The 70,000-nt window shown below is 46.7% G+C and overlaps 2 protein-coding genes and 1 long non-coding RNA gene across 11 annotated transcripts; all 3 read right to left on the bottom strand.

The window, feature by feature from the left end:
- Positions 1-7,675: 7,675 nt before the first annotated feature.
- On the bottom strand, positions 7,676-16,913 carry LOC115192838 (treslin-like). Of its 3 annotated transcripts, none has more exons than XM_029751721.1 (13): positions 16,681-16,913; positions 16,217-16,443; positions 15,658-15,883; positions 13,278-13,422; positions 12,838-12,980; positions 12,338-12,553; positions 11,391-11,536; positions 9,895-9,995; positions 9,546-9,642; positions 9,346-9,428; positions 8,492-8,719; positions 8,085-8,169; positions 7,676-7,902 (listed from the first exon to the last, which is right to left on the bottom strand). In XM_029751721.1, the coding sequence occupies exons 1-13, from the start codon at positions 16,892-16,894 to the stop codon at positions 7,810-7,812; spliced, it is 2,004 nt and encodes a 667-aa protein (XP_029607581.1). In that variant the 5' UTR covers positions 16,895-16,913; the 3' UTR covers positions 7,676-7,809. The 3 variants fall into 3 exon arrangements, with proteins under 3 accessions (XP_029607581.1, XP_029607583.1, XP_029607582.1); XM_029751723.1 differs by having other exon boundaries at positions 8,085-8,166; XM_029751722.1 differs by having other exon boundaries at positions 7,677-7,902; positions 12,338-12,550.
- A 6,393-nt stretch (positions 16,914-23,306) lies between these two features.
- LOC115192836 (very-long-chain 3-oxoacyl-CoA reductase-A) lies at positions 23,307-56,195 on the bottom strand. Of its 7 annotated transcripts, none has more exons than XR_003877998.1 (12): positions 55,841-56,188; positions 40,665-40,711; positions 39,196-39,271; positions 35,885-35,992; positions 34,864-34,928; positions 34,484-34,528; positions 33,785-33,819; positions 32,998-33,052; positions 30,301-30,382; positions 28,963-29,028; positions 28,147-28,296; positions 23,502-23,586 (listed from the first exon to the last, which is right to left on the bottom strand). XR_003877998.1 is itself a non-coding variant. In XM_029751714.1 (11 exons), the coding sequence occupies exons 1-11, from the start codon at positions 56,016-56,018 to the stop codon at positions 23,431-23,433; spliced, it is 1,008 nt and encodes a 335-aa protein (XP_029607574.1). In that variant the 5' UTR covers positions 56,019-56,181; the 3' UTR covers positions 23,307-23,430. The 7 variants fall into 7 exon arrangements, 5 of the variants coding, with proteins under 5 accessions (XP_029607574.1, XP_029607577.1, XP_029607578.1 ...); XR_003877999.1 differs by lacking the exon at positions 23,502-23,586 and adding an exon at positions 24,435-24,450 and having other exon boundaries at positions 55,841-56,189; XM_029751714.1 differs by lacking the exon at positions 32,998-33,052 and having other exon boundaries at positions 23,307-23,586; positions 55,841-56,181.
- A 983-nt stretch (positions 56,196-57,178) lies between these two features.
- LOC115192837 (uncharacterized) lies at positions 57,179-64,370 on the bottom strand. The gene is made up of 2 exons (XR_003878000.1): positions 63,750-64,370; positions 57,179-58,230 (listed from the first exon to the last, which is right to left on the bottom strand). It is a non-coding gene; the product is annotated as an uncharacterized LOC115192837 (long non-coding RNA).
- Positions 64,371-70,000: the final 5,630 nt, after the last annotated feature.

Below are 70,000 nucleotides of genomic sequence, written 5' to 3'. Positions count from 1 at the left end.
GAAAGGCGGCCAAAGGAGGAATTGGCTTTGGGGATGACCAGTGAAATATAGCAGCTGGAGCGTGTGCTACGGGTGGGTGTTGCTATGGTGACCAGTGAGATGTGATAGCAAAAACGTATAGATGACCTGGAGCCAGTGGGTCTGGCGACGAATATGTAGCTAGGATCAGCCAACGAGAGCATACAGGTCGCAGTGGTGGGTAGTAGATGGGGCTTTGGTGTTAAAACTGATGGCACTGTGATAGACTGCATTCAATTTGCTGAGTAGAGTGTTGGAGGCTATTTTGTAAATGACATCGCCAAAGTCAAGGATCAGTAGGATAGTCAGTTTTACGAGGGTATGTTTGGCAGCATGAGTGAAGGAGGCTTTGTTGCAAAATAGGAAGCCAATTCTAGATTTAACTTTGGATTGGAGATGTTTAATATGAGTCTGGAAGGAGAGTTTACAGTCTAGCCAGACACCTAGGTATTTATAGTTGTCCACATATTCTAAGTCAGAACCGTACAGAGTAGTGATGCTAGTCGGGCGGGTGGGTGCGGGCAGCGATCAGTTGAAGAGCATGCATTTAGTTTTACTTGCATTTAAGAGCAGTTGGTGGCCACGGAAGAAGTGTTGTATGGCGTTGAAGCTCGTCTGGAGGTTTGTTAACACAGTGTCCAAAGAAGGGCCAGATGTATACAGAATGGTGTTGTCTGCGTAGAGGTGGATCAAAGAATCACCCGCAGCAAGAGCGACATCGTTGATATATACAGAGAAAAGAATCGGCCCGAGAATTGAACCCTGTGGCACCCCTATAGACTACCAGAGGTCCAGACAACAGGCCCTCCGATTTGACACACTGAACTCTATCTGAGAAGTAGTTAGTGAACCAGGCGAGGCAGTCATTAGAGAAACCAAGGCTGTTGAGTCTGCCAATAAGAATGTTCTGATTGACAGAGTCGAAAGCCTTGGCCAGGTCGATGAATACGGCTGCACAGTACTGTCTTTTATCGATGGCGGTTATGATATCGTTTAGGACCTTGAGCGTGGCTGAGGTGCACCCGTGACCAGCTCGGAAACCAGATTGCATAGCGGAGAAGGTACGGTGCAATTCGAAATGGTCGGTGATCTGTTTGTTCACTTGGCTTTCGAAGACCTTAGAAAGGCAGGGCAGGATGGATATACGTCTGTAACAGTTTGGGTCTAGAGTGTCTCCCCCTTTGAAGAGGGGGATGACCGCGGCCGCTTTCCAATCTTTAGGAATCTCAGACGATACGAAAGAGAGGTTGAACAGACTAGTAATAGGGGTTGCAACAATGACGGCAGATAATTTTAGGAAGAGAGGGTCCAGATTGTCTAGCCCAGCTGATTTGTAGGGATCCAGATTTTGCAGCTCTTTCAGAACATCAGCTGTATGGATTTGGGTGAAGGAGAAGCGGTGGGGGGGGGTCTTGGGCCAGTTGCTGCGGGGGGTGCAGAGCTGTTGGCTGGGGTTGGGGTAGCCAGGTGGAAAGCATAGCCAGCCGTAGAGAAATGCTTATTGAGTTTCTCGATTATCGTGGATTTATCAGTGGTGACAGTGTTTCCTAGTGTCAGTGCAGTGGGCAGCTGGGAGGAAGTACTCTTATTCGCCATGGACTTTACAGTGTCCCAAAACCTGTTGGAATTAGTGCTGCAGGATGCAAATTTATGCTTGAAAAAGCTAGCCTTAGCTTTCCTAACTGACTGTGTGTATTGGTTCCTGACTTCCCTGAAAAGTTGCATGTTGCGGGGACTATTCGATATTAGTGCAGTATGCCACAGGATGTTTTTGTGCTGGTCAAGGGCAGTCAAGTCTGGAGTGAACCAAGGGCTGTATCTGTTCTTAGTTCTACATGTTTTGAAAGGGGCATGCTTATTTAAGATGGTGAGGAAAGCCTTTTTAAAGAACAACCAGGCATCCTCTACTGACGGGATGACGTCAATATCCTTCCAGGATACCCGAGCCAGGTCGATTAGAAAGGCCTGCTCGCTGAAGTGTTTTAGGGAGCGTTTGACAGTGATGAGGGGTTGTTGTTTGACCACGGACCCATAAAGGACGCAGGCAATGAGACAGTGATCGCTGAGATCCTGGTTGAAAACAGCAGAGGTGTATTTAGAGGGCAAGTTGGTCAGGATGACATCTATGAGGGTGCCCATGTTTACAGATTTGGGGTTGTAGCGGGTAGGTTCCTTGATCATTTGTGTGAGATTGTGGGCATCTAGCTTAGATTGTAGGACGGCCGGGGTGTTAAGCATATCCCAAATTAGGTAACCTAGCAGTACAAACTCTGACAATAGATGGGGGGCAATCAATTCACATATCGTGTCCAGGGCACAGCTGGGAGCTGAGGGGGGTCTATAGCAAGCGGCAACAGTGAGAGACTTATTTCTGGAGAGATGGATGATTAAAAGTAGAAGCTCGAACTGTTTGGGCATAGACCTGAATAGTATGACAGAACCCTGCAGGCTGTCTCTACAGTAGATTGCAATTCCACCCCCTTTAGCAGTTCTGTCTTGACGGAAAATCATGAAATTGGGGATGGAAGTTTGAGAATTTTTGGTGGCCTTCCTAAGCCAGGATTCAGACACGGCTAGTACATCAGGGTTGGCGGAATGTGCTAAAGCAGTGAATAAAGCAAACTTAGGGAGGAGTCTTCTAATGTTAACTTGCACAAACCCAAGGCTTTTACGGTTGCAGAAGTCAACAAATGAGAGCGCCTGGGGACACACAGGGCCTGGGTTAAACCTCTACATCACCAGAGGAAGAGTAGGATGAGGGTACGGCTAAAGGATATGAGAACTGCTCATCTCGCGCATTGGGAACAGAGAATAAAAGGAACAGATTTCTGGGCGTGGTAGGATAGATTCAGGGCATAATGTACAGACAAGGGTATGGTAGAGTGCGAGTACAGTGGAGGTAAACCTAGGCACTGAGTGACGATGAGAGAGGTTGATACTCAAACCATCTGCTGTTCCACTCCCCTCGCTGCAGGTGGTGGATTGGCACTTGGTTTTACAACACTGCTGGTGGGAACTGCTCTTACCAAAGAAAATGCATAATTATGCCTCCATATGACTATTTAAAAACAATCATATTACCATGGATAGAACTTCAATTAACAGTTGAGTGCTGATCTAGGATCTGCCCCCCCTAAAAATAACCATATTAATTATAAATTATTATCTGAAAGGTAAAACTGATCCCAGAGCAGACTATGTTGAAACTCTTTGTGAATATGGGCCCTGGTTTAATTTAGTCAGTGTGGCAGGGACCTGTTGAACATGTTTTTTGGGGCAGTGGTTTGGCCCACGAATCTTGGAATGCTGACGTTTATCACTTCTGGTTGAGGACCACGATTAGAGGTCCCAAGAGGGTTGTAACCAGTCTGAAACAAGCAGTCAGTCACTTTTTAGCTTGCATATACCCCCACCCAGAGGTCAACTTTGGGTAACAACATCAAACTGCAAGTTCTCTGAAGCTAGCAAGCTGGTGGTGTTTAAATGTATTTGGACAGACAGAGATCATTCTGTTCCAAGAACACAGTTTAGAATAAAAATGCATTGAATAAATTGCATTATTTTATCAGCTACCTACAAGTTAACTAGCTAGGACTTAGTAGGAAAACACAAATATTTGTATAACTAAAATAGACCACTTCCAATGGGAACAAGCAAATAGGTGGGCAGAGCCAAGCACAAGATAGCGAGATCCTATTGGCGCGTTCTAATAAATATTTGCATATTTCCGTAAGGGAACGCCTACTTTGTGAAGTGCGCAATAACTCAATTCGCCTTTGCACTCCTAAACAACGCAATTTTTTACAACTTTGGCAAAGGGTAAAGTCTAAAAAAAAAAAAATTTTTACAATCTGTTCAGCACAGATTCTAGTTTTGGGAACATCTCGTTCTATCTTCTCCCACTGCCCGCCAATGGGCTTCGTCGTGTAAACGCCAAGCGGATGCTTCACATTTACACGTCCAGTGAAATATCTGTCTCATTGTTCTTTCTATCTGGAACACAAATAGCATGGTGGCTAGTTAGCATGTTTAGCTAGCTACTTAGCTACTAACTTACAGCTTGAGTAAAATGTATCACTAGGCATTGCAAGGTTACTGAAATGCTCAGAACGTCAACTGACTTTTTAATAGTTGATTTCCCCACCCCCTTTATGAAATACTTTTGGGTCAGGAAAGTTGATCTGGCCACAAATTCTACTGGTCTCGGGTTTTTTAAATTTTATTTTACTGGAGGTGCCCTTTAAATGAAAACATTTCTGGGAACATCTTCCCTCTCAGAGTCAGGAAGTACCACCAGACCACAAAACTTATTGGCCTCCATGTTTTTCCTTTGTTCCTCTTTCTTCTGCTCCCTGTATTTCTGCCTCTCTTATTTTTCTGATTATCTCCTCTATCTCTCAGCATCTTGTTGACTTGAATTCTCTTTTATATCATTTTCTCCTCCTCCATCTTCCCATCTCGTCCTTATCTTATCCAACATCATTATCACATCTCTTTCTCGCTTATACTTTCTCTCCCCTACCTTCAATCTTTTCATCAACTTATTTATTTTTCAACTTTACTTCCTCTCCTGTCCTGCCCTCTCCTCTCTTGCCCTGCCCTGCCCTCCTCTCCTGCCCTCCTCTCATCTCCTCTCCCATCCCCTCCAACCTTTGATCTCTTTCATCAACTTATTTATTTTTCAACTGTCCCTCCTCTCTCCCTCCTCTCTCCTCCTCTCTCTTGTTTTTCTCTTTCATTCTCTTCCACTCATTTCTCTTGTTCTTCCTTCCTAATTTCCTCTTTCAGCTTCTCATCCTTCAGCTCATTTTCCTTTATCAATAGTAATGTTTCCCTCTACTCTCCCCCGTCTCATTCCCTCACCTCTTCCTGGTCTCATTCCCTCACCTCTCCCGTCTCCCGTCTCATTCCCTCGCCTCTTCCCTCTCCCCTGTCTCATTCCCTCACCTCTCCCGTCTCCCGTCTCATTCCCTCACCTCTTCCCTCTCTCGTCTCATTCCCTCGCCTCTTCCCTCTCCCCTGTCTCATTCCCTCACCTCTCCCCTCTCCCGTCTCATTCCCTCGCCTCTTCCCTCTCCCCTGTCTCATTCCCTCACCTCTCCCCTCTCTCGTCTCATTCCCTCACCTCTTCCCTCCCCCGTCTCATTCCCTCACCTCTCCCCTCTCTCGTCTCATTCCCTCACCTCTTCCCTCTCTCGTCTCATTCCCTCGCCTCTTCCCTCTCCCCTGTCTCATTCCCTCACCTCTCCCCTCTCTCGTCTCATTCCCTCACCTCTTCCCTCTCTCGTCTCATTCCCTCACCTCTTCCCTCTCTCGTCTCATTCCCTCGCCTCTTCCCTCTCTCGTCTCATTCCCTCGCCTCTTCCCTCTCCCCTGTCTCATTCCCTCACCTCTCCCCTCTCTCGTCTCATTCCCTCACCTCTTCCCTCCCCCGTCTCATTCCCTCACCTCTCCCCTCTCTCGTCTCATTCCCTCACCTCTTCCCTCCCCCGTCTCATTCCCTCACCTCTCCCCTCTCTCGTCTCATTCCCTCACCTCTCCCCTCTCCCGTCTCATTCCCTCACCTCTTCCCTCTCCCCTGTCTCATTCCCTCACCTCTCCCCTCTCTCGTCTCATTCCCTCACCTCTTCCCTCTCTCGTCTCATTCCCTCACCTCTTCCCTCTCCCCTGTCTCATTCCCTCGCCTCTTCCCTCTCCCGTCTCATTCCCTCGCCTCACCTCTTCCCTCTATCATTCCCTCGCCTTGCCTCTCCCCCTCTCCTCTCCCCTCTCTCATTCCCTCGCCTTGCCTCTCCCCCTCTCCTCTCCCCTCTCTCATTCCCTCACCTCTTCCCTCTCCCGTCTCATTCCCTCGCCTCTCCCCTCTCCTCTCCCCTCTCTCATTCCCTCGCCTTGCCTCTTCACTCTCCCCTCTCCTCTCATTCCCTCTTTCCTCTCCCATTCCCTCACCTCTTCCCTCCCCTTTCGCCACTTCCCTCCCCCACTCTCTCTCTCCTCCCCCCTCTCTCCTCTCTTCCCCCTCTCTCTCTCTCTCCTCTCTTTCTCCCACTCCTTCTCTCTCCTCTCTTTCCCCCCTCCTTCTCTCTCCTCTCTTTCCCCCCTCTCTCCCAGTAGATATGGGAGTTTATCAAAATTTGGTTTGTTTTCGAATTCTTTGTGGATCTGTGTAATCTGAGGGAAATATGTGTCTCTAATATGGTCATATATCTGGCAGGAGATTAGGAAGTGCTGGATTTTGATAATTAGCGGGTATCGGCCTAATTCTGCTCTGCATTCATTATTTGGTGTTCTACGTTGTACACGGAGGATATTTTCGCAGAATTCTGCAAAATTCTCTCTCCCCCTCTCCTCTCTTTCCCTCCTCTTTCTCCTCTCTTTCCCCCCTCTCTCTCCCCTCTCTCTCCCCCCTCTTTCTCCTCTCTTTCCCCCCTCTTTCTCCTCTCTTTCCCCCTCTCGCTCCTCTCTTTCCCCCTCTCGCTCCTCTCTTTCCCCCTCTCGCTCCTCTCTTTCCCCCTCTCTCTCTCTCTCTCCTCTTTCCCCTCTTCTCTCTTTCCCCCTCTCCTCTCCCCCTCGCTCCTCTCTTTCCCACCCCTCCTCTCTCTCTCCTCCCCCCTCCTCTTTCTCCCCCTCCCTCCTCTTTTGCTCCCCCTCCCTCTCCCTCCTCTCTTGCCCCCTTCTCTCTTCCCCCCCTTCTCCCTTCTCTATTGCACCCCCCTCCTCTCTCTTGCCCCCCTCCTCTCTCTTGCTCTGATATCCTCTGTCCATCTTCCTCTAACCTCATCTTTCTCTCCTCTTTGTCAAGCTGTTCTCTTTGACTTTTATACTGACATTGATTAGGCTTTCTCTCCATCTCAGCCTTCCCTAGTTTCCCTCAATTCTTCACTTTCCTCAGATCATCTGGCCCTCTGCTTCTCTCTAATGCTCCTCCTCTAATTCATCCTCTTGTTCTCACTTCCCCTCTCTGAGCCTCCAGACTCCTCTCTTTCTTTGACCTGAAGTCCAAAACTGACTTCCTCTCACCTGATGGGTTGAATGATTGAATTGATTAAACCCCATATTCATGTCCATTGCCTAAACCAGTAACATAATAGCAGTCTAGTGTAGGCTGTCTACAATTATTAGCTATCAATGTTTTCCTTTGTCTGTATACTGCAATTTTTAGCTGCAAATGTGTACAAGATGAAATAAAACAAAATAAATAAGTCTGCTTATAGGCCTAGAAAAATCTCTATATATATTTTAAATATTAAGGTTCCAGTCACCTCTTCTGCCGCCTCCTCCCTCCATCCTCAACTGTTCCCGCAACACAGCAGCCATTTTGAAGCCTGACTCTGAGTCCAGTAGCTTATAGATCTCTGTCACTTACCTTACCTGCTGCTTCCCCTATGGACATTCTCTCCCCCCCCCACACCCTCAACAGTCACTTTTACCTTACCCGCTGCTTCCCCTATGGACATTCTCTCTCCCCCCACACCCTCAACAGTCACTTACCTTACCCGCTGCTTCCCCTATGGACATTCTCTCTCCCCCCACACCCTCAACAGTCACTTACCTTACCTGCTGCTTCCCCTATGGACATTCTCTCTCTCCCCACACCCTCAACAGTCACTTACCTTACCTGCTGCTTCCCCTATGGACATTCTCTCTCTCCCCACACCCTCAACAGTCACTTACCTTACCTGCTGTTTCCTCTATGGACATTCTAAGATTTTCACTGTACCCTGCAATTACACCTGCAACCGTGTACATGCGACTCTGAATCTGAGTGTATGAGACAAGGAGTTTATTGATCTAACAGAGTTGGAGGAAATTACCTTGTGCAGCCTGCTTTGGGGGTGGTTCAGCGGCTGGTTTCTCCACAGCAACACAGAGCTTTGGCTTGGCCTGTTCATACAACACAGAGACAGAGAGATCAAGATTTGGGTGATTAGTAAGTTCATACTGTACATCCATTCAGACGAGAGTAACAAAAGATCAATGTTACAAAGACCCAGTGACCGAGGCCCTATTTTACTGGACTTTACAGCTGTGGTAGAATAAAATAAATGTATCCCATCTTAGCTCACCGCTCTGGTGGACTTCCTGGGCACCTCTATCTGTAGACTCTGGGATGCTTCAGTCATGCTGCGATGGCGAGTCAGCCTCCCACTCCTCAAACACAGAGGTGAGTTAAAGAGGGCTATATGAAAGTGTACTAACGGGTGAGTTAAAGGTCCCGTGTGGCTCAGTTGGTAGAGCATGGTGTTTGCAACGCAAGGGTTGTGGGTTCGATTCCCACGGGGGACCAGTACGGAGAAAAACATTTATGAAATGTATGCATTCACTACTGTAAGTCGCTCTGGAAAAGAGCGTCTGCTAAAATGTAAATGTAAAGAGGGCTATATGAAAGTGTACTAACAACAGACAACTTGGAACGGTCATTGTATCACATCCACACCACAGCAGATAAAGCCTCTGGCCCCAGGTAACTCACCTCCTCTTGCTGGCGGAGCGGTCGCGGAGCTCCTGTAGCCGCTCCCTGCAGTCGGAGGCCATGCTGAGGGCCGTGGAGAGGGGAGGAGAGGAGGAAGAGACACTGTCCTTGGTCACGGACTCGTCGCTGAAGAAGTCAGAGGGCAGCACGGCTGAGAGGGCGGCGGGTAGCTGGGTTCCCAGGCTGTGGTATACGTCTGCTAGGACCCTAGGGATGGCCGTCAGGAACCTGACAGCCCATAACACCATTTATTCTAACTTTTTATAAACTGGGTGGTTCGAGCCCTGCCTACAAATATGGAGTTCCATGGGAGTGAAATGTGGGCTTCAGTTTGGTTGAGTCGGTGCAGCCTAGTTTAGATAAACCTTTTCATGGCAAGATTAGGAAGTCATGAGGGAGTGGCCAATCCTTTCTGTTGGTGAATACAGTAAAAGGAGTGTTTCTGTTGGTGGAAACCGGTTCATTATGTCATTGTTCTTCACCTGTATTTTTCTTTTTGATAGGCTGACAGCCAGGGTATACGAGACCATATACCACGGTATGACAAAACTTATTTTTACTACTGTAATTACATTGGTAACCAGTTTATAATAGGAATAAGGCACCTTGGGGGTTTGTGGTATATGGCCAATATATACCACGGCTAAGGGCTGTATCCAGGCACTCCGCAATGTGTCGTGCCTAAGAACAGCCCTTAGCCGTGGTATATTGGCCATATACCACACCCCCTCGGGCCTTATTGCTTAATTATAGCACTATTTTTATTGTAACTTTATGTAGATGTATTTTCCTCATCTCCTTAATCTGGATTCAACCCCTAAAGTTGAGTCCGATTTCACAGAGAAGAAACTCACACAGGGAGGACCTCATCTTGCAGGAACTTGGCCAGGTACACCGGGTCTTTGGTTAGAGAGATAATCCTCAACATGTCAGCCACCTGGGTAGAGGGAAGGAGAAATTAAAGCCTGTCAAATGACTCTGTTTTGTTTGGATTCAGGTAGGAGGAAGTAATATGTGGGGTTGTGGAGGTGGCTACAAATTAGTCATTTCCTACCTCCTCCACTGTCTGCTCCACATCCGGTGTGTCGGCCTGCTGCTCAGAGGGGAGGAGTCGACACATCTCCAACCTGAGAACCGCCTGTAGCTGGCACCTTAGAGAGACATATCAGTCTTAGTAATTGGTCGTGTTCAGTAGAGAAAACCGTAGTAAAACATTATGAAACCAAAAGCGAGCGTTTCTTATTGGACCAGCCCAGGTAGTCTGTTTCAGTCGGTTCGGCGCTTGATGAAAACAATCCTCCATTTAAATCACACTTATCGGTGAAGACCATAAGCTGCTGTTCAATTTAATATTAATTATATTTTGAAGCCAGAGACTACTATGTTTAACAGTCACTACTTACTCTCTGAGTTTGCTGTCGGCGTCAGGAGCGTTGCTGTAAAGCTGGCGGATAGACTTGCTGGACTTAAGCAGGTTCTGTTGGACGAAGAGCCAGACCTGCACCTGCCGGGCAGAGAGAAAGAGTGAAGTCAGACGTATTCCAACGGAATACGTGAACGTAAAGAAGAGGAACTCTTGCATTAGGGTTGGCCGATATCTGCATTTACATATCATCAAACTTGTTAAATATCGCGATAAATCAGTTTTAGTGTATGCGAACCTTTATTTAACTAGGCAATTAAGTTAAGAACAAATTCTTATTTACGACGACGGCCTACCCCGGTGACGCAGGGCCAATTGTGCACCGCCCTATGGGACTCCCAATCACGGCCCGGATGTGATACAGCCTGGATTCGAACCAGGGACTGTAGTGACGCCTTTTGCACCGAGATGCAGTGCCTTAGACCGCTACGCCACTCGGTATCCTAATATTCGCCCAAACCTACCTTGCATTCACATTAGCCGTTTATCACGTCAAGTCAGGTATTACATCACATTAGCCGTTTATCACGTCAAGTCAGGTATTACATCAAATTAGCTTTTTTACATCAAGGGGAGAAGAGATAGTGACCTTCAGGATTTTCAAACAGAACCTGTCCACTAGGTATTTTCTTCTCTACGTCTTTCTTACCCCCAGGTCTGGGTTGGGCCCCTGGAACGTCTTACCCCCAGGTCTGGGTTGGGCCCCTGGAACGTCTTACCCCCAGGTCTGGGTTGGGCCCCTGGAATGTCTTACCCCCAGGTCTGTCTTACCCCCAGGTCTGTTTACCCCCAGGTCTGTCTTATCCCCAGGTCTGTCTTATCCCCAGGTCTGGGTTGGGCCCCTGGAACGTCTTACCCCCAGGTCTGGGTTGGGCCCCAGGTCTGTCTTACCCCCAGGTCTGTCTTACCCCCAGGTCTGGGTTGGGCCCCTGGAACGTCTTACCCCCAGGTCTGTCTTACCCCCAGGTCTGTTTACCCCCAGGTCTGTCTTATCCCCAGGTCTGTCTTATCCCCAGGTCTGGGTTGGGCCCCTGGAACGTCTTACCCCCAGGTTTGGGTTGGGCCCCTGGAACGTCTTACCCCCAGGTCTGTCTTACCCCCAGGTCTGTCTTACCCCCAGGTCTGGGTTGGGCCCCTGGAACGTCTTACCCCCAGGTCTGGGTTGGGCCCCAGGTCTGTCTTACCCCCAGGTCTGTCTTACCCCCAGGTCTGGGTTGGGCCCCTGGAACGTCTTACCCCCAGGTCTGTCTTACCCCCAGGTCTGTCTTACACCCAGGTCTGTCTTACACCCAGGTCTGTCTTACCCCCAGGTCTGTCTTACCCCCAGGTCTGTCTTACCCCCAGGTTTGGGTTGGGCCCCTGGAACGTCTTACCCCCAGGTCTGGGTTGGGCCCCTGGAACGTCTTACCTCCAGGTCTGTCTTACCCCCAGGTCTGTCTTACCCCCAGGTCTGTCTTACCCCCAGGTCTGTCTTACCCCCAGGTCTGGATTGGGCCCCAGGAACATCTTGACAGCAGAGAGGTGGTGCTGGGCCTCAGTGAGGAGGGAGGAGTCTCTCTCAGACACCGTCTTCTCATAGCCGGCCTTCAGGTGGGACAGCAGCTCGGCCTCGCTCTCGAAGTCTGACAGGAGAGTAGAAATGGAAGTTTGTGACAGTTATTAACTGGTGGGATGTTCAGAACATTCATTGAAGATAAACAGAAAGTACAGAGCTGGCATGATTCCCTATGCTACATAGAACACAAAGAACCAACTCTATTCTATAAAAGTAAAATGTTTTATTTGAATGCTCTGTAATCACTCTTGAATACACCCATCTTCATTCCGTTGTCTAACAATTATGAGAATAGGCCTCTTATCAATCATTTGACCATTAAAAGCTGAATCTGAACCATGCTGAGACTATGGGTGAGCCCTTTGTGGAGCAGAACACTTAAGATATATATCCCTGTTGTTCTGGTGGGGGTCAAACAGACAGACAAGACACTTGCGTTGGGCCAGACAGACAAGACACTTGCGTTGGGCCAGACAGACAAGACACTTGCGTTGGGCCAGACAGACAAGACACTTGCGTTGGGCCAGACAGACAAGACACTTGCGTTGGGCCAGACAGACAAGACACTTGCGTTGGGCCAGACAGACAAGACACTTGCGTTGGGCCAGACAGACAAGACACTTGCGTTGGGCCAGACAGACAAGACACTTGCGTTGGGCCAGACAGACAAGACACTTGCGTTGGGCCAGACAGACAAGACACTTGCGTTGGGCCAGACAGACAAGACACTTGCGTTGGGCCAGACAGACAAGACACTTGCGTTGGGCCAGACAGACAAGACACTTGCGTTAGGCCAGACAGACAAGACACTTGCGTTGGGCCAGACAGACAAGACACTTACGTTGGGCCAGACAGACAAGACACTTACGTTGGGCGTGGGGTCCAGTCTTGGCCCTGTTTCCTGAGCGTCTTTTCCCTAGCCTCTCCTGTCCCCTGCAGCCCTCGGCCCCCGGCGCCCCCACCTCAGTCTCTCCAGCCTGGCTTTTCTGGGCCTTGACATTCAGACGGGCCACGTTCAGCATCTGCAGTGAGCGGCTCATAGTCTTCATCTTCTGCCTCACCGGCGTGCGCTGGGCGCCCCCTGCTGGCGGCAGGAGAGATGTTGACAGACACTCAGCAGGGGAAGAACAACACGATAACAAGTGTCTCGTCATTGTAGGTTATGAGCTGCTACACCGCTGCCGTATCACAGAATAATCTAAAGCCATCTGTTCAAACACGAAACGCTTGCTGATGAGTATAAAAATATATTGAGACATTTCTAAAATACAAACAGAAGTCACTGACACTTGGGGGGGGGGGTCTTGAAAGATATGAGGGAGGGGGGAGGGGGATATGCAGCCAGTAGGGTCTGTGGCGTTTCCTTACGTTTCTTCCCCGTCTTGTCGCTGTGGGACTGGGAGGTCATTCTCTGGTAGAGTTCTGCCAGGCTGATGACCAAGTCCTGCTGGGGGCCCGACAGCTCCTCTTCCTGACCCTCGGTTTCACCCTCTGGCACCGCATGGAGCAGCCTGGACACACACACACACACACACACACACACACACACACACACACACACACACACACACACGGACATTGACATAGTCAATAATAGTTTAAAGGTCATGATAAAGCAGTTCAGCTGCAACTTTTATATATGTGTAAGAAAGACACTAACCACCGGGAAATTGTAATTTGGCCCTAGATATCTATGTATTTAAAAACTAGGCGACAGTGTTCTAATGACATTATATTTAATATTAAGAAATTGTGACGTTTCAACTACACATAATTACAGACATAACGTTAAAAAGGGCAAATCATACCTCATTGACTCCATTAAGTGGGAGCTGACTCCTGATTGGTCAGCATGCGGGAACCAGCCCTCCACCAACCCAGCGGTCAGTGGGCTGGACCAATGGCTGAGCTCCTGCTGTGCCCAGTCAGGAACCTGGGGCTCAACTCGAGGAGCTGTGGAGGAAGGACAATACTCAGTCTCTTACGATAACACTGCACCAATAAACTAATTGAGTGAATCATTTTCTGGAGATCTGTAATTGAACTGAAAACTCAATTTGATATAAAAGGTAAGAAAAGGTCAGACAATTAAGGTGACAGCAATGCCACAGAAGCAAGGTGGAGCTATCGCTCAGACCCTACAATCACCGCGAGTCGTCTCAGACCCTACCGTCACCGCGAGTCGTCTCAGACCCTACCGTCACCGCGAGTCGTCTCAGACCCTACCGTCACCGCGAGTCGTCTCAGACCCTACCGTCACCGCGAGTCGTCTCAGACCCTACCGTCACCGCGAGTCGTCTCAGACCCTACCGTCACCGCGAGTCGTCTCAGACCCCACTGTAACTACTAGTCGCTAGTCAGCTCAGATCCTACTGTAACTACTAGTTACTAGTCATCTCAGACCCTACTGTAACTACGAGTCGCTAGTCATCTCAGACCCTACTGTAACTACTAGTTACTAGTCATATCAGACCCTACTGTAACTACTAGTTACTAGTCAGCTCAGACCCTACTGTAACTACTAGTTACTAGTCATCTCAGACCCTACTGTAACTACTAGTTACTAGTCATCTCAGACCCTACTGTAACTACTAGTTACTAGTCATCTCAGACCCTACTGTAACTACTAGTTACTAGTCATATCAGACCCTACTGTAACTACTAGTTACTAGTCATATCAGACCCTACTGTAACTACTAGTTACTAGTCATCTCAGACCCAGACCCTACTGTAACTACTAGTTACTAGTCATATCAGACCCTACTGTAACTACTAGTTACTAGTCATCTCAGACCCTACAGTAACTACTAGTTACTAGTCATCTCAGACCCCACTGTAACTACTAGTTACTAGTCATATCAGACCCTACTGTAACTACTAGTTACTAGTCATCTCAGATCCTACTGTAACTACTAGTTACTAGTCATATCAGATCCAACTGTAACTACTAGTTACTAGTCATATCAGACCCTACTGTAACTACTAGTTACTAGTCATCTCAGACCCAGACCCTACTGTAACTACTAGTTACTAGTCATATCAGACCCTACTGTAACTACTAGTTACTAGTCATCTCAGACCCTACTGTAACTACTAGTTACTAGTCATCTCAGACCCTACTGTAACTACTAGTTACTAGTCATCTCAGATCCTACTGTAACTACTAGTTACTAGTCATCTCAGACCCAGACCCTACTGTAACTACTAGTTACTAGTCATATCAGACCCTACTGTAACTACTAGTTACTAGTCATCTCAGACCCTACAGTAACTACTAGTTACTAGTCATCTCAGACCCCACTGTAACTACTAGTTACTAGTCATCTCAGATCCTACTGTAACTACTAGTTACTAGTCATCTCAGATCCTACTGTAACTACTAGTTACTAGTCATATCAGATCCTACTGTAACTACTAGTTACTAGTCATATCAGACCCTACTGTAACCACTAGTTACTAGTCATCTCAGACCCAGACCCTACTGTAACTACTAGTTACTAGTCATATCAGACCCTACTGTAACTACTAGTTACTAGTCATCTCAGACCCTACTGTAACTACTAGTTACTAGTCATCTCAGACCCTACTGTAACTACTAGTTACTAGTCATCTCAGACCCTACAGTAACTACTAGTTACTAGTCATCTCAGACCCTACTGTAACTACTAGTTACTAGTCATCTCAGACCCTACTGTAACTACTAGTTACTAGTCATCTCAGACCCTACTGTAACTACTAGTTACTAGTAATCTCAGACCCTACTGTAACTACTAGTTACTAGTCAGCTCAGACCCTACTGTAACTACTAGTTACTAGTCATATCAGACCCTACTGTAACTACTAGTTACTAGTCATCTCAGACCCTACTGTAACTACTAGTTACTAGTCATCTCAGACCCCACTGTAACTACTAGTTACTAGTCAGCTCAGACCCTACTGTAACTACTAGTTACTAGTCATCTCAGACCCTACTGTAACTACGAGTCGCTAGTCAGCTCAGACCCCACTGTAACTACTAGTTACTAGTCATCTCGGACCCTACAGTAACTACTAGTCGCTAGTCATCTCAGACCCAGACCCTACTGTAACTACTAGTCATATCAGACCCTACTGTAACTACTAGTTACTAGTCATATCAGATATGTCAAGGCGGATAATAAAGACAGAGGAAACCGAGCCAATCATAACCTCCATCTCCCTCCATGATGTCATAGAACCCTCCCAGGACACTGCTGACCACCTCGGGCAGGTCTGAGGAGGTGTCCGCCGCTGCTGGGGCGATGGCATCCAAGGTCAGGGTGTGGTAGCCGGAAGCGACGCTGGGCCGAAAGACAGTGAGCAAAGCCGTGAGGGCTGAGAGGGGAGACAGGAAGGCCGAGCATGGCAAGTCTCCTCCGTCACTCACCTCTGCAAACTGTGGAGACAACAAACTAGTTATTAGCCCCAAAAACATTGATCATTTTGACATTACAGTAAAATAATAATTTTGAATTTTGATACTTATTCGTCTGATCTGTTGGGAGCATCAGGACCATTGTGAACATAGCGTAGTGGACAACAGACAGATGTTTGATTCAGTTTAGATGAAACCATCTCGTTTCCAATTGAACACAACACACTGACAACTCAACTAGGAAGACAACAGTACTTCCATGTCCTACACATTGTTGCCATATTGGGTGGTTTTATTCCCATTTGGAAAGTGTCAACAGAATCTGGCAACATTGGCACTACGGTGCAGCTTTACCATGTGAAGAGCCTGGGCAGAGAGCTCCCTTAGTAGCTGGCCCTGGTCTGTGTGGTTGTTGTTGGAACACTGCAGCACCCAGGACTCCGAGGAGGACGCCTCTGTGAGGGAGTGGGCATCCCAGCCCTGAAGGACCCCTTTCAGACAGACCTCCACGGGGGCTGGGAGAAACCTCTGTCTGAGGGCAACCGGCTCCAACGTCACACTGCAGCTCTGTGGAGCATCACCTGAGTACATGACAGACAGCACACAGGGGAAATACAGCATGTTGATGTGAAACCAGATGGTTGTACTCTTATATCAATGATGATACTATTCACTACTACAAGATTTACAAGTGTGGCCTTTTATTGTGATTTGGTTAACATGTGTAGGCATAATAGCTTTGTTATGTCATGAGAGTGACAGAGGGAGATTCAGAGGGAGATTTTCCAAATGACAGTTCACTTCCATGTGTCACAAACCTTGCCCCCATCTCAGGACTCCCCCCAGGACAGGAAACGCTAGGCGGTACAGTCGTTCTGAGGACAACAGGTATCCCATGCTAGAGTCGAGTGGAAAGGTCTCTCTCCCCAAAATGGCATCTGAAGGGGATTCTACGGGGGACTGAACACTGGAGGGCTTGTGAGGACAGCACAGGTTTAGCAGGGCGTCCATGGGGACCACTCTACCACCCATCCCCCTCAACACCTCAAAAAGCCTATCTGAGACCCAGTGCTCCTCACTTCTCATAACCTGGAATGAGAAAGACAGGTCAGCAAGTCTTTTAACAGATTCCCAATGACATTTGTCCAGTTATTTGAAAGCAACTGTTACTAGTTACCTGGACGTATGAAGTGCTGTCCACCCAGTGAAGGACAACTTGACGTTGGACCAACATTTCATGGAGTCCCTTGGGTAGGATACGGTCGGACACATCTGTGTGACTGACACCTGCAGGGATTCCAGCAAGGGACACATATTCTCCTAAATCTGCCCTGGAGTGAGGACAGCTTGACAAGAGGAATAACACATTTCTCCCCAGGCTTGACAATTCATCCTCTGGTGGAGGAGGGCCTCCTTTACCAGCTCGACCTCTCCTGGGCCTCAATGTCAATTTGGTGGGAGAGGTGATATCTGGTCTGTCCCATTGGAAGTCCAACAGAGCTTCTTTCAATGCATTCTGTATGGAAGCAGCAGGGCTGGTGGGTTGATTCCTTGGTTGAGCCGAGATTGTCTTCTCACTTGCATCAAACTTTAATTGAAACTCCACCTCGAAGTCTTCAAAAGTTTTGTCTCGTAGTTCTTTAAAATCAGAGCCCCTGGATATCAGGTTACCATTGCGTCCAGTTCTTGATTGACAGAATTTGTAACCCCATCGCACCTTCTCGAATCCATACTTATATCCGAAATGAAGCAGAATTCGGAGAATGCCCTGCTTCAGTGGATGGTTTTTCACATTGACGTGTCCTGATGGCCGATAATCCACATCAATGACAAAAACTAAGTTATGCAAAGCCATAGCTGGAACGGGACACTTGCTCCATGTACACTAAGTAGATAGTTGTCACGAAGTTAGCAAATTTCTCATCTGGTTGAACATGAACTGGCTAATGCTAACTTCAGATACAACAGTTGCTAACGTTAGCTAGCTACTTGGCTCAAACTAGCTAAACAAGCTTTGTTTACGATTTTTTGTTTGTTTACCATAAACCGGTTTAGGAATGAGCAGACGCCCGCACCAATATAGTTGCGACGTGTTGAATAGCTAATTATTTAGACGCAAAATTGTCACACGTTTGAATTTTTTTATCATATTAAAACGTATCTACCATTATAGTTTTAAAGATTCGCCATTTTACAGCTCCTTCTCTCCTCAAACTCTTCGCGCCCCGACTCGAGGTTGCTCCCTGATAAAGAACTCCTGCTGCAGCTCACTGAAGCGGGCCTCAATGCCGGCCTGAATCAGTTTGTCCTACATCCTATGGAGCTGCTTAAGTATGAAAGCCATAGAGATCCAATTCAATTACTAGAGGAGCTATGTCATAAACCCTCAAAGTGCCATATTGGGGTGAAAATGGCAGCCATCTTGGTCAGGGAGAAATCCAGAAACAGTGTAATTGGAATGAATGACAGTAGAGCTTTTACTGATGCAGGAAAATAAGTCAAGTGTCATGTGATGTATCAGAAAGTGTGTAATGTAATTATAGTCAACCTAAAATATTGTCATATAATTATAAATACAGTTTAAACAGCTTTTGCACCAATTTTCTGTATAAATAGCCTCTAAAATATATGTAAACAGACCATAAATGTCTCAGAATTGTTTTGTTTTTTGGGGGAAATCTGTGAGTGCTATTATATGATACAATATCAGTACCTGTGCATTCACAACTTGTCGTATCATCAACTGATTTGAGCCAGTGTATAACTGTCGATTGACTGTTATCTTTTCAATCAAATATATTTATAAAGCCCTTCTTACATCAGCTGATGTCAAAGTGCTGTACAGAAACCCAGCCTAAAACCCCAAACAGCAAGTAATGTAGGTGTAGAAGCACGGTGGCTAGGAAAAACTCCCTAGAAAGGCCAAAACCTATGAAACCTACAGAGGAACCAGGCTACGAGGGATGGCCAGTCCTCTTCTGGTTGTGCCGGGTAGAGAGGAACCAGGCTACGAGGGGTGGCCAGTCCTCTTCTGGTTGTGCCGTTCCATCTTTTCAATGTAATGTTGGCATATTGACAGTTAATTTGAAAAATGAATGGAATCATTCCTCTAAAACTGGCTGGCAAGCTAGCTAACACACACAGTGCAGATACATTCTTCACATTCATGGTTTTAAAACAATATCTTACCACAGCACTGGCAAGCCATGGTTTACCAACTCCCTGACTAACATGGCTGACCTTTGGACCTTCATAAGAAGGCTTGTGTTCAGTCTAGTATTCAAATTCCTAATTCTATGATGAACGCCCTGTTCTCTTCACTCATCCTGGATGGAGTCAACACAGGAGAACATACAGCAAACATTTATTCTGCACTAGAGAAATGAACAGTAGAATCATACATACAGGATCTGCTTGGTAATCCACACCCTAGTTTAGTTAGATTCCAAGCGTCATTGATAAAATCGTAGTTATATGAGCTTAAATGGGACAACTGAACATGTTATTTACCTGGGGTCGTATTCAGCAGCATGTTATTTACCTGGGGTCGCGTTCAGCAGCATGTTATTTACCTGGGGACGCGTTCAGCACCATGTTATTTACCTGGGGTCGTATTCAGCAGCATGTTATTTACCTGGGGTCGTGTTCAGCAGCATGTTATTTACCTGGGGTCGTGTTCAGCAGCATGTTATTTACCTGAGTCGTGTTCAGCACCATGTTATTTACCTGGGGTCGTATTCAGCAGCATGTTATTTACCTGGGGTCGTGTTCAGCAGCATGTTATTTACCTGGGGTCGTGTTCAGCAGCATGTTATTTACCTGGGGTCGCGTTCAGCAGCATGTTATTTACCTGGGGTCGTGTTCAGCAGCATGTTATTTACCTGGGGTCGTATTCAGCAGCATGTTATTTACCTGGGGTCGTGTTCAGCAGCATGTTATTTACCTGGGGTCGCGTTCAGCAGGAAAAAAATAAACGAAAATTAGTCTCTCTTGGACAAGTTCAGGTCTGTCGCACATGTTTTTCTTTTCTTTTGTTTTTTTTTACAATTGAACATGACCCTGAATGGAAAAGGCTCAGACATTCCAGTGGACCATTAGATGTACATGTACGTTTAGGTGAGTGGCTAAAGTCATGGCTACTAGGGTTGGGTTGGGGCTTAACCTATAACTACATTGTTTTGAATGAATATGATCTAATTTTCTCTATAGAGCTTTGAAATAAGTAACGAAAAGCACTATAAGTCTATTATTATAGTGATTATTATTGTTCCCTCAGGAAACAGCCTTTATGACATCACATGCTATATGTTCTATTTAGAGAACTCAAATTGCCATGGTAGTCTGTCTCCATGTCATGACCCCTCTGTGACATCACCCACTGTTAGCAGTAGGCCTATGTTAAACGGATATTTGTATCTCCTATTTAACCAATGGCATTATCATTCCAACATACTATAAGACACAGTGTAGTACAAATGTAGGCTACAATACATAGGCTATATATTATTGATCCTCACCCTGCCAACCAATCCTGCTTCTTCAAACAAAATGAGCTTTTGACTATTTTAGTAGCGTGCCTAACATACTTGGGAAACCTACTTTTGAAATGTCTTCCAGCCCAGCGGCTGCTTTGAACTTGAAAAAAAAAATCTAAATGCAACATTTAAAGTGTTGGTCCCATGTTTCATGAGCTGAAATAAAAAGATCCCAGAAATATTCCATATGAACAAAAAGCATCTCTCAGATTTTGTGCACAAATTTGTTTAGATCCCTGTTAGTGAGCATTTCTCCTTTGCCAAGATAATCCATCCACCCGACAGGTGTGGCATATCCAGAAGCTGATTAAACAGCATGATCGTTACACAGGTGCACCTTGTGCTGGGGACAATAAAAGGCCACTAAAATGTTCAGTTTTGTCACACAACACAATGCCACAGATGTCTTAAGTTGAGGGAGTGCTCAATTGGCACGCTGACTGCAAGAATGTCTACCAGAGCGGTTGCCAGAGAATTGAATGTCCATTTCTCTACCATAAGCCGCCTTCAACATCGTTTTAGAGAATTTGGCAGTACGTCCAACCGGCCTCACAACCGCAGACCACGTGTACGGCGTCGTGTGGGTGAGCGGTTTGCTGATGTCAACGTTGTGAACAGAGTGCCCCATGGTGGCGGTGGGGTTATGGTATGGGCAGGCATAAGCTACCGACAACGAACACAATTGCATTTCATCAATGGCAATTTCAATGCACAAAAATACCGTGACGAGATCCTGAGGCCCAATGTGAGGCCAATGTTTTTTTTTTGTGGGGGGGGGGATATCTGTGACCAACAGATACATATCTGTATTACCAGTCGTGTGAAAGCCATAGGTTTGAGAAATTCATTTGGCCCTATTGACAGATTTTCCGCATAAGAAATCTTTGAAATTGTTGCATTAATATTTCTGTTCAGTGGAATGCTTTGAAATGTCTTCTGGTTAGACCTTCCAAACCAAATCCTTCAACCCAGTAAGACCTAGGTATTCCTCACACAACGAAACATTACCTCATATAATGTTAGTGGCAGGTGTTTCATTCAATGTGTCCCATCTTTAACATTAAAAAGTTATTTATAGCAAAAAGTTAAAAGTCAGTTTTATCCAATTATTTTCATTTCCGCGTAAAGGTCTCAAATGAAACACAGTAAGAAGCAATAAAGTAAACTATTTAAATATTCAGAGAAGTAGCCACTTATCATTCGTCTTGACAGTCTCTGGTCATTCCGCATGCAGACAGATGTTGCTTGCTGTTCTTGGAACTCTATGACAATGGTGGATTCTCTGTTGTGATATCATAAAGTGACATAAAAGAGATCGTATTGGCCCCAAAATCTTAGTAAAGATGGAGGCTGGGAACACATTTGTTGTGTCCTCAAACGGTACACTGTTTCCTACAGTACACTACTTTTGAGTAGTGCACTAGGGGAACAGGGTGCCATTTGGGATGAATCTTACCACAAAGGAACACCGGAGAAAACACCCCAAATACCAGTACAATGTTTTATAAAAAAAAATTGTGAGGTTTTACACATGAGCAATAAAAACTTGCCATTTGAATCCCTTTTAAACAGCATAGTACAAGTTCATTAATAATATCCAGAAATCATACAAAAAGTCAGAGTGAAAAAACAGAGCACATTGCACAGTATTTTTTAAAGTTGTAAAATCATTTAAAAAAAAAATCTGATTATTCTACAGGTGCAAAGCAGCAGGAGTTCATTGCAATTCATTGGTCAACATCCCTGATAATATAAAAACAACTGGTGGAGTTTCACACTGTGAAAACTTCTAAAAAGGCACCACGGTTCAAGTCTGAACATTGGTCAGAACAAGGCTTACAGAGACGCGAGGCCATCACAGACCAACACAGTCAGAAATAGTTGTGCTTGTTGTACAACGAGGCAATCTTGCACAATATATTACATACAATCTTTGGTATCTGCAATACAGTATATGAGCTGTAAGCCAACAGCGTGTACTGTCAGCTTTTCAACTATTATTGTCACTCGTTCAGAGCTCCATACAAGGACTTCAATGTGCCAGAGTCCCTCTTGTTGGACCAAAACCAACATGAACTGGATGACAAAGAGAAAAGAATGTACTTTTTTTTTTCCTCCATCAAATCCATAAAACAACCTTACAAGACTGCGATTGGACAACTGAAACCAGGAAACAAAACAAATCCACAAAAACTGAAATACACACAAAAAAAGTCAGCTAAAGTCAAGACGAGACAAGCTGAGGCTGGAGAGAGCTCCTTACATGGGCTAGGTCTGAAAAGCGTATAAGCCATCAACTCTGACTATTCGGGTCCTTGATTCCTCCCTCTCGAAGCTCATTGGAAGCGGTTCGAGGGGTGGGACCGTCGAGCCTGTCCTCCAATGTGCTTACAGAGGTCGGTAAGGAAATTAGGAATCAAGGACAGGAGGAATTAAGATTTGATCACTTGTACACTTTTAAGCCACAGCGTGTAAACTACACTTCGTAAAGTGCCTGAAGATATAGCTTGCTTTTACGTACATAAAATATATTTTAGATTCTTATCACCAATTATTTTTGTTACATAGAAAAATAACTATTCCCTGTGCTGAGAATAAAGACCTTTTCATTTATTTTGTTCCAGCCACTTTGGCTAGTTACTTCATTCAGAGACATGCAACAGTTACATCAACATGGACTCAGTGACACACAAAAATATTAAAAACAGTCAAGTGAAAATTTAACACCATTATCTAATGCAGCGTTGCCCAACCCTCTCATCAGGCTTCCCCAGACATTTCACATTGTTTTAACCCTAAACTGGCACACCTGACACCATTAGTCCACTAATCATCATTTGGCTAATGGAATCAGGTGTGCCAGTTTACTGCTAAAATTAAAAAATGTGAAACTTCTGGGGGGGGGGGGGGGGGGGGGCAAGGAGAGGGTTGAGGAACCCTGATCAAAACGTACATAGTCCAGGGTAGTCAGAGTAGTTGAATGGTAGTTCTATGGTCAGCTTCTAGTCCCCATTCGTTGCTATGGAGTTCAGTTTATTCGCTCTTCAGCCTGTCACTCGTCCCGTTACTCTGGTTGGCCAGTTCCCTCAACTTCCTCCTCTTCAGGTATCCAGTGCGCTGGGCTCGGTTCATCCTGGCCCCGAAGTAGATGACCAAGTTAATAGGCACCAGGACAGTGGTCAGCCAGCCCTGAAGACAACAGAGGACCAGGTTAATAGCCACCAGGGCAGTGGTCAGCCAGCCCTGAAGACCAGGTTAAATAGCAACCAGGGTAGTGGTCAGCCAGCCCTGAAAACCAGGTTAAATAGCCACCAGGGCAGTGGTCAGCCAGCCCTGAAGACCAGGTTAAATAGCCACCAGGGCAGTGGTCAGCCAGCCCTGAAGACCAGGTTAAATGGGCACCAGGGTAGTGGTCAGCCAGCCCTGAAGACCAGGTTAAATGGGCACCAGGGTAGTGGTCAGCCAGCCCTGAAGACCAGGTTAAATGGGCACCAGGGTAGTGGTCAGCCAGCCCTGAAGACCAGGTTAAATGGGCACCAGGGTAGTGGTCAGCCAGCCCTGAAGACCAGGTTAAATAGCAACCAGGGTAGTGGTCAGCCAGCCCTGAAGACCAGGTTAAATAGCAACCAGGGTAGTGGTCAGCCAGCCCTGAAAACCAGGTTAAATAGCCACCAGGGCAGTGGTCAGCCAGCCCTGAAGACCAGGTTAAATAGCCACCAGGGCAGTGGTCAGCCAGCCCTGAAGACCAGGTTAAATGGGCACCAGGGTAGTGGTCAGCCAGCCCTGAAGACCAGGTTAAATGGGCACCAGGGTAGTGGTCAGCCAGCCCTGAAGACCAGGTTAAATAGCAACCAGGGTAGTGGTCAGCCAGCCCTGAAAACCAGGTTAAATAGCAACCAGGGTAGTGGTCAGCCAGCCCTGAAAACCAGGTTAAATAGCCACCAGGGTAGTGGTCAGCCAGCCCTGAAAACCAGGTTAAATAGCCACCAGGGCAGTGGTCAGCCAGCCCTGAAGACCAGGTTAAATAGCCACCAGGGCAGTGGTCAGCCAGCCCTGAAGACCAGGTTAAATGGGCACCAGGGTAGTGGTCAGCCAGCCCAGCGGCAAGACATTAAGAACACCTGCTCTTTCCATGACAGACTGACCAGGTGAATCTGGATGAAAGTTATGCTCCCTTATTGATGTCACCTCTTAAATCTTCAAAAATCAATGTAGATGAAGGGGAGGAGACAGGTTAACTTTTTAGTGACAGGGGGCAGTATTCGGAAATTCAGATGAATACGTGCCCAAATTAAACTGCCTGCTACTCGGGCCCAGAAGGTAGGATATGCATAGAAAACACTGAAGTTTCTAAAACTGTTTGAATGATGTCTGAGTATAACAGAACTCATATGTCAGGCAAAAACCTGAGAAAAAAATCCAACCAGGAAGTGGTTTGTAGTTTTTCCAACTGATTGCCTTTCCAAACTAGTGTCTGTGGGGTCAATTTGCACTTCCTAAGGCTTCCACTAGATGTCAACAGTCTTTAGGAACCTTGTGTCATGCTTCTACTGTTACTGGGGAGAGAATAAGAGCAGTCTCAAGCCTGGGACCAGTGAGTTGTTTACCTCGCAGGCACACAAGCGCGCCGTTCCTTCTTTTTCCCCTCTGTAATGAATACGCTATTGTCCGGTTGGAATATTAGCAAATATTTATGTTAAAAAGACCCTAAGGATTGATTGTAAACATCGTTTGACATGTTTCTACAAACGGTAATGGAACTATTTGACTTTGTCTCTGGTTCTGCGCTCACGCATTATGCCTTTGGATTAGTGATCTGAACACGCGAACAAAACGGAGGTATTTGGACATAAATATGGAGTTTATCGAACAAAACATACATTTCTTGTGGAAGTGGGAGTCCTGGGAGTGCATTCCGACAAAGATCAGCAAAGGTAAGTGAAGATTTATAATACTATTTCTGAGTTTAGTTGACTCCAGAACTTGGCGGATAACTGTATAGCTTGCTTTGATGGCTGAGCTCTGTAGTCAGAATATTGAACAATGTGCTTTCACCGTAAAGAAATCTGACACAGCGGTTGCATTAAGGAGAAGTGGATCTATAATTCTTTCAATAACTGTTGTAAATTTTATCAACACTCATGATGAGTATTTTTGTAAATTGATGTGCTCATTCACCGGATGTTTTGGGAGGCAAAACATTTCTGAACATCACGCGCCAATGTAAAAATGGGGTTTATGGATATAAATATGAACTTTATCGAACAAAACATACATGTATTGTGTAACATTGAGTCCTGGGAGTGTCATCTGATGAAGATCAATGGTTAGTGATTCATTTTAGCTGTATTTCTGGTTTTTGTGACGCCTCTCCTTGCTTGGAAAATGGCTGTGTGGTTTTTCTTGTTTAGGCGCTGTCCTAACATAATCTAATGTTATGCTTTCGCCATAAAGCCTTTTTGAAATCGGACAATGTGGTTGGATTAACGAGAAGATTATCTTTAAAATGGGATATAATAGTTTTATGTTTGAGAAATTTGAATTATGAGATTTTTGTTGTTTTGAATTTGCCGCCCTGCTATTTCACTGGCTGTTGGCGGGGTGTCCCGCGGGTGGGACGCTAGCGTCCCACATGTCCAAGAGAGGTTAAAGAGGGATTGTTAAGCCTTGAGACATGGATTGTGTATGTGTGCCATTCAGAGGGTGAATAGGCAAGACAAAACATTTAAGTGTAGGGGTATGGTAGGTGACAGGCGCACCGGTTTGAGTCCAGAACTGCAACGCTGCTGGGTTTTTCACGCTCAACAGTTTCCCCGTGTGTATCAAGAATGGTTCACCACCCAAGATCATTCAGCCAACTGTGGGAAGCAGTGGAGTCAACATGGACCAGCATCCCTGTGGAACGCTTTCAATACCTTGTAGAGTCCATGCGCCCCAATGAATTGAGGCTGTTCTGAGGACAAAAGGTGGAGGGGGTGCAACTCAATATTAGGTGTTTCTTAATGTTTAGTACACTCAGTGTACACAGTGCAGTTGGAAAGTATTCAGACCCCTTGACTTTTTCCACAGTTGCGTTACAGCCTTATTCTAAAATGGATTAAATAGTTTCCCCCCGCAATGTCAAAGCTAAAAACAGGTTAGACAATTCTGCAAATGTATTAAAAAAAAAGAAATATTACATTTACATAAGTATTCATACCCTTTACTCAGTACTTTAAAGCACCTTTGGCAGCAATTACAGCCTTGAGTCTTCTTGGGTATAACGCTACAAGCTTGGCACACTTGTATTTGGGGGGTTTCTCCCATTCCGCTCTGCAGATCCTCAAGATCTGTCAGGTTGGATGAGGAGCGTCACTGCACAGCTATTTTCAGGCATCTCCAGAGATGTTTGATCGGGTTCAAGTCCGGGCCACTCAAGGACGTTCAGAGACTTGTCCCGAAGCCACTCCTGCATTGTCTTGGCTGTGTGCCATTGTCTTGTTGGAAGGTGACCCTTCATCCCAGTCTGAGCTCCTGAGCGCTCTGGAGCAGCAAGGATCTCTGTACTTTTCTCCATTCATCTTTGCCTCAATCCTGACTAGTTGCCCAGTCCCTGCCGCTGAAAAACATCCCCACAGCATGATGCTGCCACCACCATGCTTCACCGTAGGGATGGTGCCTGGTTTCCTCCAGACTTGATGCTTGGCATTCAGGTCAGAGAGTTCAATCTTGGTTTCATCAGATAATCTTGTTTATCATGGTCAGAGTCCTTTAGGTGCCTTTTACTGAAGTGTGGCTTCTGTCTGGCCACTCTACGACAAAGGTCTGATTGGTGAAGTGCTGCAGAGATGGTTGTCCTTCTGAAAGTTTCTCCCATCTCCACAGAGGAACTCTGGAGCTCTGTCAGAGTGACCATTGGGTTCTTGGTCACCTCCCTGACCAAGCCCCTTCTCCCCCAATTGCTCAGTTTTGCTGGGCGGCCAGCTCTAGGAAGAGTCTTGGTGGTTCCAAACTTCTTCCATTTAAGAATGATGGAGGCCACTGTTCTTGAGGACCTTCAATGCTGCAGACATATTTTGGTACCCTTGCCCAGATCTGTGCCTCGAAACAATCCTGTCTTGGAGCTCTACAGACAATTTGTTCGACCTCATGGCTTGGTTTTTGCTCTGACATGCACTGTCAACTGTGGGACCTTATATAGACAGGTGTGTGTGCCTTTTCAAATCAAGTCCAATCAATTGAATTTACCACAGGTTGACTCCAATCAAGTTGTAGAAACATCTCAAGCATGATCAATGAAAACAGGATGCACCTGAACTCAATTTAAAGTCTCATAGCAAAGGGGCTGAATACTTATGTAAATAAGGTAGGGGTTTATTTTTTATAAATTTACAAAAAAAATTAACACGTGTTTTCACTTTGTCATTATGGGGTTATTGTGTGTAGATTGATGAGAATAAAACATTTAAATACATTTTAGAATAAGACTACAACTTAACAAAATGTGGAAAAAGTCAAGGGGCCTGAATACTTTACGAATGCACTGTACACAGAGGATGCATTCACTATTCAGTGATGTGAAACAGAATGCTTCTACATGACAAACAGATCATATCAGCTCAGAATGTTCTGCACCAAACAGAAGAAAACGTACTGAAAACGGGGAAGGACTACCTCGACTTGTCCAACAAGAAACGTAAAAAATAAGAACAATTCCAAAGTTTTTCTTTAATTGAAAAAGTTAAGGGAGATGAGCGGGTCGGTCCGTACCATGACAGCGTGGGGGAAGTAGCCGTTGGTCTGGCCCTGCAGTCCGATGGTGGTCAGCTCAGCGGCCACATAGCGCTCGGGGGTGGGCTTGTCCAGGGTGGGCTTCTTGATACGGGTCATTTTGGTGGCCACAAAGAAGGGCAGCACACTCTAGAAAACAAAAGATGCGAGAGAGAGGGAAAGTTTAGCTGATAATTAAACAATGTACATACAGCAACAGTATCCACGTCAAAGAGACGACTTGAAGCCTGTTGGAGTTAGTGTTTCCCAATCTGGGACCTGGGGACCCAAAGGGGTTCACATTTAGAATAGTTAAATCAAGTGTATGAGTTCTATGGCAGAAACAAAACAAACGTTGGGTCCTCAGGACCAGGATTGGGAAACATTGAGTTTTGTGGAACTGCAGGGCTGTACGGTGTAGCCATAGCTAGCTTTGTGGAACTGTACGGTGTAGCCATAGCTAGCTTTGTGGAACTGTACGGTGTAGCCATAGCTAGCTTTGTGGAACTGTACGGTGTAGCCATAGCTAGCTTTGTGGAACTGTACAGTGTAGCCATAGCTAGCTTTGTGGAACTGACAGAGAATAAGTCAGATGGAAATAAGTAGCGAACAGGGTCATGTTTTGTATGCAAACGTTGTAGAACGTTGTGCAAACGTTGCAGATAGAAATTCCATGAATAGAGCTGAGGTGATCCCTTATCCCATTCTACCTGCTAGAGAGGCATGTTTGTTCTACATAATACAATTGTATGTGAACGTTGGCCAATGTGGTGTCCTGCTGAAAGTGGCCCAGGTAAACAGGAAGAGAGTTCCTACCTGGACAATGATTCCCTTGGCCTTGTACTCCTCCTGAAGTCCACGAGAGAAGAAGTCCACAAAAGCCTAAAGAAACCAAGAGATATCATCATCATCATCATCATCATCATCATCATGTACAGACCTTCTATGCCATCAAAAGGAACATGAAACTCAACATCCCAATTAGGATGTGACTAAAAATAATAATACTTAAAATCAGTTAATGAACCGGTCCACTCACCAACCAAGAATTCACAAAATGGGACAAACACCCAATTGAGACTGCATGCAGAATTCTGCAAAAATATACTTTGTGTACAAGGCAAACCCCAAACAATGCATGCAGAGCAGAATTTAGGACGATACCCGCTAGTTATCTACATCCCCCAAAAGAGCTGTTCAATTTTACATCCACCTAAAAGGAAGTGATACCCACACATTCCACCACAAAATCCTCACCTACAGAGAGATGAACCTAGAGAAGAGTCCCCTCAGCCAGCTTGTTCTGGGGCTCTGTTCACACACAAACAGACCCCACAGTCCCAGGACAGAAACACATTTAGACCAAACCAAATTTTATGAGAAAGCAAAAATAACTACTTGACACTGGAAAGTATCAACCAAAAAAAAAAACCTGAGCAAATTTAAATGCTATTGGTCCCTAAACAGAGAGTACAGTGGCAGAATACCTGCCCACTGACTAAACCCAAATGAAGAAAATCCTTGACTGTCTACAGACTGAACTTAGCCTCGCTGTCTTCTCGAGAGCCAGGTCTGCCTATGTGTCCACTGCCCACAAAATGAGGTACAAACTGCGCTACACCTCCTAACCTGCCAAATGTATGACCACAATAGGAGACATGTTTCCCCACAGAGCACACAGACCCATAAAGAATTGGAAAACAAATCAAAACATTGATAAACTCCCATATCTGTTAGGCAAAATACCATAGTGTGACATCACAGTAGTAAGATTTGTGGCCCGTTGCCATGACAAAAGGCTAACCAGAGGAGCACAAACATTGTAAATACAAACTATACCTGTATTTATTTCCCCTTTCATACTTTAACACTGTACATGGTCAATAATATAGCATTTGAAATGTCTATATTCTTTTAAAACTGACTAATGTTTACCGATTGTTTACCATTTGCTTTGTAAACATACATTTCCCCATGCCAATAAATCCCTTTGAATATGAGAGAGCGCCCCCTACTGAACTACAGCTGGAGAACCAAAAGGCTTCGCTATATGTAACAAATCCTACTATGGAACATTTTATAAACACGTGTGTTGTATCCGTCGGACTGCGGGTGGTGCGTGTCTGTATATAGAGGTCTATGAGTGGCCCTTGCCTTGGAAGAGGAGTATACAGTGAGGAGTGGGACAGGGTACATGCCACTGGCAGAGGAGATGTTGAGGACCACACCTTTGGACCTGAAACACACAAAACAAAAAAAGGGGATGAGAGGACTCTCCTCTTGTCCTGCTATGGTGCGCTGCAAGGTGCCGTGCTCTGTTTGTCAGAGTACAAGCAGCTGCTTGTCCTGCTATGGTGCGCTGCAAGGTGCCGTGGTCTGTTTGTCAGAGTACAAGCAGCTGCTTGTCCTGCTATGGTGCGCTGCAAGGTGCCGTGGTCTGTTTGTCAGAGTACAAGCAGCTGCTTGTCCTGCTATGGTGCGCTGCAAGGTGCCGTGGTCTGTTTGTCAGAGTACAAGCAGCTGCTTGTCCTGCTATGGTGCGCTGCAAGGTGCCGTGGTCTGTTTGTCAGAGTACAAGCAGCTGCTTGTCCTGCTATGGTGCGCTGCAAGGTGCCGTGGTCTGTTTGTCAGAGTACAAGCAGCTGCTTGTCCTGCTATGGTGCGCTGCAAGGTGCCGTGGTCTGTTTGTCAGAGTACAAGCAGCTGCTTGTCCTGCTATGGTGCGCTGCAAGGTGCCGTGGTCTGTTTGTCAGAGTACAAGCAGCTGCTTGTCCTGCTATGGTGCGCTGCAAGGTGCCGTGCTCTGTTTGTCAGAGTACAAGCAGCTGCTTGTCCTGCTATGGTGCGCTGCAAGGTGCCGTGCTCTGTTTGTCAGAGTACAAGCAGCTGCTTGTCCTGCTATGGTGCGCTGCAAGGTGCCGTGGTCTGTTTGTCAGAGTACAAGCAGCTGCTTGTCCTGCTATGGTGCGCTGCAAGGTGCCGTGGTCTGTTTGTCAGAGTACAAGCAGCTGCTTGTCCTGCTATGGTGCGCTGCAAGGTGCCGTGGTCTGTTTGTCAGAGTACAAGCAGCTGCTTGTCCTGCTATGGTGCGCTGCAAGGTGCCGTGGTCTGTTTGTCAGAGTACAAGCAGCTGCTTGTCCTGCTATGGTGCGCTGCAAGGTGCCGTGGTCTGTTTGTCAGAGTACAAGCAGCTGCTTGTCCTGCTATGGTGCGCTGCAAGGTGCCGTGCTCTGTTTGTCAGAGTACAAGCAGCTGCTTGTCCTGCTATGGTGCGCTGCAAGGTGCCGTGCTCTGTTTGTCAGAGTACAAGCAGCTGCTTGTCCTGCTATGGTGCGCTGCAAGGTGCCGTGGTCTGTTTGTCAGAGTACAAGCAGCTGCTTGTCCTGCTATGGTGCGCTGCAAGGTGCCGTGGTCTGTTTGTCAGAGTACAAGCAGCTGCTTGTCCTGCTATGGTGCGCTGCAAGGTGCCGTGGTCTGTTTGTCAGAGTACAAGCAGCTGCTTGTCCTGCTATGGTGCGCTGCAAGGTGCCGTGGTCTGTTTGTCAGAGTACAAGCAGCTGCTTGTCCTGCTATGGTGCGCTGCAAGGTGCCGTGGTCTGTTTGTCAGAGTACAAGCAGCTGCTTGTCCTGCTATGGTGCGCTGCAAGGTGCCGTGGTCTGTTTGTCAGAGTACAAGCAGCTGCTTGTCCTGCTATGGTGCGCTGCAAGGTGCCGTGGTCTGTTTGTCAGAGTACAAGCAGCTGCTTGTCCTGCTATGGTGCGCTGCAAGGTGCCGTGCTCTGTTTGTCAGAGTACAAGCAGCTGCTTGTCCTGCTATGGTGCGCTGCAAGGTGCCGTGCTCTGTTTGTCAGAGTACAAGCAGCTGCTTGTCCTGCTATGGTGCGCTGCAAGGTGCCGTGGTCTGTTTGTCAGAGTACAAGCAGCTGCTTGTCCTGCTATGGTGCGCTGCAAGGTGCCGTGGTCTGTTTGTCAGAGTACAAGCAGCTGCTTGTCCTGCTATGGTGCGCTGCAAGGTGCCGTGGTCTGTTTGTCAGAGTACAAGCAGCTGCTTGTCCTGCTATGGTGCGCTGCAAGGTGCCGTGGTCTGTTTGTCAGAGTACAAGCAGCTGCTTGTCCTGCTATGGTGCGCTGCAAGGTGCCGTGGTCTGTTTGTCAGAGTACAAGCAGCTGCTTGTCCTGCTATGGTGCGCTGCAAGGTGCCGTGCTCTGTTTGTCAGAGTACAAGCAGCTGCTTGTCCTGCTATGGTGCGCTGCAAGGTGCCGTGCTCTGTTTGTCAGAGTACAAGCAGCTGCTTGTCCTGCTATGGTGCGCTGCAAGGTGCCGTGGTCTGTTTGTCAGAGTACAAGCAGCTGCTTGTCCTGCTATGGTGCGCTGCAAGGTGCCGTGGTCTGTTTGTCAGAGTACAAGCAGCTGCTTGTCCTGCTATGGTGCGCTGCAAGGTGCCGTGGTCTGTTTGTCAGAGTACAAGCAGCTGCTTGTCCTGCTATGGTGCGCTGCAAGGTGCCGTGGTCTGTTTGTCAGAGTACAAGCAGCTGCTTGTCCTGCTATGGTGCGCTGCAAGGTGCCGTGGTCTGTTTGTCAGAGTACAAGCAGCTGCTTGTCCTGCTATGGTGCGCTGCAAGGTGCCGTGCTCTGTTTGTCAGAGTACAAGCAGCTGCTTGTCCTGCTATGGTGCGCTGCAAGGTGCCGTGGTCTGTTTGTCAGAGTACAAGCAGACTAGCTCCACTGTAAACTGCCACACACAGTAATCAAAGTCACTGTGTGGGTTGCCATGGCAGCCGCTTGCTGACGTAGTTTGCGCCCCTGTTGCTGCAGTGATGTAGTGAAAATGGGGTTGGTTGGCCCCTCACCTTTCCATTGGCCCAGAGATCCCATGTGATTCGTCCGAGCCAATCTGAGGGCGCACTTTGTGTGAATTGAAAAGCAGCTGGTCAGAACGGGGAACAAAGAAAGAGGGCTAGAAAGAAGGAGGGGAGGCGCAGCTGGGAGGTGGGGGAGGCGTTACTGGGAGGTGGGGGAGCTGGGAGAAGGGGGAGGCGCAGCCGCAGCTGGGAGGTGGGGGAGGCGTTACTGGGAAGTGGGGGAGCTGGGAGGTGGGGGAGCTGTGTATTAGTGTATCCTCTGGATAACACTCTGTTGATCTCCTGTTCTAAACATATCAAGCCCCGTCTCCTGTTCTAAACATATCAAGCCCCGTCTCCTGTTCTAAACATATCAAGCCCGTCTTCATATCAGGGTCCTTCTAATAGAGCACATTTAGGCTTTTCTGATGTAGGTTCCAGCATTGGAATAGCCTGAGTGCCACAGCCCGTTTCTGCCCGCTTGCCAACTCTTTATGGAATTATAGTGACGAGGAGTGGAATGATCGCTCAGACTGGTACCCACACTGGCACTAGAAGGGGGTGGGTGAAAAATCAACCACTCAGGTTGACAAAGGATTTTATTTAGGATTTGTAGTTTAACGGTGAAGCACGGCATTGTCACGTGGATGAGCATGGCAAGACTTTGCCTGAGACGTAAAACCCCTTATAAAGAGCTGGCTCAGACTACCTAGTTTGGAACTAACGCAAATAAAAAGTGAATGTCCGTTCTTTTATGAAATGTGGCAACAGAACTTATAGAAGGAAACCAACTCACCTCTGAACCATTCTGGGCAGGACGAGACGGGTCATCTGAAAAGGGAAAGAACGGTCAACTCCTGAGCAACAGGTCAACGATCTGACAGAACAGGTCAGGACAGTGGCTGCAGCATATACAGTACAAACTAAATATACAGTACAAACTAAATATGACAATATGATCACACTACTACAGATCACACTTTATGCAAATATTCCATTTCCGGACAAAATTCTAATTTCGATTGGACAAGAAAGTTGTCTCTTAAAAACACTGTCATTTAAAATTATACAGGACCAGCGATGAACTTTAGATCCCACTACAGATTTACCCCAGTGGCATTATGGGAGATGTATGGCACGCTGGTACATTTCAGCCACGTGAGAGGCAGGGCAAGAGGGAGAGAGAGAGAGAGGAAGGAAGGGTAGTCCATGGGTGAACACTGACAGTTTGGTGTAGTTCACCCATGCTCTGGGAACCTTCAGGTAGCACAGCAGCAACAGTGGAGAAGGAGGAGAGGAAGAGAGAAAGATGGATTCCCATCTACATGCAGTCTGTGCCAATGTGTCGTCAATACGTTGTCTTACCACTGAAAACCATGAACTTTGCCTCAGACAGACAAAGTGCACACCGTCACTGATAAAAATATACTAGATGATAAATCTATGGTATACATATACACTCATAGAAAGGCTCCAGAAACGAGAGAACTCTTACCTGGCAAACAGAGGTCATGTTGACATTGATCATGTTGGTGATGAACTAGAATGAAGAAAAACATTAGTTTAAGTGTAAAAACTCTCCTCTCAAACTTTAATAATTTCAAACCGTTTTACGTCATCCAATTGTGTTTCACGAATTTTGTAAATAGTGTGATATGTTACGAATCCAATTTACGCAACATGTTACAAATGTTGTTGTGCAATCCCAGAATGCATCTTTAAATCATTCCAAATGCAAACTGTCTTAGTTTATTTTTCTACAGCTAAAGTAACGCTAGGAACTTTCTGGAACTCAACTGGTTTCAAAAAGGTGTCAGTCTCCCTGAAGTAACTGATGGTGAGCCCATGCTTCACACAAAAAAAATTCAAACTCACGTTGTCCAGGTCAGGAATATGCAGGAAGTACTCAGGGTAGGGATAGGAGATTCCAACATTGTTCACTGTTGAATATATATATTTTCTTTTATTAAAGCAGACGAGACTATAGTTATTGGCAATAAGGAAATTAAAATCCGTGCTGCTGTTACACTTGAAAGCCACCAGAGGGCAGCAGGACCTTATGAGAGCAAGGTGTTCATAAAAAGGGCACACAACCACACCTTAAACTGGAAGAGCAAGCCAAGCAGCACATGTACTTATGGGCTCTCACACAAAGAACAATGGTCTTGTCTGAAAGTGACACTGTCACACAGCAAGAATGTGGACTGACAGAGTGACGTGAAAACTAATACACTCTGTAGGTACTTCCTAAGGCATATTAGTAGGCGGTTCATTCTAGATGACCACACTGAGAATAGAGTAACACTTCTACTGTTTTAGGTTTTTAGGGTCACATAACTCCAGGGTTAGAACTCAGGACTGACTGCATCTTATTTTCTAAGGTGTCAAAGTACATTCCTCGGACCAGCAGCATGACCAGACATTCCTCGGACCAGCGACATGACCAGACATTCCACAGACCAGCGGCATGACCAGACATTCCTCGGACCAGCAGCATGACCGGACATTCCACAGACCAGCAGCATGACCAGACATTCCTCGGACCAGCAGCATGACCAGACATTCCACAGACCAGCAGCATGACCGGACATTCCACAGACCAGCAGCATGACCAGACATTCCACAGACCAGCGGCATGTGTTGTTATAAACTAAAGTGTTAACATGCATGCCATCATAGTGTTGGTCTGTGTTGTTGGGAAATGTAAAAATAACACTGACACGTTTACCTCGGTACAACAAACAAAACGTACAATGTCAAAAGTGTGTGTGAGAGTCGTTTATCTGCGTAGATTATGAGACCGATGTCAGTATGTGGTTTGTGAGGATATTTTGTGAAACAGATGAGAATGTGGTGGTATACAGAGCGAGGACGACCAGACTAAAGGAACACCTACCCAACACTCCGATCTCCAGGCCTGCCAGTCCAGCCTCGATCTTGGGGTAGATGTCCGACAGACCAAAGTCCACAGCGATGGTCCTGGTCTCCACCTTGTATTGCTCCTCTGTAAACAGGAGGAAAACACAGTTGGGTTAACGGTGGGACATTAATACAACCTTCCATTAATGATGAGCGTGAGGAGAGCAGTACATACTCGAGGGGAGATTTACATGGTTGTCTGGCTGTGTTTCAATGCTTTCCTAATCAGTTATAACTTAGGCGCGGACAGGAGGCAGCGAAGCTAAGTAAAAACTATTGAGACAGTCATGTGGTTTATCACACTTTCAATGGTCGGTTCCAATGTAATGTAGAGACAACCTGAAAAAAACACACTCATCACGTGGTCTCCACTTCCTGTGGCCCACACCACACACCACACACTCACACCACACACCTACTCACACCACACACCTACTCACACCACACACCACACACCACACACTCACACCACACACCTACTCACACCACACACCTACTCACACCACACACCTACTCACACCACACACTCACACCACACACCTACTCACACCACACACCTACTCACACCACACACCTACTCACACCACACACCTACTCACACCACACACCTACTCACACCACACACCTACTCACACCACACACCTACTCACACCACACACACACACCTACTCACACCACACACTCACACCTACTCACACCACACACCTACTCACACCACACACCTACTCACACCACACACCTACTCACACCACACACTCACACCACACTCCTACTCACACCACACACTCACACCACACACTCACACCACACACCTACTCACACCACACATTCACACATTATCGTCAGCTCATTCACTGACTGCACTAAGCCCATTCCATGTCCCTCTTTCAACAACAAAAAATTCCATTAAAAAAATGTAAAATAAAATTCAGCAGTGTGAAAATACACAACTTTCCCTACTCAAACAGGACTGGGCAATGTATAACAAACAAACCCTTAAACAACCTCCTTTCCCTCCTCTCCTTTAACACGCCACAATTAGAATGTAGAATAGTCGTTTGTCTATTGTGCGCCCCGGGGAGATATGAGAGAAAGATTCAGGGGGACGTGCCAGTCACAGAGCGGGATATTCAGGGGGACGTGCCAGTCACAGAGCGGGATATTCAGGGGGACGTGCCAGTCACAGAGCGGGATATTCAGGGGGACGTGCCAGTCACAGAGCGGGATATTCAGGGGGACGTGCCAGTCACAGAGCGGGATATTCAGGGGGACGTGCCAGTCACAGAGCGGGATATTCAGGGGGACGTGCCAGTCACAGAGCGGGATATTCAGGGGGATGTGCCAGTCACAGAGCACAGCCAGGAGTCACCACTGCTGGATAAGGGGTGACATTTTAGTAAAAGTCTTGGAGAGATGCACTACATGGCCAAAAGGATGCTGCTCGTCGAACATCTCATTCCAAAATCATGGGTATTAATACGGAGTTGGTCCCTCCTTTGCTGCTATAACAGCCTCTACTCTTTTGGGAAGGCTTTCCACTAGATGTTGGAACATTGCTGCGGGGGACTTGCTTCATTCAGCCACAAGAGCATTAGTGATGTCGGACACGGATGTTGGGGGTGATTAGGTCTGGCTCGCAGGCGACATTCCAATTCATCCCAAAGGTGTTCGATGGGGTTCAGGTCAGGGCTCTGTGCAGGCCAGTCAAGTTCTTCCACACCGATCGACAAACCATTTCTGTATGGACCTCACTTTGTGCACAGAGGCATTGTCATGATGATTGTAACAGGAAAGGGCCGTCTAGAATGTCTTTGTATGCTGTAGCATTAAGATTTCCCTTCCCTGGAACTAAGGGGCCTAGCCCGAACCATGACAAACAGCCGCAGACCATTATTACTCCTCCACCAAACTTTACAGTTGGCACTATGCAGTCGGGCAGGTAGCGTTCTCCTGGCATCCGCCAAACCCAGATTCACCCGTTTGGGAATGCAAGATGGTGAGGCGTGATTCATCACTCCAGAGAACGCGTTTCCACTGCTCACGAGTCCAATGGCGGCGAGCTTTACACCAATTCAGCCGACGCTTGGCATTGCACATGATGATCTTAGGCTTGTGTGCGCTTGTTCAGCCATGGAAACCTATTTGATGAATCACCAGACGAACAATTATTGTGCCGACATTGCTTCCAGAGGCAGTTTGGAACTCGGGAGTGAGTGTTGAAACCGAGACTATTTTTTACGCGCAACAGCACTCGTCGGTGCCGTTCGGTGAGCTTGTTTGGTCTACCACGTCGCAGCTGAGCTGTTGTTGCTCCTAGACATTACCACTTCACAATAACAGCACTTACAGTTGACAGGGGAAGCTCTAGCAGGGCATCCTATGATGGTGCCATGTTGAAAGTCACTGAGCTCTTCAGTACGGGCCATTCTACTGCCAATGTTTGTCTATGGCGATTGCATGGCTGTGCGCTCGATTCTATACACCTGTCAGCGATGGGTGTGGCTGAAACAGCTGAATCCACTAATTTGAAGGGGTGTCCATATACTTTTGGACATGTAGAGTACAACGCAGGCCTGCCTGCACGGACATCTTCATCTTCCTACACACTGTGCCCTCAACCCGACAGCTTTCCATGACGACAGCCATCTGAAGGGCTTCCAGGCTTCCACAGAGGGCTTCCACGAACAGGAGTGTGTATCCCCATGTCATATACAGTTCCTGTAATGATGTACAGGCTAGCCTTTAGTAAAGGCAGGGTAAGCTTTTTAAAGTGGCCCCCATCTTTCACGTCAGCAGACCTGGTGTACACACACACACACACACACACACACACACACACACACACACACACAATACTCCAAATCAAATGTTCTTGGCTACATTCACATGGTTGGCAGTTGTTGTGAGTGTAGTGAAACGCTTGTGGTTGGTTCTAGTTCAGACAGTGCAGTAATATCTAACAATTCACCAACACACACACACACACACACACACACACACACACACACACCTAAAAGGGATGGAATGAGAATATGTACATATAAATATATGGATGTGCAATGACTGAGCAGCATAGGCAAGATGCAGTAGATGGTATAAAATACAGTATATTCACATGAGATGAGTAATGCAAGATATGTAAACATTATTAACGTGATGTTATTAAAGTGACTAGTGATCCACCCATTTGCATTGGGACGACTGCCAGAGAGTCAGAAAGAGGTGCACACACACACACACACACACACACACACACACACACACACACACACCGACTCATACACTTACCAAGCTGCCTGGCGACGTCATCCAGCTTGTCCTGGGAGCGACTGATGAGCATCATGGCGAACCCTTTTCCAGCCAGCTGAGAGGGAGGGGCGAGAAGACGCAGTATACCTGAACACCATCACTCCAGTTCCTGAACACCATCACTCCAGTTCCTGAACACCATCACTCCAGTTCCTGAACACCATCACTCCAGTTCCTGAACACCATCACTCCAGTTCCTGAACACCATCACTCCAGTTCCTGAACACCATCACTCCAGTTACTGAACACCATCACTCCAGTTACTGAACACCATCACTCCAGTTACTGAACACCATCACTCCAGTTACTGAACACCATCACTCCAGTTACTGAACACCAACACTCCAGTTACTGAACACCATCACTCCAGTTACTGAACACCATCACTCCAGTTACTGAACACCATCACTCCAGTTACTGAACACCATCACTCCAGTTACTGAATACCATACTGAACCAGGGAACTCCACTGGTCTTGAATGGGAGACTCAATAGGAATCAAGCTACGCTGTTGCACGGGCCGACAACCACGTCTCGACTGGAGAGACCTGTCGCATGGGCCGACCAACTACTACATCTTGACTGGGAGGGAGAGACCTGTCGCATGGGCCGACCAACTACTACATCTTGACTGGGAGGGAGAGACCTGTCGCATGGGCCGACCAACTACTACATCTTGACTGGGAGGGAGAGACCTGTCGCATGGGCCGACCAACTACTACATCTTGACTGGGAGGGAGAGACCTGTCGCATGGGCCGACCAACTACTACATCTTGACTGGGAGGGAGAGACCTGTCGCATGGGCCGACCAACTACTACATCTTGACTGGGAGGGAGAGACCTGTCGCATGGGCCCGACCAACCTACTACATCTTGACTGGGAGGGAGAGACCTGTCGCATGGGCCGACCAACTACTACATCTTGACTGGGAGGGAGAGACCTGTCGCATGGGCCGACCAACTACTACATCTTGACTGGGAGGGAGAGACCTGTCGCATGGGCCAACCAACTACTACATCTTGACTGGGAGGGAGAGACCTGTCGCATGGGGCCGACCAACTACTACATCTTGACTGGGAGGGAGAGACCTGTCGCATGGGCCGACCAACTACTACATCTTGACTGGGAGGGAGAGACCTGTCGCATGGGCCGACCAACTACTACATCTTGACTGGGAGGGAGAGACCTGTCGCATGGGCCGACCAACTACTACATCTGGGCTTTTACTACTACTCTAAAACACATGGCTCAATGACAAGGGTTCTCCAACTCAACATGGAACTGTGTGTGTGTGTGTGTGTGTGTGTGTGTGTGTGTGTGTGTGTGTGTGTGTGTGTGGAACTGAGTAGTAGCCTGGGAACCACTGCTCTCGTGTGTTTTTCTATGGAGGAAACTCATAATGGGCCCATGCAGGAAACTCATAATGGGCCCATGCAGGAAACTCACCTTCTCCGCATAGACTTTCCCGATTCCGTCTGTGGCTCCCGTCACAACTGGAGATAAAAAGAGAGAAAATGGGTAAGAGAAGTCAGTACAGAGAGGCTGGTACTGGTTCTCATAACATTTCAGCCTGGTGCCAAATCACTATACACCACACTTCAAACTGTATGGACTGCTAACATATAGTGGGGAATATATAGCATAGACCCCCAATATATAAATAAAATGCCACATGCAACTATTTTACTGAGTTAAAGTTCATATAAGGATATCGGTCAAATGAAATGAATTAATTAGTTCCTAATCTATGGATTTCACAAGACTGGGCAGGGGTGCAGCCATGGGTTAGCCTGGGAGGGCACAGGCCCACCCATTGCGAAGCCAGGCCCAACCAGTCAGAAGTTTTCCCCACAAAAGGGCTTTATTACAGACAGAAATACTCCTCAGTTTCATCAGCTGTCCAGGTGGCTGGTCTCAGATGATCCCATAGGTGAAGAAGCCGGATGTGGAGGTCTTGGGCTGACATGGTTACACGTGGTCTGCGGTTGTGAGGCTGGTTGGACATACTACCAAATTCTCAAAATGACGTTGCTTATGGTAGAGAAATTAACATTTAATTCTCTGGCAACCGCTCTGGTGGACATTCCTGCAGTCAGTATATCAATTGCACGCTCCCTCAAAACATCTGTAGCATTGTGTTGTACAACAAAACTGCACATTTTGCACATTTTAGTGGCCTTATTGTCCCCAGCACAAGGTGCACCTGGGTAATGATCATGCTGTTTAATAAGCTTCTTGATATTCCACACCTGTCAGGTGGATGGATTATCTTGGCAAAGGAGAAATACTCACTAACAGGGATGTAAGCAAATTTGTGCACACAATTGAAGAGAAATAAGCTTTTTGTGCATATGGAAAATGTCAGATCTTGAATTTCAGCTCATGAAACATGTGACCAAGACTTTATATTTCTGTTCAGTATACATTAACATGAAGTGTCCTCATGCAATTCCTGTCAAGGCTTTCAAAAGAAACTCATTGCAGAGAAAATTCCTTTTGTCTTAGCTAAATTGTGACGCCATAATTTCTGGTCAGACTGCTTTTTGGATGATCAAAACAGCAACACAGTGGAGCAACAGAGTTTCCATAGTACTGCAGCCTTCACAGGTGACTGGATGGCAAAACAGCAACACAGTGGAGCAACAGAGTTTCCATAGTACTGCAGCCTTCACAGGTGACTGGATGGCAAAACAGCAACACAGTGGAGCAACAGAGTTTCCATAGTACTACAGAGTTTCCATAGTACTGCAGCCTTCACAGGTGACTGGATGGCAATCGGTTGATATAGAACATCTGTGACAACAGCAAATCAGTCAAGGAGACACACCCAACAACGTTATTAATCCACATGACAACGGACAAACATGGTACTGAAAGAAGAAAATAAACTAGTATAAATTCTACAACATTATCATTAAGCTATGCTGACTCATTTTAAAACAAGGCCTCTTGACAATGCTTTTTACAGTTGGCTGAAGAGATAGTTCTATAAAACAAGTGGTTATAACTAAGACTGAAGACAGCAGAGCCCAAGCAGGATAGATGGATGTACAAGGAGTCCGGACTGATGTTCTAGTGACATTCTCTGCTCTCCTCACCTTGTCAGGAGGGAGGACGGTTATTTTTAGCCAGCTTCTGCCCTTCACCCCTAGTCCCTGCCTGACTAATCAACACACACACACACACACACACACACACACACACACACACACACACACACACACACACACACACACACACACACACACACACACACACACACACACACACACTACCCAAAGCCATCAGATGCAGGATGTTCATGGTGGGTACCAATGCTTACTATTACCCCACCATAAACCATCATGCACCATGAGTAGCACTGTAGCAGAGGAACCAACCCACAGATGAAAGATTCATACAGGCAGTAGCCATTATTATCTAGCACCGAGCTGGAGAGGAAGGGGAGAGGGGAGGAGGGGAGGGATGATGACGAACAAGAAGCACGAGAGAGGGAGGGAGAGCAGGGATCCTAGGGGTGGCTAAAAATAGAAAGAGAGCAAAATAATGAGAAGAGGGAGAGAGAGAAAGTGAACAAAGGAGGGAGAGCGCAGCACAAAGTGAAAAGAGAAGCAGATTCCCTGGCCATCTTAAGAATTAAAACACTCCTTGGCAGAAAAGCATCAATGGGCAACTGACTGCATCACATCAGGTTGATAAAAAAAAGAAAAAAAAAGAAAAAGGGTATTCACAAGATGGAGAGGAGGAGGGTATTCACAAGATGGAGAGGAGGAGGGTATTCACAAGATGGAGAGGAGGAGGGTATTCACAAGATGGAGAGGAGGAGGGTATTCACAAGATGGAGAGGAGGAGGTATTCACAAGATGGAGAGGAGGAGGGTATTCACAAGATGGAGAGGAGGAGGGTATTCACAAGATGGAGAGGAGGAGGGTATTCACAAGATGGAGAGGAGGAGGGTATTCACAAGATGGAGAGGAGGAGGGTATTCACAAGATGGAGAGGAGGAGGGTATTCACAAGATGGAGAGGAGGAGGGTATTCACAAGATGGAGAGGAGGAGGGTATTCACAAGATGGAGAGGAGGAGGGTATTCACAAGATGGAGAAAGAAACCATGTTAACAGATCAGTCCATCACTCTACAGGAGACAGTGAGAGACAGAGAGAGACAGAGTGAGAGACAGAGAGAGACAGAGTGAGACACAGAGTGAGAGAGAGACACAGAGTGAGTGAGAGACACAGAGTGAGTGAGAGACACAGAGTGAGTGAGACACAGAGTGAGTGAGAGACACAGAGTGAGTGAGAGACACAGAGTGAGAGAGAGTGAGAATTCATGGCTCCCTGATATGATGCAACGAATAGGTTGCACATCAGTGTGTGTGGAATGTTAGTACATCTGAAATGTAACTTTATCACCTAAAACGGTGGGCCGCTTTTGACCAGGGTCCAACAGGGTTGCAACTGGAACGAGTTAAACACACAAACTGGACAGTTTCATCTCAAATCTCTTCCTTCAAAGATTTAAATCACGGAAACTCTTACTGACAGTTGTGGCTGCTTTGCGTGATGTATTGTTGTCTCTACCTTCTTGCCCTTTGTGCTGTTGACTGTGCCCAATAATGTTTGTACCCTGTGTTGCTACCATGCTGTGTTGTCATGTGTTGCTTCCCTGCTATTTTGTCATCTTAGGTCTCTTTATGTTGTGTTGTCTCTTGTCGTGATGTGTGTTTAGTCCTATATTTTTATTTAAATGTATTTTGTATTTTTAATCCCAGCCCCATTGTAAATAAGAATTTGTTCTTAACTGACTTAACTAGTTAAATAAAAGGTTAAATAAATGTTAAAAAATACCTAAGTAGCGCACTATAGGGAATAGGAGCCATTTCAGATCCATTCATAGACTGCTATAGAGAACAGGAGCCATTTCAGACCCATTCATAGACTGCTATAGGGAATAGGGGCCATTTCAGACCCATTCATAGACTGCTATAGGGAATAGGAGCCATTTCAGACCCATTCATAGACTGCTATAGAGAACAGGAGCCATTTCAGACCCATTCATAGACTGCTATAGAGAACAGGAGCCATTTCAGACCCATTCATAGACTGCTATAGAGAACAGGAGCCATTTCAGACCCATTCATAGACTGCTATAGAGAACAGGAGCCATTTCAGACCCATTCATAGACTGCTATAGGGAACAGGAGCCATTTCAGACCCATTCATAGACTGCTATAGGGAACAGGGGCCATTTCAGACCCATTCATAGACTGCTATAGAGAATAGGAGCCATTTCAGACCCATTCATAGACTGCTATAGGGAATAGGGGCCATTTCAGATCCATTCATAGACTGCTATAGGGAATAGGAGCCATTTCAGATCCATTCATAGACTGCTATAGGGAATAGGGGCCATTTCAGACCCATTCATAGACTGCTATAGGGAATAGGAGCCATTTCAGACCCATTCATAGACTGCTATAGAGAATAGGAGCCATTTCAGACCCATTCATAGACTGCTATAGGGAATAGGAGCCATTTCAGACCCATTCATAGACTGCTATAGGGAATAGGGGCCATTTCAGACCCATTCATAGACTGCTATAGGGAATAGGAGCCATTTCAGACCCATTCATAGACTGCTATAGGGAATAGGAGCCATTTCAGACCCATTCATAGACTGCTATAGAGAATAGGAGCCATTTCAGATCCATTCATAGACTGCTATAGGGAATAGGGCCATTTCAGACCCATTCATAGACTGCTATAGAGAATAGGAGCCATTTCAGATCCATTCATAGACTGCTATAGGGAATAGGGCCATTTCAGACCCATTCATAGACTGCTATAGGGAACAGGAGCCATTTCAGACCCATTCATAGACTGCTATAGGGAACAGGGGCCATTTCATACCCATTCATAGACTGCTATAGGGAACAGGAGCCATTTCAGATCCATTCAAAGACTGCTATAGGGAACAGGAGCCATTTCAGACCCATTCATAGACTGCTATAGGGAACAGGGGCCATTTCATACCCATTCATAGACTGCTATAGGGAACAGGAGCCATTTCAGATCCATTCAAAGACTGCTATAGGGAACAGGAGCCATTTCAGACCCATTCATAGACTGCTATAGGGAACAGGGGCCATTTCATACCCATTCATAGACTGCTATAGGGAACAGGAGCCATTTCAGATCCATTCAAAGACTGCTATAGGGAACAGGAGCCATTTCAGACCCATTCATAGACTGCTATAGAGAACAGGAGCCATTACAGACCCATTCATAGACTGCCCCATCGTGTTGTACTCTTGTGAAATGGAATAAAAACGATAGATCAAAAAGATGCTGGAAAATCATTCAACATTTCCGCTCATAGACCCAGAAAGGAACATTGTGTCCAAACTTCACATTGTTAAAATTCAGTCACACACACACACACACACACACACACACACACACACACACACACACACACACACACACACACACACACACACACACACACACACACACACACACACACACCAGGGCTACAAGAAGAATGGTTAATTGCCCTCACGTGAGGCGAGAGTTACGTCGGTGACAATCCTCACAGAAAGGGGCTACGCAAGCAGCCGTGAGTGACATCACAGCAGCTGATGCCTCTCTACTGGGAGGACAGGAACACAATGACAACCGATGTGGGGGGAGGGGTTACTGTGTCCATAGAGCCCTTTTTAGTGTTGAATTGAAATGTAGAACGTCTCATTGGTGCAAATGTTTCACTCCCATCAAGACCCAAAAAATGATCCTAAATGCCATTTTGGCTCAATGACGCCCCGAGCGGGGAGGGAGGGGGGGCATCAGTTGCTGCACATCACGTAACTGAGGTAGCTGCTGTATATCGACGTTCCCTCCCTCGGCCGCACAGCGGAGCTGCCCCTGCCTGCCTGCCTGCCGCGACGAGCTCTTCCCTCTACAGAGCCCTATGGCTGCCCAGTCGCATCGAGCAACCTGGAAAACACATACAGTCTCATGAAACTGAAAACACAGAGCCTCATGCAACAGAGATTCTTTAGACCTTGTCAAGGAACTGACACTGAAAAGGGGAGGGGGGGGGGGGGAGAAAACCACCTACTATGGCTGATATCGGGTCTGCACTCAGCAATGCATTCTCCCTAAAGGAAGACACATAGGAGCAGCGCAACAATCCTGATTTTAGCCTCCTATTGCAGCACAGTTCATGGCTGTATACAATATAGCGCTGGAGCAAATAAAAAATGGGTACCAAACTACAAGTGGATCCCTGTCTCTGTGAGGAGAAGCAAGCCTCTCTCCTTTCGTTACGTAATCTGTCCCACCCCTCTCCCTCCTATCAACGAGCCACCCCCCCCGAGAGAGGAGTGTGTGGTGGGGAGGGTGAGGGGGGGCTGCAGTAGAAGAGCCAATGTGCCCTCCATCCACCACCACCACCCTCTCCGACACACGCTGCTTTAAATAGCAGGAGAAGAAGAAAGTCACATGGGCAAACAAACAAAAAATAGAAGAAAAAATACTGCAGAGCAATATCAGCTGAGAGAGAAAAGACATTTTTTAAGTCTACTTCAGAGCCACCCAGGACCAAAAATAGCATCTATATTTAGGTCCATGAAGCCTCGTACTGGTCACATGCTTGTTAGAGAAATATATAAAATCAATAGTTTATTTTTCTTCACATCTCAACTGCTCTTTGGGGGGGGGGGGGTATGTTAGGAGAGAGGAAACTTTAGGGCCTTCTAATCCCCCCCGTTGATGCCTAGTTAGTGCATTGAAAGATAACTTATTAAAGATTGACATCAATAAACAGAAGGATTTCATTTCAAATGATAACATGCTGTAACTGCAGCAGATCTATCACAATGACCAGAACAGGCATTCCTTTAAGAATGGTGGAACTGTAGCAGATCTATCAAAATGACCAGAACAGGCATTCCTTTAAGAATGGTGGAACTGTAGCAGATCTATCACAATGACCAGAACAGGCATTCCTTTAAGAATGGTGGAACTGTAGCAGATCTATCACAATGACCAGAACAGGCATTCCTTTAAGAATGGTGGAACTGTAGCAGATCTATCACAATGACCAGAACAGGCATTCCTTTAAGAATGGTGGAACTGTAGATTCTTGAAAACACAAATTCTAAATTAAAGCCATTTAAGTTCATTCAATTTGTGTTAAACATCAAATATGGTGGCGTGTTGCGTGTTGCATGTTGTAGATATAAAATATTATTGATCACTGCATTAATGGTACGTAAGCTTATCTGCAAGACATAAATACAACTTTTTTTTGTTGAAACGGTCTAGATTCAGCAGGTTTCTCTGGGTTCCAAGGTGCTGTAGAGAGACCTGAGATCAGACACCTCCAAGACCAAACAGGATAGTATTATGATACTCTGGAATCAACACTTAAACTGGTGTGCCATGTCTGCCATGTATTAACACATCCCTTCAACCAACAGCTACCACTATAGTGTTTAACTGCTAAATTCTAATTATTTTGCCTCTATGGCCTATTTATTGCCTTACCTCCCTAATCTTCTTACATTTGCACACACTGTATATAGATTTTTTCTATTGTGTTATTGACTGTATGTTTGTTTATCCCATGTGTAACTCTGTGTCGCACTGCTTTGCTTTATCTTGGCCAGGTCGCAACTAGCCTACCAGGTTAAATAATGTTTCTTCAATAAAATAAAACAAAAGGTGTTTTAAAAGTTATGAGACCGTATGGAGACATAGGCTACGTCCCAAAGCTCTACAGTCAAGAGATATTACCTAGGAGGTAACCAGGAGGTAAGCCTTGCACGATGTCAATGCATGTCACACCGATACTGAGACAAACATCGGAGAACTAGTGAAGAGAGAGAAAGATGAAAAGGGAAGAAAGAAAATGATTTTAAAAAGATCAAGAGAGAAATGGAGGATGGAGAGATGCTGCTGGCTGGAGACAGAAGAGGAGAGTGGTGTTGGTGGGGGGGCTTGAAAATGAGGAGCTGCAGCATTCTTTACCCAGCAGCCCCGGAGCGTGTTCGTCACATGAACTGCAACGCCGCTCTCGCACTCTCTCTAGCACAACTCTTCTTTAAACCCCCCCCCAAAACACACACACACACATAACCATTCACACCACTAGGGAAGCACATTCACAAGCATAGCTGGAGCTGCAGACCCTTCTCGTAACAGACACAGGGATACATTTCATTCATATATGTGCATGTTCCTTAGAATGAATGAAACGCTGCTCTAACCACCTCTCTAAAGCGTCTCCACCCCCCCACAACCTCTCTACCCCGTCTCCACTCCCCCCCACCACCACCTCTCTACCCCGCGTCTCCACTCCCCCCCAACACCACCACCCTCTACCCGCGTCCCACTCCCCCCCACCACCACCATCTCTACCCGTCTCCACCCCACCACCACCTCTCTACCCGCGGCTCCCTTCCCCCCCCCACCCCCACCACTCTCTACCCGCGTCTCCACCCCCCACCACCACCTCTCTACCCGCGTCTCCACTCCCCCCACCACCACCTCTCTACCCCGTCTCCACTCCCCCACCACACCTCTCTACCCCACGTCTCCACCCCCCACCACCTCTCTACCCGCGTCTCCACTCCCCCCCCCACCACCTCTCTACCCGCGTCTCCACTCCCCCCCCACCACCACCTCTCTACCCGCGTCTCCACTCCCCCCCACCACCACCTCTCTACCCGCGTTCCACTCCCCCCCACCACCACTATCTACCCGCGTCTCCACTCCCCCCCACCACCACCTCTCTACCCGCGTCTCCACTCCCCCCACCACCACCTCTCTACCCGCGTCTCACACCCCCCCACCAACCACCTCTCTACCCGCGTCTCACTCCCCCCCCACCACCTCTCTACCCGCGTCTCCACTCCCACCCCACCACCACTCTCTACCCGCGTCTCCACTCCCCCCACCACCACCTCTCTACCCGCGTCTCCACTCCCCCCACCACCACCACCTCTCTACCCGCGTCCCACTCCCCCCCCACCACACCTCTCTACCCGCGTCTCCACACCCCCCCCACCACCACCACCACCTCTCTACCCGCGTCTCCACTCCCCCCCACCACCCACCACCACCACCTCTCTACCCGCGTCTCCACTCCCCCCACCACCTCTTACCCGCGTCTCCACTCCACCACCACCTCTCTACCCGCTCTCCACTCCCCCCACCACCACCACCACCTCTCTACCCCGCGTCTCCACTCCCCCCCACCACCACCTCTACCCCGTCTCCACTCCCCCCCACCACCACCTCTCTACCCGCGCCCCCCCCCCCACCCACCACCTCTCTACCCGCGTCTCCACCCCCCCCCCACCACCACCTCACCCCGCGTCTCCACCCCCCCACCACCACCTCTCTACCCGCGTCTCCACCCCCCCCCCCACCACCACCTCTCTACCCGCGTCTCCACCCCCCCACCACCACCCCTCTCTACCCGCGTCTCCACTCCCCCCACCACCACCTCTCTACCCGCGTCCCCCCCCCCCCACCACCTCTCTACCCGCGTCTCCACCCCCCCACCACCACCTCTCTACCCGCGTCTCCACCCCCCCCCACCACCTCTCTACCCGCGTCTCCACCCCCCCCCACCCCACCTCTCTACCCGCGTCTCCACTCCCCCCACCACCACCTCTCTACCCGCGTCTCCACTCCCCCCCACCACCTCTCTACCCGCGTTCCACCCCCACCACCACCCTCTACCCGCGTCTCCCCTCCCCACCACCACCTCTCTACCCGCGTCTCCACTCCCCCCACCACCACCTCTCTACCCGCGTCTCCACTCCCCCCCCACCACCTCTCTACCCGCGTCTCCACTCCCCCCCACCACCTCTCTACCCGCGTCTCCACCCCCCACCACCACCTCTCTACCCGCGTCTCCACTCCCCCCCACCACCACCACCACCTCTCTACCCGCGTCTCCACTCCCCCCACCACCACCTCTCTACCCGCGTCTCCACTCCCCCCCACCACCACCTCTCTACCCGCGTCTCACTCCCCCCCACCACCTCTCTACCCGCGTCTCCACTCCCCCCCACCACCAACCTCTCTACCCGCGTCTCCATCCCCCCACCACCACCTCTCTACCCGCGTCTCCACTCCCCCCACCACCACCACCACCTCTCTACCCGCGTCTCCACTCCCCCCCACCACCTCTCTACCCGCGTCTCCACCCCCCCACCACCACCTCTCTACCCGCGTCTCCACTCCCCCCACCACCACCACCACCTCTATACCCGCGTCTCCACTCCCCCCCACACCACCTCTCTACCCGCGTCTCCACTCCCCCCACCACCACCTCTCTACCCGCGTCTCCACCCCCCCCCACCACCACCTCTCTACCCGCGTCTCCACCCCCCCCCACCACCACCTCTCTACCCGCGTCTCCACCCCCCCCACCACCACCTCTCTACCCGCGTCTCCACCCCCCCCCACCCACCTCTCTACCCGCGTCTCCACTCCCCCCACCACCACCTCTCTACCCGCGTCTCCACTCCCCCACCACCACCTCTCTACCCGCGTCTCCACTCCCCCCCACCACCTCTCTACCCGCGTCTCCACCCCCCCCACCACCACCTCTCTACCCGCGTCTCCACTCCCCCCACCACCTCTCTACCCGCGTCTCCACCCCCCCCACCACCACCTCTCTACCCGCGTCTCCACCCCCCCCACACCACCACCTCTCTACCCGCGTCTCCACTCCCCCCCACCACCTTCTACCCGCGTCTCCACCCCCCCACCACCACCTCTCTACCCGCGTCTCCACCCCCCCCACCACCACTCTCTACCCGCGTCTCCACTCCCCCCCACCACACCTCTCTACCCGCGTCTCCACCCCCCCCCACCACCACCTCTCTACCGCGTCTCCACCCCCCCCCCCACCACCCCTCTACCCGCGTCTCCCCCCCCACCACCACCTCTCTACCGCGTCTCCACCCCCCCACCACCACCTCTTACCCGCGTCTCCACTCCCCCACCACCACCTCTCTACCCGCGTCTCCACTCCCCCACCACCACCTCTCACCCCGCGTCTCCACTCCCCCCACCAACCCTCTACCCGCTCTCCACCTCACCCCCCACCACCCCTCTCTACCCGCGTCTCACCCCCCCAGCCACCACCTCTCTACCCGCGTCTCCACCCCCCCCCACCACCTCTATACCCGCAGTCTCCACCCCCCCACCACCACCTCTCTACCCGCGTCTCCACCCCCCCCCCCACCACCACCTCTCTACCCGCGTCTCCACTCCCCCCACCACCACCTCTCTACCCGCGTCTCCACTCCCCCCACACCACCTCTCTACCCGCGTCTCCACTCCCCCCCACCACCACCTCTCTACCGCGTCTCCCTCCCCCCACCACCACCTCTCTAACCCGCGTCTCCACGCCCCCCCACCACCACCTCTCTACCCGCGTCTCCACTCCCCCCAACCACACCTCTCTACCCGCCGTCTCCACTCCCCCCCACCACCCCCTCTCTACCGCGTCTCCACCTCCCCCACCACCTACCTCTCTACCCGCGTCTCCACTCCCCCCCACCACACCTCTCTACCCGCGTCTCACTCCCCCTCACCACCACCCTCTCTACCCGCGTCTCCACTCCCCCCACCACCACCTCTCTACCCGCGTCTCCACTCCCCCCCACCACCACCTCTCTACCCGCGTCTCCACTCCCCCCCACCACCACCTCTCTACCCGCGTCTCCACCACCTCTCTACCCGCGTCTCCACTCCCCCCCCCACCACCTCTCTACCCGCGTCTCCACTCCCCCCCACCACCTCTCTACCCCCGCGTCTTCCACCTCCCCCCGCCACCACCTCTCCGACCTACCCGCGTCTCACTCCACCCCACCACCACCATCTCTACCTAACCCAACGCGGCGCTACCACTCCCCCCACCACCACCACCACGCTCATCTACCACGCGCTCCACTTACCCCCCACCAACACCTCCTCTACCCGCGGCTCACTCCCCCCCACCACCACCTCTCGACCCCCCGCGTCTCCACTCCCCCCCACCCACCACCTGCTCTACCCCGCGTCTCACATCCTCCCCCCACCACACACCTGCTCTACCCGCGTCTCCACCACCCTCTCTATCCCGGGCTGTGTCTCCACCCCCCCGACCAGCCACCACCTCTTCTACTACCCGCGTCTCCACCCCCCCCCACCGACACAACCATCTCTATACCCACCGGCTCCACCCCCCCCCCCACCACCAACCTCCATCTAACACCACGCGTCTCCACTCCCCCCACCACCACCTCTCTACCCGCGTCTCCACTCCCCCCCCCCCCCCCACCTCTCTACCCCCCTCCACCCCCCCCCCCCACCACCTCTCTACCCGCGTCTCCACCCCCCCCACCACCACCTCTCTACCCGCGTCTCCACTCCCCCACCACCACCTCTCTACCGCGTCTCCACCCCCCCCCACCACCACCTCTCCCGCGTCTCCACCCCCCCCACCACCACCTCTCTACCCGCGTCTCCACCCCCCCCACCACCACCTCTCTACCCGCGTCTCCACTCCCCCCACCACCACCTCTCTACCCGCGTCTCCACTCCCCCACCACCACCTCTCTACCCGCGTCTCCACTCCCCCCCACCACCTCTCTACCCGCGTCTCCACCCCCCCCACCACCACCTCTCTACCCGCGTCTCCACCCCCCCCACCACCACCTCTCTACCCGCGTCTCCACCCCCCCCCACCACCACCTCTCTACCCGCGTCTCCACTCCCCCCACCACCACCTCTCTACCCGCGTCTCCACTCCCCCCACCACCACCTCTCTACCCGCGTCTCCACTCCCCCCACCACCACCTCTCTACCCGCGTCTCCACTCCCCCCCACCACCCTCTACCCGCGTCTCCACTCCCCCCACCAACCCACTCTCTACCCGCGTCTCCACTCCCCCACCACCACCTCTCTAACCGCGGCCTCCACTCCCCCCACCACCACCCTCTCTACCCGCGTCTCCACCCCCCCCCCACCACCACCTCTCTACCCGCGTCTCCACTCCCCCCACCACCACCTCTCTACCCGCGTCTCCACTCCCCCCCACCACCACCTCTCTACCCGCGTCTCCACTCCCCCCCACCCACCACCTCTCTACCCGCGTCTCCACTCCCCCCCACACCCCCTCCTACCCGAGTTCTCCCCTCCCCCCCACCACCACCTCTCTACCCGCGTCTCCACCACCTCTCTACCCGCGTCTCCACTCCCCCCCCACCACCTCTCTACCCGCGTCTCCACTCCCCCCCACCACCTCTCTACCCGCGTCTCCACTCCCCCCCACCACCTCTCTACCCGCGTCTCCACTCCCCCCACCACCACCTCTCTACCCGCGTCTCCACTCCCCCCCACCACCACCACCACCTCTCTACCCGCGTCTCCCACTCCCCCCACCACCACCTCTCTACCCGCGTCTCCACTCCCCCCCACCACCTCTCTACCCGCGTCTCCACTCCCCCCCCACCACCACCTCTCTACCCGCGTCTCCACTCCCCCCCACCACCTCTCTACCCGCGTCTCCACTCCCCCCCACCACCTCTCTACCCGCGTCTCCACTCCCCCCCACCACCTCTCTACCCGCGTCTCCACCCCCCACCACCACCACCTCTCTACCCGCGTCTCCACCCCCCACCACCACCACCTCTCTACCCGCGTCTCCACTCCCCCCCACCACCTCTCTACCTGCGTCTCCACCCCCCACAGCACTGTGAGCATCTGGAAAGCTGCCACACACACACACACACACACACACACACACACACACACACACACACACACACACACACACACACACACACACACACACACACACACACACACACACACACACACACACTGTGGCATGACAGCCATGAACAGGTAGCCTGGTCCCAGGTCTGTTTGTGTTATTTAAACAATGACCATAGGAGTTGGCAAGATAGTCTGTTTTGTGTGTCTTGCTCAACCTGGCTGCAAGACCTGTGCGTCAGGGAGAGGAACAAGTTTACCCATACCCTGGCACACAGTCACCTCTACACCGACCTCACCCCCACTACTGCTGTACATACTGAGTACTGTTATCATTGGAAATGAATGAGAAGAGGCTGAGGGTTGGTTTCAGGGCGAGGCATGCATTTTTCACATCACCACTAAAAGAAAAAATGCCTGGTGGCATATACGAAAAATGGCACCCCCCCCCCCAAAAAACGAATTAAGCCCTAATTATCAATAATATGAATGTCACCTATTGTACAGTGACGGAGCTAAGGGCAGCCTGCCAAACCTCAATGTGTAACAATCAATATGGAGATTGACTACATACCTAGAATGGTTACATACGAACGTCCATGCAACGTGAGAACCATGACATGATTTTGGACTCTATGACAAGGCAATAACCGATCACATAGCTAGAGCGCAGACAAACCCGAACCCAGAGGCATAGAAACCGAGAGTATATCAAACTATGTCCTTATGCATTCAACAAGCATTCTATCAATGTGATGTTCGAGTCCTTAAACGCACGTGGCATTCATTTTGTACCAAATTAAAATATCATTCCAAACCCTGATTTAAAAAATATATATATATTTGACAAACGTGCGTCATGATGCAGAGAAAGATGTGGCCGTTTTGCATATGTGAACGTCTAAGATAAAACCTATCCGGATGCTATGGAGTGCGCGCTGGGCCAATTGCGCAGCAAGACGAAAACGCGCTTCTCCTCCAGACGCAGTGGTATTCTAGAAAGAGGAGACTGAATAACTGGGTCAAGATAGGCCAAAGCTATTCCAACGAGACTAGTCTCCGCATTATGCAAAGACACGATCCTAGAAATGTCTACACAGCATAGACAAACTTCTAGATTAACAAAACGGAGACAGAAAGCCCTATAGTTTTAACACAAAAAACAATGTTGAAACAAGTAAACTGTCTGGATACGAATTAGACCAAATGCAGCCAAATGCAAACAAACTATCAAATAATCAAAAGATCAATATATTTGATAACCCATTGCGTCAACAACAACAAAAAGCATGGTAACAGTACGCATGACCAAATATATAAACTGTGGAATAACCTAACGATGTCAACATTAGGAAATCTATATTTATAGAATCGGGCAGGTTGTTTGTTGCCCAGTGTGCCGCTGGATGCTCACCCATAACAGATCTCTGACTGAACCTGCGCAAACGGGTTTGTAGTTCATCTGTTCTGGACATCTTTTGTCGATTCTAAAGGAGGGCGAAAAACAACGCTGGTTTGGGTTCTGAAACATCAGTTAGAGGTGCTGAAGTGCGGGTGTTGCGCGCGCACACGCACACACACACACACACACACACACACACACACACACACACACGATCTTGTTAACCAGTTAGTGCGTTTACTCGATAGCCCTGTTACACAACTCAACTTTCTAATGTCGCTGATACGTCAAAAACGATGAGAATACAGCTTTTTGGGGAATTGCAAAGTTTCCCTGAAATATCCCAATGTTGACATTTTATTGTCGAGTTCGGGGCTTATTGAACAGCCTTCGTGACTTGGGTTTTTTTCGTAAGGAATTCGTGTGACCAACTCACCTGCCCATTTTCCCAGTTTCGGAGAGAGCAACTGTCCATTTCCCAAGACCCAAATCCGAAAACCTTGGAGGAGTCGGTGGAGCACCCATAAAGACAGTGAGGCCACGGTGAATGTCCCGACCCAGAAGAACAGCGTCTCGGTCATAAGAAGCATGTCGTCCACCTTCAACGAATTCATGACAGCGGCTTTTCAGTGACTGTGTGGAGACCTCAAATTTAGGCAACGTGCTCTAATTTCAAGACACACCGCGAGTCCCTTTATAAAGGTGGTTGTAGCATCACACTCCCACAACTCCCACAACACTCGTCTATCCAGATTTAAGCACACGCCCACCACCTACTCTACGGCTTCCTGCAAACCCACCTCCACTCGTGATTGGCTACAACTGCTGTCTACCAATAGAAACGGCCCACACTTTGGTGAATTTACATGTCAATCACGAAGAGTCTATTCCCATTCATGCAATTTTGTGTATGAAGGAGGGGGGTCAAATGTAGGTCTAGGTGAGGAGCGATTGGGCGCACATTACGACAACTTCTTTTCCGAGCCTTTTATTGGCTCTTGTAGAACAGGTTTTTCAGTTCCAGTCAGGGTTATGAAACCCTCCAAACCCACGCGTTCAAAAAAAAAGTGCCCACACCACTTTATGAATGGAAGGATGCTCCGATTGGTCGAACAATAATCTATCCACCCGCCTCCCGGGGAGCTTTTGGAAAGACGCCATTCGATAAAGAAATGTCTATCATTGGTATCAGCGCGCACCCTTCTGGACATGACTCATTCGCCTATTTTAAGCACCCTGGTACCATTATATTGATAATTACAACATGTGATAGGGTATGTGAAAGTAAGCATTTTACGTTTAGTCTAAACCTATTGTTTACGAAGCATGTGACGAATAAAATTGTATTTTATTTGACATTTCACAGTTAAAGCTTATAAGCACACAGGGGGGTGCTTACATTTTATGAGAGCTAGAGGAGCGCGTGAACAAGAGCAACTCCCCCCCATAAAAACTACAAACCCCATCTGGACGATTTCATTCTATTCTCATGTTTCGCGAGACTACTGTCTCGCCATAGTAAATCGAAGATGGTGGATAAATAAAGATGTCCCACTCCCACAACTGTCACAAAAAAAACTATGTTCCGGTCTGCTTAAGGGGTCTATCATTAGCACCAATGCATTGGGAGCTGTCTGGTCTGCTCAGTTGAATATGAACCAGAAAAAATGAGAGAGTGAGATGTCTCGCTTCCTCTTCTGTCTCTGAGTAGATTTCGAAACACGGAAGAGGAGGCGGGGCGGATGTGTGATTACATAAACAGAGAGACAGTCAGTGAATTTCTAACATTTTATTCCGTTGCACTGTACATTTGTGAGCCACAATGACAACTCCAACATGATTATTGAGAGAATATGCGTCTCCTTGGCGCGATGTCACGACTGTGGAAAAATGTAGACTTGTTGTTGGGCATTTTGATGTTCAGAGCGTCTCACAACAGTGTATCCTAGGCTATTCTTGCCTTGAAGACACCCCGCTGTCGCCATAGTCTACTAGCTGTATGCCTGCACCGACATGTAACTAAACATGAAATATGAACAAACCACAAATGCCTTAGAACATTTTACCAATGCAATGTGCTCAGCAAAAGGTGCTTAGTAGGAAAAAACGATTGACTTTTGACAAGTCATCATTCAACCATTTGCATTCTTTGACAGAAGTGAAGATCATTCGATATATACGTGATAGGTAGCGCCTACGTTATGGCTTGGATGAACTGGCGTTTCAGACATCTATCTTACTTTTGTAACATAGCCTATTTGGCATATTAGCAAACTTACAGAATATTCTTACATGAATATATCTTTTCAGATGATAAGCTATTACTCAAACAGGGGTTATTCATTAAGAGGTAGCCTATTTGTTTTTATCATCCTGCTTAGATAGCTTATGAATATGATGTAACTTAATTTATCAACTATAGTGCCATTTTATAAAGGTCCATCAGAATTAATCTATAAATTAAAGACAGCAACAAAAAAAGGGGCAAAAACATTTACAATCAATGAGTATTTTTGAAAAGATCTTTCAGCATTTGAGATCTTATGAATGTGCATCAAAGAGATATGACTTACAGTCTATACCCATCAGAGACATGTCTTACAGTCTATACTCATCAGAGAGACATGACTTACAGTCTATACCCATCAAAGAGACATGACTTACAGTCTATATCCATCAAATGAATACAACAATTCCACATGTAATTGTAAATTAGGATAGAAATGCATTCATATATTCAGCACTCTTCATATGTCACGTTCATCTGTTTTGTGAGTTACGTCAGTAGTAGTTATTCACACTGCTCTGAGCCCCCACCACGAACATCTGAAAAACAGTGATTATGCGTCAGCCCATAATATTAGCAATACACAATGACACCCCAGCCAAAAATAGAGAGATTTTTTTTAAATGCCCAAAAATAGAGGTGAAATCAACAATTCATCACCCCATTCACGCACAGATATTTCAGAATGATTTCAAAACAATCACATCAACGCTGAAAACATCCAACACCTTCTCATTTCCAATGAAGAAGTAGTTATATTTACCACATAACACAACAACTTCCTCAATATGTCATTAGGATTTTCTGCCATGGTTTCAAATACGACAATGCACAATAAACAAAACAATGATACGCAAATATTCTACACGACTGTGTCGGCTACTCAAACACCCAACCGCTTATTTAGCAACAATTCCATACATCATGCCACGCAACAACATTTTCTCTTTTAGAGAATATATATATATATAAAAGAGAAAATATAAAAGAGAAAATATATAAATATATATATACCACATAACACAACTCACAACAACTTCCTCAAAATGTCATTATGATTTTCTGCCATGGTTTCAAATAAAAAATGAATGTGCAAACATATATATATATATATATATATGTTTGCACATGCATTTTTCTTATGGAACATCACGTGATGAATTATAGACAGGTATGTATTCATAAAGACCTATACGCAGACACACACACCGATTTTACATCAACAGAAATAGTGTCCCCAGTAACACATTCATTTATTGACATTGCAACAGCCCATTTGATGGCAAATATAAAACACATTTCAGCACTGGGAGTTCAAAGGACATCTGTATATTGTAGTGGTCTAATACTGCATCATCTGCATAACTGGCTGTATGAACCGGCTAAGAAACACTACTCTGCTGTCAGACAGTCACTCTAGCTCTTCAATGTCTTCAGTAAATACATGTCCTGTAATATGTTTTAACTGTCCTGTCTTCTAGTTAGGCCATGTAGTATGTATTTTCAGTGCAATTTGTAATGATGTAAATTCTGCTTTTCTTCAGTTGTTCTTTCAAGTCAAAGTCATATGCATCCTATTTGACTTAAACACATTTCAGCGTCTTGTGCAGTTGGAATGGGACATACAACTCATTCAGAATTATAGAAAATATATGGACTCTCATCTTGACAATATTGTGAAACACCTGGGTGCTGCAGACATTTCCCCTGAAACACACAGTTACTCCACTAGTATCGCGTGGGCTGCTACACTTTCCCCTCTCCTTTGTCCAGTGTATATAACTTTGTCCCCATTTCAAACAATCACCATGTGTATGTTTATCTCTGTTTTGTACTTAAAGTTCACATTTGACATTTGTAATAAAATATACCAATCAATCATTTCTTTGATGTGTAAGTGTTTAAAATGGCCCCTTGAATTCATACAGAGAGCGCAACATTTCAGCACCACCGTTCAGTGGACAGCGACACTCATCTAACAGCCCCCAGCTCAGCTGCTCATGTGCTCCAATATTATGTCCTCTCAATATTAAAGCAATTGTTCATGATGTATAGGGAACTTTTTCTCCACAGACAAGGTATGTACAAATATGCATACAGCTGTGCATACATTTTTCAAGCTCTTCCCTGCTGGCACATGCTGCATGTGCTTCAAAATACAATGTGAATTTACAGACCTTGCATTTTAAAAAATCTGATCAATTCTAACCTGGTCACAATTCCACACTGAAACTGACATATTAAGGCAACCTAATTGCTCTTATCTTTGACAACATTTGAAATACACAATATAATATCTGTGTAGGAGTAAAGAATAAAATACCTGATTTCCTGACAACAGTATGATTCTGTCACAGTACCACAGTTTTCAAATATACCATAAAACTGCCTGCTCTTTCACAAAGGAGTAGAGAGTATTCACACTGAGAAGAATAACAATACTTTACAGAGCCCAAGCACAGTTTTACCATGTTTGTATCAAGAATTACAGTTCTACCTTCATCAAACACTCCCTAACAAACTAACAAGCAATTTACTAATGTCTTACTTTTACTACACAGAACATAGGACATTTTTCTAAGTAATTAACGTCTTTCTAATATTTTGAGAAATTACAGTATCGTGATAATATCTGCATGGTTAAATCAAATCAGTAGGCCACACAAGGTCGTACTTATAAGCTACATGATTTTGCAAGCAAAAGAGTCTAACTATATAATGCTAAAATGTATTACATTTCTTAGGGAGAGGACATAAAATCTTTTTCAATCGATATATTCATACACATCCTCTATCTCTCTCTCTCACACACACACACACACACACACACACACACACACACACACTTCCAGACACCCCTCTTACATACTGTACACTGACACACACTCTTGAAACAGACAAACACACTATTTTATCTCTCTCACACACACACAATATTATTTGGGAGTTCAAAGGACATCTGTATATTGTAGTGGTCTAATACTGCATCATCTGCATAACTGGCTGTATGAACCGGCTAAGAAACACTACTCTGCTGTCAGACAGTCACTCTAGCTCTTCAATGTCTTCAGTAAATACATGTCCTGTAATATGTTTTAACTGTCCTGTCTTCTAGTTAGGCCATGTAGTATGTATTTTCAGTGCAATTTGTAATGATGTAAATTCTGCTTTTCTTCAGTTGTTCTTTCAAGTCAAAGTCATATGCATCCTATTTGACTTAAACACATTTCAGCGTCTTGTGCAGTTGGAATGGGACATACAACTCATTCAGAATTATAGAAAATATATGGACTCTCATCTTGACAATATTGTGAAACACCTGGGTGCTGCAGACATTTCCCCTGAAACACACAGTTACTCCACTAGTATCGCGTGGGCTGCTACACTTTCCCCTCTCTTTTATCCAGTGCATATAACTTTGTCCCCATTTCAAACAATCACCATGTGTATGTTTATCTCTGTTTTGTACTTAAAGTTCACATTTGACATTTGTAATAAAATATACCAATCAATCATTTCTTTGATGTGTAAGTGTTTAAAATGGCCCCTTGAATTCATACAGAGAGCGCAACATTTCAGCACCACCGTTCAGTGGACAGCGACACTCATCTAACAACCCCCAGCTCAGCTGCTCATGTGCTCCAATATTATGTCCTCTCAATATTAAAGCAATTGTTCATGATGTATAGGGAACTTTTTCTCCACAGACAAGGTATGTACAAATATGCATACAGCTGTGCATACATTTTTCAAGCTCTTCCCTGCTGGCACATGCTGCATGTGCTTCAAAATACAATGTGAATTTACAGACCTTGCATTTTAAAAAATCAGATAAATTCTAACCTGGTCACATTTCCACACTGAAACTGCCATATTAAGGCAACCTAATTGCTCTTATCTTTGACAACATTTGAAATACACAATATAATATCTGTGTAGGAGTAAAGAATAAAATACCTGGTTTCCTGACAACAGTATGATTCTGTCACAGTACCACAGTTTTCAAATATACCATAAAACTGCCTGCTCTTTCACAAAGGAGTAGAGAGTATTCACACTGAGAAGAATAACAATACTTTACAGAGCCCAAGCACAGTTTTACCATGTTTGTATCAAGAATTACAGTTCTACCTTCATCAAACACTCCCTAACAAACTAACAAGCAATTTACTAATGTCTTACTTTTACTACACAGAACATAGGACATTTTTCTAAGTAATTAACGTCTTTCTAATATTTTGAGAAATTACAGTATCGTGATAATATCTGCATGGTTAAATCAAATCAGTAGGCCACACAAGGTCGTACTTATAAGCTACATGATTTTGCAAGCAAAAGAGTCTAACTATATAATGCTAAAATGTATTACATTTCTTAGGGAGAGGACATAAAATCTTTTTCAATCGATATATTCATACACATCCTCTATCTCTCTCTCTCACACACACATACACACACACACACACACACACACACACACACACACACACACACACACACACACACACACACACACACACACACCCTTCCAGACACCCCTCTTACATACTGTACACTGACACACACTCTTGAAACAGACAAACACACTATTTTATCTCTCTCACACACACACAATATTATTTGGGAGTTCAAAGGACATCTGTATATTGTAGTGGTCTAATACTGCATCATCTGCATAACTGGCTGTATGAACCGGCTAAGAAACACTACTCTGCTGTCAGACAGTCACTCTAGCTCTTCAATGTCTTCAGTAAATACATGTCCTGTAATATGTTTTAACTGTCCTGTCTTCTAGTTAGGCCATGTAGTATGTATTTTCACTGCAATTTGTAATGATGTAAATTCTGCTTTTCTTCAGTTGTTCTTTCAAGTCAAAGTCATATGCATCCTATTTGACTTAAACACATTTCAGCGTCTTGTGCAGGTGGAATGGGACATACATCTCATTCAGAATTATAGAAAATATATGGACTCTCATCTTGACAATATTGTGAAACACCTGGGTGTTGCAGACATTTCCCCTGAAACACACAGTTACTCCACTAGTATCGCGTGGGCTGCTATTTGACGCTGAATACTATGTGTACTACACTATAATACTTTGTGTACTACACTATAATACTATGTATACTACACAATAATACTATGTATACTACACTATAATACTATGTATACTACACTATAATACTATGTGTACTACACTATAATGCTATGTATACTACACTATAATACTATGTGTACTACACTATAATACTATGTATACTCCACTATAATACTATGTGTACTACACTATAATGCTATGTGTACTACACTATAATGCTATGTATACTACACTATAATACTATGTGTACTACACTATAATGCTATGTGTACTACACTATAATGCTATGTATACTACACTATAATACTATGTGTACTACACTATAATGCTATGTGTACTACACTATAATACTATGTATACTACACTATAATACTATGTGTACTACACTATAATGCTATGTGTACTACACTATAATGCTATGTATACTACACTATAATACTATGTGCTGGCCGTAACCTATATATTAACAGTGTAATAAATATAGAAGTGGAAACATTGATCATAAACAAGACTTCAAATCGTTTCTCTGGTTCTGAAAATGTTTGAAATTTTTAACTGTTTTTACTTTTTTTTTTATCAGAACCGCCACAGGACACTGATCTTTTCAAGAATTGGATCGATTCTAACCTGGTCACAATTACACAATGACACTGTCATGTTTAGGCTACCTCATCTTTGACAACTTTTGAAAATAAATAATACATACAGTATTTATATTCAGATGGAGCTGCTGCCACAGAGTAATTCAATGGTATGCAGAGTACCATTTAATGGGCAAGTGTTGAGGTGGGCAGAGGGCAGAGGACCCACCTCTGTTGTCTCTATGTCTATGGAGAATCTAACAGTGCAGTTTTGTTCCATCCCATGCCAATGGCTGCGTCTAAAATGGCACCCCCAATTCCCTTTATTCGTGCAATACCTTTCACCAGAGCCTTATACAGTCTAGTGGATAATTACCTGGGACTCTTTTCTTCTGGAGGCAGAGTGACAGGTGTGCATCAGACTCGGTCCAGGTTCACTGGAATAGCCAGGTGAGAGGACACACACACACACACACACACACACACACACACACACACACACACACACACACACACACACACACACACACACACACACACACACACACACACACACACACACACACACTTCTCCTGTAATGCAAAGAATGATACATTTAATTGAATTCCCTCAATGACACCAATGTTGTCTGATGATATGTCCCCACTGGGGAAAATACTGGTTAAAACAACTTTGTTTCCACGTAATTTCAACCACAAAAATGGAATTTGATGACGCTGAATCAACGTGGAAAACGGATTGGATTTGCAAAAAGTCCTCAATGTAAGGAAATGTTGTATTCTTTTTTCACCTAAATCAAATGACATGTTGAATTTTAGTTTATTTTACATTGAATTCACGTTAGTTGACAACTCAACCAAATGTAAATCCAAACTAGGTGTTGAATTGCCGTCTGTGCCCAGTGGGTAGGTACTTAGAATAACATATTCTATTTACTGTCTCTCTCCATCTCTCACCTAACTGACTGTTTCCATCTCTCACCCAACTGTCTCTCTCCATCTCTCCTCTCACCCAACTGTCTCTCTCCATCTCTCCTCTCACCCAACTGTCTCTCTCCATCTCTCCTCTCACCCAACTGTCTCTCTCCATCTCTCCTCTCACCCAACTGTCTCTCTCCATCGCTCCTCTCACCCAACTGTCTCTCTCCATCTCTCCTCTCACCCAACTGTCTCTCTCCATCTCTCCTCTCACCCAACTGTCTCTCTCCATCTCTCCTCTCACCCAACTGTCTCTCTCCATCTCTCACCCAACTGTCTATCTCCATCTCTCACCCAACTGTCTCTCTCCATCTCTCCTCTCACTCAACTGTCTCTCTCCATCTCTCCTCTCACCCAACTGTCTCTCTCCATCTCTCACTCAACTGTCTCTCTCCATCTCTCACTCAACTGTCTCTCTCCATCTCTCACTCAACTGTCTCTCTCCATCGCTCACCCAACTGTCTCTATCCATCTCTCCTCTCACCCAACTGTCTCTCTCCATCTCTCCTCTCACCCAACTGTCTCTCTCCATCTCTCACTCAACTGTCTCTCTCCATCTCTCACTCAACTGTCTCTCTCCATCTCTCACCCAACTGTCTCTCTCCATCTCTCCTCTCACCCAACTGTCTCTCTCCATCTCTCCTCTCACCCAACTGTCTCTCTCCATCTCTCCTCTCACCCAACTGTCTCTCTCCATCTCTCCTCTCACCCAACTGTCTCTCTCCATCTCTCACTCAACTGTCTCTCTCCATCTCTCACTCAACTGTCTCTCTCCATCTCTCACCCAACTGTCTCTCTCCATCTCTCCTCTCACCCAACTGTCTCTCTCCATCTCTCCTCTCACCCAACTGTCTCTCTCCATCTCTCACTCAACTGTCTCTCTCCATCTCTCCTCTCACCCAACTGTCTCTCTCCATCTCTCACCCAACTGTCTCTCTCCATCTCTCCTCTCACCCAACTGTCTCTCTCCATCTCTCCTCTCACCTAACTGTCTCTCTCCATCTCTCCTCTCACCCAACTGTCTCTCTCCATCTCTCCTCTCACCCAACTGTCTCTCTCCATCTCTCCTCTCACCCAACTGTCTCTCTCCATCGCTCCTCTCACCCAACTGTCTCTCTCCATCTCTACTTTTCACACACTCTTCAAATACACTCTTCTTACGCACGCACACAAACACACACACACACACACACACACACACACACACACACACACACACACACACACACACACACACACACACACACACACACACACACACACACACACTTACTTATCTTTACATGTTGGAGTTGAAAATGTTCACCTCAACTAAGACAATCATTACCAGTACAACTATTGTAAACTTTAACCTACAATTTCTCAAAGTAAATCTTAGAGCTTCAAGAACTGACAATTCAAGAGCAAAATAACGATTCAAGATCAGCTGCTAAAGATATTGAATGTGTGCTAACATGTCTCTTGGAACAAAGAAAAAACGATGTTCTCCTCTCACATTGAATTATCAATGGGATACTTCACACATGGAACAAGAAGATTCAATACTCATTGTCCTTTTTCTGTTCTAAGAATACTCTGTAATTTGTATATTCTAAGAATACTCATTGTCATTTTTCTGTTCTAAGAATACTCTGTAATTTGTATATTCTAAGAATACTCATTGTCATTTTTCTGTTCTAAGAATACTCTGTAATTTGTATATTCTAAGAATACTCATTGTCCTTTTTCTGTTCTAAGAATACTCTGTAATTTGTATATTCTAAGAATACTCATTGTCATTTTTCTGTTCTAAGAATACTCTGTAATTTGTATATTCTAAGAATACTCATTGTCATTTTTCTGTTCTAAGAATACTCTGTAATTTGTATATTCTAAGAATACTCATTGTCATTTTTCTGTTCTAAGAATACTCTGTAATTTGTATATTCTAAGAATACTCATTGTCATTTTTCTGTTCTAAGAATACTCTGTAATTTGTATATTCTAAGAATACTCATTGTCATTTTTCTGTTCTAAGAATACTCTGTAATTTGTATATTCTAAGAATACTCATTGTCATTTTTCTGTTCTAAGAATACTCTGTAATTTGTATATTCTAAGAATACTCATTGTCATTTTTCTGTTCTAAGAATACTCTATCATTGTTCTGTTCTAATCTCTGACAGAGTGACAATGACTAACAAGATACAGTGACAATGACTAACAAGATACAGAGACAATGACTAACAAGATACAGAGACAATGACTAATAAGATACAGTGACAATGACTAACAAGATACAGTGACAATGACTAACAAGATACAGTGACAATGAGTACAGTGACAATGACTAACAAGATACAGTGACAATGACTAACAAGATACAGAGACAATGACTAACAAGACAAAGTGACAATGACTAACAAGATACAGAGACAATGACTAACAAGACAAAGTGACAATGACTAACAAGATACAGAGACAATGACTAACAAGATACAGAGACAATGACTAACAAGATACAGTGACAATGACTAACAAGATACAGAGACAATGACTAACAAGATACAGAGACAATGACTAACAAGATACAGAGACAATGACTAACAAGATACAGAGACAATGACTAACAAGATACAGAGACAATGACTAACAAGATACAGAGACAATGACTAACAAGATACAGAGACAATGACTAACAAGATACAGAGACAATGACTAACAAGATACAGAGACAATGACTAACAAGATACAGAGACAATGACTAACAAGATACAGAGACAATGACTAACAAGATACAGAGACAACGACTAACAAGATACAGAGACAATGACTAACAAGATACAGTGACAATGACTAACAAGATACAGAGACAATGACTAACAAGATACAGAGACAATGACTAACAAGATACAGAGACAATGACTAACAAGATACAGAGAGGATGGAACCCTAAGTCGTGTTTCTATCCCTGACCTCTGGTACCGTAAATGATCCAGGATCAGCCACCCACCTGTCCATATAATCTTATCCATTGGGATCCAAAAGACAAAACTAAGCCTACAACAGCACTCCTAATTTGATATGCATGATCTTGTTCCCCCTGACACTGAATACACTGTATTCATGGTTTTACTTCCAATGAAATGTTAAGTTCTGCTTGAGAGACTCCTCAGAAAATAGTGTGGTCGGCAGTATTGTCAGCCTTTGAGATTTGTTTCGGAACAGATTAGGACAAAATTTGGGCAATTTCATTATGTATCTAGACACAATCTAGATGTCGGTCTTTTTTCCCTCCAAGTTTGTTGTGTCTATCTCTCTCTCTCTCTCTCTCTCCATCTCTCGCTCGATCGCTCTCTCATAGTTCATGTGCCCCGCCCAAAATGTCCGTCATTCAGCGTACCTCCTCTCTGGTTTATACCTCCTGATAACTCCTGATACCTCCTGATAACTCCTGATACCTCCTGATACCTGATAACTCCTGATAACTCCTGATACCTCCTGATAACTCCTGATAACTCCAGATAACTCCTGATACCTCCTGATAACTCCTGATACCTCCTGATACCTCATGATACCTACTGATAACTCCTGATAACTCCAGATAACTCCTGACACCTCCTGATACCTGATAACTCCTGATAACTCCTGATACCTCCTGATAACTCCTGATAACTCCAGATACCTCCTGATAACTCCTGATACCTCATGATACCTCCTGATAACTCCTGATACCTACTGATACCTCCTGATAACTCCTGACACCTCCTGATACCTCCTGATAACTCCTGATACCTCCTGATACCTCCTGATAACTCCTGATACCTCCTGATACCTCCTGATACCTCCTGATAACTCCTGATAACTCCTGATACCTCCTTATAACTCATGATAACTCCTGATACCTCCTGATAACTCCTGATACCTCCTGATACCTCCTGATAACTCCTGATACCTCCTGATAACTCCTGATACCTCCTGATACCTCCTGATACCTCCTGATAACTCCTGATACCTCCTGATACCTCCTGATACCTCCTGATAACTCCTGATAACTCCTGATAACTCCTGATACCTCCTGATACCTCCTGATACCTCCTGATAACTCCTGATACCTCCTGATAACTCCTGATAACTCCTGATACCTCCTGATACCTCCTGATAACTCCTGATAACTCCTGATAACTCCTGATACCTCCTGATAACTCCTGATAACTCCTGATACCTCCTGATAACTCCTGATAACTCCTGATACCTCCTGATAACTCCTGATACCTCCTGATAACTCCTGATACCTCCTGATAACTCCTGATACCTCCTGATACCTCCTGATAACTCCTGATAACTCCTGATAACTCCTGAGCTTTCTGGATTCTTCTCCTTCTATTTGACCCCCCCAGTTGTTTCATACTCTTAGTCCGTTTCTTTCCTCCATCTTCCTCTTCCTCTCCTCCTCTTCTCCTCCCAGGATGTACAAATCCCTCCGTTTCACCACTCCCCCATTCACAACATCTTGTCTTTAATAAATCTCCTATGAAAACAAAAGAAAGACACAGACGCCATGAGACTCTGCTCATAACACTGGGAGTAATGAAGACACAGACGCCATGAGACTCTGCTCATAACAATGGAAGCAACACACTACTATTGCTATGAGTACAAAGTGACAAACACACTGTAAAACTCACATGTGCAGCAAATTATATTGTGTGCGCACACACAGACACAGACACAGGCACAGACACACACACACACACACACACACACACACACACACACACACACACACACACACATCCGAGCATCTAATTTGTTGAACAATTTCTCGTAAACCATTTGGGTGTTGCTGGTTGTCTTAAAGCACTCTTACCATTACAATTAAATGAAAAATATTTGAGGAATTGAAGATACTTTAGTATAATTAAGATTGATGCCTGAAATGGAATTAAGTAAAATACTAAAGATAAAGAATTAAACAACACCGTTTCGGTAGGTCTAGGGTTCCCCAGGTTTCCCAGAAATCCTAGTTGGAAGATGCTCTGAATCAGGAGGGAATAAGCAGGAAATCTAGAAAGTTACTAGTTAAGTTGGTGTTGTCACACTCTGTTCACATTGCTTAAGGAACTGTGCCATTGCCCCGAGCTGAGCACATGTTACATGGGTGGACAGTAATTAACAGAGCACATGTTACATGGGTGGACAGTAATTAACAGAGCACATGTTACATGGGAGTACAGTAATTAACAGAGCACATGTTACATGGGAGTACAGTAATTAACAGAGCACATGTTACATGGGAGTACAGTAATTAGCAGAGCACATGTTACATGGGAGTACAGTAATTAACAGAGCACATGTTACATGGGAGTACAGTAATTAACAGAGCACATGTTACATGGGAGTACAATAATTAACAGAGCACATGTTACATGGGTGGACAGTAATTAACAGAGCACATGTTACATGGGAGTACAGTAAATAACAGAGCACATGTTACATGGGAGTACAGTAATTAACAGAGCACATGTTACATGGGAGTACAGTAATTAACAGAGCACATGTTACATGGGAGTACAGTAAAATAACAGAGCACATGTTACATGGGAGTACAGTAAATAACACAGCACATGTTACTACATGGGAGTACAGTAATTAACAGAGCACATGTTA

Source organism: Salmo trutta, chromosome 4, assembly GCF_901001165.1.
Source record: "Salmo trutta chromosome 4, fSalTru1.1, whole genome shotgun sequence".
Taxonomy (NCBI): domain Eukaryota; kingdom Metazoa; phylum Chordata; class Actinopteri; order Salmoniformes; family Salmonidae; genus Salmo; species Salmo trutta.
The sequence above is the reverse complement of the archived record's forward strand: the minus strand, read 5'-3'. Positions and strand labels throughout refer to the sequence as shown.

Coding starts and splice junctions, on each gene's coding strand:
- LOC115192838 (XM_029751721.1), bottom strand. CDS start 16,894: ATGGGTGGTAGAGTGGTCCCCATGGACGCCCTGCTAAACCTGTGCTGT. Junction 9,643..9,894: donor GCCGACAGCAAACTCAGAGA/GTAAGTAGTGAC, acceptor TGTCTCTCTAAG/GTGCCAGCTACAGGCGGTTC. Junction 8,720..9,345: donor CAAGATGAGGTCCTCCCTGT/GTGAGTTTCTTC, acceptor ATGGGCTGTCAG/GTTCCTGACGGCCATCCCTA.
- LOC115192836 (XM_029751714.1), bottom strand. CDS start 56,018: ATGAATTCGTTGAAGGTGGACGACATGCTTCTTATGACCGAGACGCTG. Junction 40,712..55,840: donor GAAACTGGGAAAATGGGCAG/GTGAGTTGGTCA, acceptor TTTTATCTCCAG/TTGTGACGGGAGCCACAGAC. Junction 33,820..34,483: donor ACATGACCTCTGTTTGCCAG/GTAAGAGTTCTC, acceptor TTCCCTTTTCAG/ATGACCCGTCTCGTCCTGCC.